At 32.7% G+C, this 72,089-nt stretch overlaps 2 protein-coding genes across 4 annotated transcripts; one reads left to right on the plus strand and one right to left on the minus strand.

The window, feature by feature from the left end:
- The first annotated feature begins 407 nt into the window (after positions 1–407).
- On the plus strand, positions 408–28,416 carry LOC137820570 (DNAJ heat shock N-terminal domain-containing protein). 3 transcript variants are annotated; one of them, XR_016515481.1, is made up of 20 exons: positions 408–811; positions 887–956; positions 1,877–1,919; positions 4,186–4,263; positions 4,397–4,478; positions 4,590–4,672; positions 7,660–7,717; positions 8,206–8,316; positions 10,594–10,651; positions 10,851–10,947; positions 13,743–13,778; positions 15,549–15,685; positions 15,861–15,931; positions 16,025–16,078; positions 20,497–20,639; positions 25,454–25,583; positions 26,743–26,982; positions 27,061–27,120; positions 27,372–27,662; positions 27,748–28,416. XR_016515481.1 is itself a non-coding variant. In XM_068624715.2 (20 exons), exons 1-20 carry the CDS (start codon positions 652–654, stop codon positions 27,874–27,876), a joined length of 2,142 nt encoding a protein of 713 aa, XP_068480816.1. In that variant the 5' UTR covers positions 431–651; the 3' UTR covers positions 27,877–28,416. The 3 variants fall into 3 exon arrangements, 2 of the variants coding, with proteins under 2 accessions (XP_068480816.1, XP_090151211.1); XM_068624715.2 differs by having other exon boundaries at positions 431–811; positions 25,443–25,583; XM_090295085.1 differs by having other exon boundaries at positions 443–811; positions 25,443–25,583; positions 27,736–28,416.
- An 18,362-nt stretch (positions 28,417–46,778) lies between these two features.
- MYB47 (myb domain protein 47) lies at positions 46,779–49,318 on the minus strand. The gene is made up of 3 exons (XM_068626823.1): positions 48,973–49,318; positions 48,381–48,510; positions 46,779–48,030 (listed from the first exon to the last, which is right to left on the minus strand). Exons 1-3 carry the CDS (start codon positions 49,103–49,105, stop codon positions 46,947–46,949), a joined length of 1,347 nt encoding a protein of 448 aa, XP_068482924.1. The 5' UTR covers positions 49,106–49,318; the 3' UTR covers positions 46,779–46,946.
- Positions 49,319–72,089: the final 22,771 nt, after the last annotated feature.

Here is a 72,089-nt window from a genome sequence, read left to right on the forward strand (position 1 = left end):
TATAAATTTATCCACTATTAATAGTAATTAATAATAAGGATTTGATTTTGTATCTTCCTATATTTTTTTTTCAATTTTTATATTTATTAATCAACTTTTTTGTTTTTATTATATAAATAAATTATCTATAAAAATTAAAAGTATTTTTTATCGTATAATTATAATAATAATTTTTAAATAAAAATTAGAATAGATTATCTCTATTGTTTTACATATTTTATTATATATATATATTATTTTTATGGAAATATATAATTCTTTTTATTATATAAATATAATATTAAAAAATTAATAAAAATAATTTTATAATTATTTTTTTGTGTATGGCTTTTTAATAATATATTTAATCAATTTTTTATAATAGTTAATGTTTGGATTATATTTTTAATTTTATTATTGTAAAGTGTAGGGTGGATGTTAGTCTACTCTCACTCTTTCAGAATTTTTCTCTTTAGATTTTGAATGTTTAAACTTTTACAAAACTGAATAGAGAAATAGACCAAAAAGGGAAGGAGAAGACTTCGAGGGGCGCAAAAGTACTACTACTACAACCTCAAACACACTTGGAATCAGAAGAGGCTTGTTAATTTGGTACTACACACTGAAAACTAAGGTACACAGAATTAAGGCACAATCACCGCTACTGAGTCAATGACCATGCCAAGGGTTTCTGCCAATCCTTCTCCCTCGTGCTTAGTCTCTATGGCTTCCACCGTCAGAGCTTACGCGCTCCCTATTATTCTCTTTGCTGGAGCCATGTTCTACCAGCTCTTCATTATCCCCAATGCCTTTCCTCCTTCCCATTACGACGGTAATTCCTTCTTTATCTATCTATTTATTTATTGAGAAGTTGATTTTTTTACTTTTCTTCTTTTGGTTATTGCAGTTCTACAAATTGAGAGCTATAGTTCGATTGACAAAGTGCAGGAGGCTTACGAGAAGCTTGAATCTAAATTGTAATTCATTAATGTCTCTTTAGATTAGTTTATGGAATGGTTTTATTGTATTTTTGCACTTGACAGTGGTACTTGATGCTCTAAATTTTACACAGACCTCTGGTTTTTGTTTTTTGCTAAAGGAATTTCAAGAAACTAAAACAAGAGTGGTTATTTTTTCAATATAAAGTAACCTAAACGCACAATTGAACATTTGTTATGTGCATGGATTGAAGTTGTGTTGTGATTACGGAGTATGTCTTTCCCATTCACAATTTAAAACTCTGATTTACGTGTAAGAACTGTGGATGATGGAAAATGCATAAAGGGGATTCTTATTCACTGCCTGTATGATTTCAAACATTTAGTCTTAAAAAGTGTGCATGGTGCAAGATGAAGGGATTTATTATAGTTAAATGTTTGGTTTCTCTTTGTGCTGTTGGAGGATGAGGAGTAGTGGCAAGGTTAGTACTCGGTGCTCACTCTACTTAGCTTGGGTACTTTAGCTTGGTTATTTTATTTTTTCCATTTTCTATTAAGTTTATTTTTAGTTAGAGCACCTTAGATGGGTGGGATTAGATCTATTTTAAGTATTCAGAATATATATATATATATATATATATATGTATATATATATGTATATATATATATGTATGTATATATATGTATGTATATATATGTAAGTATGTGTGTGTAAGTATGTATGTTTTTTTAAATTGGAGTTTTATACTAAAAAGTTTAATAGCTATAATAGGGTAGTTAAAATTCTTTTACCAAAATTTCAAATAAAGAACAATGATTTTGTTTTCCATGTGGTTTGTTAAATAGGTTTTCTGGTAATAGTTTGTTGAGTGTGCTAAAACTTTTGTGGAGCATTCTGTGTGACATGTTACCTGGCATGCTATTACTAATCTTATGACATTAGTTAAATTGTCTCTCAGGAATTCTGCTGAGGAAGCTTTTGATATTCACAAGTTTTTAAAGGTTAGTTGAGAGGTCATTTATCAGCTATCTTGTCTATCAGTCATATCACTGTATGATGCACAAAATCCTCCTAAGGTGGTAGTGACTTTGGTATTATGGGGTGCTTAACAAGTAATTTGGGAGGTTTTGTTGAGTATTGAGGGCTTGGTTCTCCCTCCTAGCTTTTGAGGGTGGATTCTCCAAGTACTCTGGTACTTATCATATGGCTTTAAACCTTGATATGCTGAGTATCATTGTACTTGGTTTACACTTTGGCCAAACATAGTTTTAACTTTTAAGTTTATTGTGTTAGTTTCATGATTCATTTTGTTTTCTTAGGACTAGTTTGAATGAATCCCATCATCATGGTTTTAAGGCTACAAATATGCTTAATCAGAGATCAACATCTACTGCATTGACATTGGACTACACTTGCCTTTAAATGTTTTTGCAAACACTGTCTTGGAATGATGTGAAGAAAGGAAAACTTTGTTTATATATGGCAGTTTAAAATGTATGGTTGAAGTATGGTCTTTTTATTGAAGTTAGCCTAGTTTGAATTGGTGCGTAGGAAAAACTAGGGCTTTTCAGTAAAATGAAACTATTGTGACTGAATTCTATCTGTATACAAATTGTATTGTCCTTGTTGATATTGGTTTGTGGAGGGAGTTCCTTTGTGGATGGAGTTCCCCTGCAGGCAAATGATACTCAGGCCAATGAAGTGTCGAAGTTTGATATCTTAATTGAACTTTTAGTTCAAGTTTAAACACCATTGAGTTCTTCCCCTTTCATGCAGGTTGAACCGTACCATGCAATGTAACTCCTCTGAATAGATATGCTGAAATCCTGAAACAATTTTCTTTTAAAAAAATGTTGAAATAATATACATATTAAGAAATGGACTTTAAGTGTAATTTAATTTCATAAAACTGGCTTATAAGGTGAGGTTTGCACCCACTTATATACTATGAAATGTCTTAATCTCTAGTCGATGTGAGATCTCCAACACACTTCCATCACGTCGAGGCTACCAACTTGTGCGTGAGAGATAACGACTCTATAATGGATGACATGACAAGCCTAACAAACAATCGGTAGGATAGACACGAAATGACTCCGATACCATATTAAGAAGTGGACTTTAACCCTAACTTAACCTCATAAAACCAGCTTATAAGGTGAGGTTTGTACCCACTTATATACTATGAAATGTCTTAATCTATAGTCGACATGGGATCTCTAACTATACACATAGAATAAAATAACTTTGAATGAAATGGCTCTAGAAAGAAACTCACACTTCATGATACAATTTACAAGGATAAGTTACTGGGTGCTATTTCCATGACCTTGTTTTCTATGAACATTGTTGGAAAGCATTCTTAATCGTAGGGAGCACTAGCCTGCCATAGTCATGGCCTCTTAGGGGCCTGCCTTAATTATGGTCTCAAAGGTTGTGGTTTAGTTCCATATTGACAAGAAATATGATTTATATAGAGCTATAATTAAGGCAACCAATTTTTAAGACAGTATAAGAGCTTCTCTTGGATCTATTATTTGGTCACCTGAATTTGCCAAATTCCAAGCTGGTAGTCTTGAGCATGAGGGGGAGTGTTGCTCCAAATTGTAAAGAAAGCTTGTAAGGAGCAATGGAAAGTAGAGCAAAACTAAGAATTCTGAAAGGTAAATCTGAAAAGTGTCTTGAGAAAATGAAAACTAGATGCTAAATGACTGTACAAACTCCTATATATAATGTACAATACTACTAAAGTCATACAAGGACCATGGAGAAAGCCCAAATAGTTTTGAGTTATTGGTAAGCCCAATATGTAGTGGGTCGAAGGATGATAGGGGAAAGAGGGTTCTAACACTCTTATTGGTAGGCTCCCCACAGTCACAAGGGCTAAGAATATTTGAGTGCTGGTAACAAATGCACTTCAAATAAGTATCTCTGATTAGAATGAACAATGATTTGAGTTAGGTCCTAAGTCCTAATTCAGAGAAAACTAAATTTATTTAATTTGTAATACATGAATTGCATGTGTTTATTTGTGTGCAGTGTAACTATTATGAAATTAATATGCATAAACTGTTTTGGATATTATAACTCACAAACATGTTATAAAGAGGTAGGTTTGCATTCATAAAATGGGCCTGTAGTACTCTTATTTAAAAATTGCTATTTCTTTTTCCTGCCATATGCCTTGGTACTTTAATTTACGACACTAGTATTGTGGATTTACTATGGTTTTGTTTATGTGATTTGCATTGAGACCATTATTTACAGATTCGATATGCTTATGAGTTGCTGACAGATCCTTTATGGAAAAGAGACTATGACACATTTGGTATTGATGAACAACTTGTGAGTACTCCCTTTTTCATCTTTTTAAACTTTTGTCTGTTTGTAATATCTCTCTTGTAAAATTGTTCGTATTATCCCTGAGTACTATCATCTTCAAATGCCTTAATTAAATGATATAATTTTACAATGGTAGCATATTGTTGAGAGTGGTAGCAAGCGTTATGCAGGGAAACATATTTCAGAATTGGACTTCCCTTTACTACAGGCCCGATCTGGTTGGTTAAAACATTCATTACACGTGATAAGAATTTTATTTGAAGTTTTTCTATGGATGTGTGACATGGAAATTCTTTTATTGATGGATGCAAATTTTTTTTAACTCTTAGGATTTGTGGATCACTCTTCTAAAGTCATTACATCCAGTGACTTCCAGTATATATTTCCAGATGTTAAGCCATGGCTAATTCAGGTACATATGCTGATATATTGTAACAAATGTGATCACAGTGTAACTTTCACGCTAAATTATTGTTTTTTTAATTCGTATTTTTATTTTACGTAACTAAATTATCTATACTTTGCCACTATTGATCTCCATAACTATTGAATGAAATTAAAACTATTTTCATTAAAATTATATTTAGTTGAATGCAATCCAATTTCTCAAACTGTATTGACTATTAAATATTGTACTTCTCTTTTTATTTGTCCTGATGCCTTGAATATTGGTTTTTGCACTTGCATCGGAGTATTTCACCAAATGATCCTAAAGTTTAGGATCAAGTCATTTATTCCTATTTACAGTAACCTGTCAAGATAATAAGGAAAGAATAATATCTGATTATAATTATTTGAAAGTGAGTTTAGGCCTAACTTATCTTACAAAACCATGTTTTTAGTAAGAACGATTCATGAGTTAAACAAAAGTAATATAAATCATGTCTCCTTAGAAAGAGTATTCTTTGCAGCCTTGACAGTCATTTTCTCTGTTTCAATCTCAGACACAATGACATCAATTTTAGCTTCAGTGAGTATAGCCACAACCTAGCAAGAACACTGCTTGCATAACACACTAAACAAAAAGTCATGTCTCCTTAAGAGGGGCTTTTCTAGCAGCCCTTGCTGCTTCTTTCTCCACTTCAATCTTAGCTACTATGGCATCAATTTCAGCTTCCTCCAGTTGATGCAGGTCATGCCCTTTCATCATCACAACAACTTCTATGTTCTTCCCTCCACTCTCTACAACTTCAAGCGATGCAGGAATAGCTAATTTCACAATCTCCTTCCCAAAGTTCTATGTGTCTGAGGGGTCTGTTTGGTATAGTGAGGGCGTGCTAGTGTAGGCATCAACCCAAACAATGAGGGTGGAAAGTATAATGAGGAAGCACTAGAGTAGGGATCAAACCCAACAATGAGGGTGGAAAGCCCAAAGGGGTGCACACCAACAATGTAGCAAGTGATTTGTGCAATGGTAATGGGATCGTCGACCTTACAAGTAATGGTAATGAGTGATGTACAAGTAAATACAAATCTTATCTTACAAGACAATTTTATACGGATGAGTTAATCTTAAACCACCTTAACAGAATAATAAACATTCCCTCTCAAGTTGAAATATAAATGTCAAATAGTAGTGAGGATGGTACATATGTTGGCTATTAAAGGATCCTATAAGATTTGGTTTTCCTGTCTCTATGTTTTTCCTTAGAGATTAGAAAAGTAGTCTTGATGATGCCAAGGGGGATCTTCACTTCTCTGTAATGAAGTGACAATTAACATTTATACATTTAGTCATCTTGTGTAAGATATGATTTGGAGTGTTAGATATTATTGATATTGTTAGATATTTCTATTTATGTAATGGGTGTAACCCATATTTTTTGTATGTTTTTCTCTATATAAACATAACCCTATGTGTTCAATATACACAAGGAAATTTATCCTATTTTTTCTTTTCCTTTATTATTAATATGGTATCAGAGCAAACTAAGACAAAAGGGGATGAAGCACGTTGTGAGACACTTCTAGGAAAAGAACTATGAATGTGTTTCCCTAACTGACACGACTCACATTAAACTTGATAAATTAGACAAACTTGGAACAAGATGCTGCATTTTGGCAAGACCAAGATGACCCAACTGAGCATGAATGAGAGATGGAGAATCCATAATCTTACCAACATCTGTAGAAATCTGTAGGTGATAAAGACCATGAGACTCACATTTGGTGCCAATTATCTGTCCCGAACTTAGGTTCTATAAATAAACAGATTTTCTGGTAAAGGAAATAATACAATCAAGGGAACGAGTGAGACAATTAATCGATAATAAGTTAAATGGAGACTCAGGGACATAAAGAACATTATCAATAGATAAAGAGGGAAATAGATTAATAGTACCAACACCATGCGATGAAACCCTAGATCCATTGGCCATGGTAACCGAAGGTAAACAACCCATAGTAGACAGGGAAGAGAAAAAAGATTTATTAACAGTAATGTGATCTGTGGCACCTAAGTCTAAAACACAAGGGCCAAGGGAAGTAGAGTGAGTAAGGGCAACAAGAGATGTCCCTGTGAGTGCAACAAAAGGAGTAGAACTAGAGATCTAACAATCCTCATACCATTTGAGAAATTCATTGAAAATACCATGTTGTCCTGATGTGTCAAATGAAAGAGGACCCACAATAGACGTTTGTGAGGGAGTAGTTTGGACAAGAGGCATAGTGGCAGTGGAAGAAGCCAGAGATGACAAGGGCAGATCCAGTCGCCGACCAATTGGCGACAACGGTGACGACTGCAGCGGCTGGAAAACACCGGTGAACAGTGGGTTCACCAGAAAAAAAATGAACCCTAAACCTATGCTCTAGATACCATATTAATAATATCTAATAATATTTAACAAGGGGGATCTTCATTTCACTATGATGAAGTGACAAAACCTTTATATATTTAGTCATCTTGTGTAAGATATGATTTTGGAGAAAAGCTGATTGAAGCAAGTTCTATGATACCTATCTTTGAAAATTTCAACTACCGAAGCAAATGCTTTTACCACAAGAGTTCACAAGTCATACTAGCCATATGAATTAGGAATGTAGGTGAACTTTCAATATAATGCATTTTATTTTTTGATAATATTGGAACATTATTTTGCCAAAATGAATGTAGCGGTATTTGTGAGACTATAACTATATGTTGGTAAATTATTTGCTTTTAATCATGTTATTTGAGGACTTGGAAAATGAGTCATATTTAATCACATTTTTGTAAATTGGAAAGATATTCACCAGCTTTCTTCACTTTTTAGTAACATGATGTGTTCTTGAAAGATATATTTGATTGATCTTTCCTGTAAAGATTGTATATCACCATTCTTTCCCGCATCCAATAATCTTTATCTATTTGATTCTTTTAAAAAATTAACTTGAATCAGTTGCTGGATGTATTTGTATCAGTTGTTTTCATCAGGGAGCGAAAATTGTGCTCAATTTTCCAAGTCCTGGAATAAAATTGGTATGTTATTTAAACTTGACTCTTGGCATAATTTTTTTTTCTTTATGCATGTGATATATTGCTGTAGAAATGTTATCCTTTTCTACTTAATAGCATTTAATTTTCCTGAGTCAGTCACTTAGTCTTTAGGTTTTGAATGATATTGCTAGAAAAGGGAGAGAAATTTCCTTATCACAGTAAATTTAAGTTATATGAGAAATAAGCAAGCTTGTTTCTTAACAAGGAGAGAAAAATTTGCAGTTTCAGGTGTATCTTTCCCCTTATCTCTGTTTCTGTCTCTTTCTTTTGGAAGTTTCTATCTACAAAATAAAAGTCTGGATGTTAGTCTTTTTGTTTTTTTGGTTGTGTTTCCTTCCATAAACAGTGATATTTTTATGGCACTATTCTTTATATCTTACATGATTTTATCTGTTTGATGTCCAAGCACTTTGTTATTTTAGTCACCAGTTCTAGGACAAGTTTATTCTCATGAATTCCTCTGCTTTTAGCTTCTTTATTGGATGTTGTTGCAAACACTGGTGTGGTGGAACTTGGTGAGAAGGAGCTTGCCATATATCTTGCTGATAAATCATCAACTGGAAAACCATTTTTTAGAAATGGTATGTGCTGAATACAGTCAAATTTTTGTTTCTGCCCTTCTGTTTTTGTAGGATCCCTATAAAAAATGAATGTTCCCATGTTTAAGTAGTTGTTTTGTTTGACCCTTCTGTTACATATTTATAAAACATTCCAATATAAGGAGCATTCTATACAAAACATGCAATTATAATTTGTAAATTCATTGTAAAGGTTGTTCCATTTTATCCAAATCAGACTTGTTGAATGCGTGCTGTTTCTGAGTATTTTCTTTTTTTGTGTGTACTTAATACATACTTGGGTTTGAGACTCGTGAGTATTTTTTTACAACAATCACGTTGCATCTATGCATGGATACCTGTGATAAAACAGATTTATTATTGGTGGTTTCCTTCTATGTTGATTAAATATAAATACAATATGATGATGGCCTTATAGTCAACTTAAAATAATAGTTTAATTTTTAGACAGCAAGCTGTGACTGGCCTAGATTTTTATGTAATGGGAGAAAAACACAATTACGTAATGATATTCCACAAAGTACCACACATTTCTGTATTTTGATGCTCAATCACAGCAAGTTTAAAGAAACTAAGCACACTAAATTCAGTTGTAATAGAGAAGAATTACTAACTCTTCAGAATTACATCTTCAATTCAATGTCAATATAATTTTCTTTCAATATGGTATTAAAGCATTCTGATCCATGGCCTAAAAAAATGTTCCACCAAATTCCCCTCTGCCACTTGCGGTGACTAAGGCAATGTCATTGCAAATTCACACAACTGCAACTAGCAGTGGTTCTGTCATCTCTATTCTGCTGCTAGCTCCAATCACATTTTCTCATAAAACTTCAGAGAATCATGTTGACAAAAATTCCTTGCTATGCACATAGTTTGCATAATTTTGTTGAGACTCCGAAAATTCTTCTTTGTTTTCTTTCTGAACAAGATCGTTATCTTAATCATGTGAATCCAAATTATCTTGTTTGGAAACAACAAGATCAAATGTTTAGTCTGGTTACAATCTTCTCTTTCTAGCCCCATTTATGCTCTCTTTTTTCTCACTCATGAACTGCGACAACATGGTTATAAGAAGAGAACTATTTCAGATATAACATTTTCTCCATCTATAAATGTTGGCGAAACACCTATGCATTCTCAGTTTTCCTTCAATGATAACTTGGTTCGACTTGATAGCCATCTTCCCAACACATTGAGCAAGAGTTTGAAATTTAGCTTCTACACTAAGATGGGATACTCTCTTGTTTTTTGCTTCTCTAGGTCACCTGATTCTCTAAGAAACAACATATAGACTTTCTTTAAGAAACATTCAGTATCTAGAGGTGTATGTCAGTAAAAGAACCTTCATAGTTTGCATTAGTATATATCTTCAGGGCCAAAGTGTCTGCTTTCCTGAAGAGTAGCTCCTTTCCTGATCTTGGCTTCAAATACTAAAGAATTTTGTCAATTGGATCATGCAGAAAGTGACTCCTCACCTCCAAGTTAGACAACACTTGATTCAGAGTCAAAGTGGGTTGTCTTCAACATTTTTTGCCAAAGAATTTGTCTTTCTTCACATTTGGTTAGTTTGATCCCATTTTGTGGTGGTTCGTCATTTGGATCTTTAAAAGCTTTCATACTAGACATTAAATAAAAACACAAAACAAAGAAATAATAAAGATTTAACCTTTGTCACTTTGATTCGTAACAAAGAGAACCTATTTGGTAAAAGAACCAAACAAACCAGATGTACTCAAATCAGTGCCAAATGAGATGTCACTACCCTTTAAGAGGTCTTGATGACCCTGTTTGTGACACCGGCAAGTGGGCTTTTCCAGAAAAAACATGTGGACTGCACGTGTAGATATTGGTGGTGGTGAGTGATGGTGTATGACAACTATACTAACGATGCAACTATCGGCGTTGTGATTGCCAGAGTGGGGTACACCTTTTTGGCCCACCAACAATCTCAATGACAATGACAAAGCGATGGTGGCTTTTGGTAACGTGGTAGTGGAAATAGTGCTCCTAAGACCAGGAGCTCTAATTAGTAATATGATTTTTTTGAGTTGGACATTGCCAATACACCATAAGTCAACATGTATAATATGTCATTTAGTGTTGTTACTAGAGATGCATTATTAGAAAAGGGGTTAAGTTTTTTAAATTGCCATTAATTCTAATGTCTAATGGACTTACAAATGCCTGTTTGTGTCTTCAATGGTAGATGGCTGTTTTAAGTTTTCATGATAAAGATCACAAGTGCCTTGTCTTGACGTATTGAAAACATTTATCCAGGTGTTCCATCTCTTATTGTCATTCCTGCAGGATGTAGATCTCCTAAATGTATGACGAGGTGAGTTTTATTATGAAACTAAGGGTTCACTTGAGATTAGACTATTAGAATTTTGATTTCTTAAACTTTGCTAACCTATGTTAATTCACACTTAAGTTGGATTGGTAGGTCAATACTCATTATTATATCATGTGTCTAGTCTACTTGCATTAGTCATTTCTACTACATGGAATTACTATAAATTGTTTTCTTGTGTCAGGTTTAATGGCGAGCTTAGTGTTGATAAGGTTACAAATTGGTTCGCAACAACTATAGTGGATTTACCTCAAATTAACTACTACTCAAGGGAATCTTTGGTAATTTGTCTAAACTTGTTAAAAATATGATTTGATTATGCTAGAAATATGATTTGATTACATTAAATAGAGATATATGATATGATTTGATAGGAAAATATCTTATCAAATATTTCCCATGGTTAGGTATTGTTTTTTCTTCCTTATTATTATATCTCTTCTTCATTATGAATGAGAGTGCTCATATGTACATATTACACAATTACAAACAATCCTCTTTGTATGGTATCAAATATTTAGGTTTTTTCCCTTCTTTTTTTTCCTTTGCACATTGCTTCAACATTGTCTAGTCCACCGCTACCTTCTTCGGCTTGACCCATCAACGACGTGGCACATGACTAGAACTACCATCCTTGGTGACTAGTTCTATCCTCGAGGTTGTTGCCCCACCACATATTTTGGTGTGTTGCTTTTCTTTTGAAGTGCACCTTCTTTTGGTGACTATTTTTTTGGCTATTTGATTCAACATGGTTTTCCATGATTGTTCGTGGTTGTTTTGATGTGTTTAATGTTCCCTTTATTCTTGTGAAAATCTCACCAGAACAACCAGCTACACCACTTGGGCTGCTGCTATCCATTTGTGGTTACACAAGGTCACTTGACCACAAAAGTCCACCAATCAAGACCATTGGAAGCATATTGATGCGGCTTTGTGCCTTGTTCTCTAGTTTTCCCTTGCTCCCAACCTCTAAGCACAGTTCTAGGTTTTTCATACTTGAGTTGATGTGTGGACAAAGGCCAAGAAACTATATTCTAATGATTTTCATTGATTCTACATTGTCCTCACTAGCCTAATGAACATTAAATTGGAAAACACGGACATACAAACATTCCTCGATAAACTTGATTTCTTCATTGCAAAATGTTCTGTTCTTATGTGCTTGCAATGATGCAGAGACATTTCACAACCAAGGACAGTTCTTCAAGGTTGTTGCTTTTTGTTATACTACCACTCTGCTGTTCCAAATCAGATTTTAATGGGATCCTCTACTCCTACCTACTCTATATTCCAAGAGTAGTTGTTGTGTCTCTTCACTCCACATATGTTTGGATTCTCTTTCACATCTAGAGGGGATTCTTCTGCCCTTGCCTTGTTTCAAAATCATCCCAACATGGAGGATGTGGTGGTTGTGAATGAGATGTGGTCTTCATTACAACTAATTTAAGAATTGGGGACTTATTGAAGCTTAGTGTCAAACCAAAGACAGGGAGCAGTCCCCGTTAGTCAATGTGGCCCAAGTCACCACTCCACCCAAAGGAGCATTCTTTCATACTAGATATTGATCCAATCTAAAATTAATCTTTTCTGAACTCCCCCCAAAACTACAATATAAGACCTATTTATAGGAATTACAACAACCTTTAACAAACTCTCAACTAACCCTTTTCTTTTTCAATAATACACCTAAAAAAGCTTTTCCGCTTATCAACATCTGACATCATTCCTAACATATTTGCTTCCCTGCCATATACTCTTCCTTTCCATTTATTGGAAAAAGATCCCAACTGATCTTGCCATTTGCATTGGCTGATCTAGAAATTTTCTTTAGTGGGTTTGATAAAACGATGTATAATATTTTCAGAAGAGAAAAGCATTACAAGCTTTTACAAAATACACAATGTGATGCAAAAAAGTCCAAAATGTTGTATTTTTTTATTATAATATTAGAAAGGTGAAGTGGTAAAATTAGTACTAATTTATCCTCTTTTTTTTTTTTTTTATCTCATTTACCTTTTTAAATTCATTTAAAAAAATGTCATAGGGGGAATATTTCTTTTTGGGGGAAAATTCAAAGTTATTAAATATATTTATATTAGAAAAATCTTGTGGGGGTAATTAGCCCCATAAATTAACATTCAATCTAGAAAAAAGAGTCTCTTGTTTGGTTTCTCCCTTTGACTCTTTTCATCCACTTTGACAGCCCAAATTCGGGCAAATGTACATCTTTCTTTTCTATTTCGTTTTTCAAAAGCTTCTCTGTAATACGTTCTTCAAAGCTTCTCTTTAATAAGCTTTTTTCCAGCTCAATGAAAACTTCGTGTACATCTTTTAATTTCCTTTTACATTTCTTCATCAACCTTGTAAATAGATATATTGTTGATTTGTTTCCGTGGCTGAACCTAATTGGTTATCTGATGTATGAATCCTATCGAAATATCATAGTATGGCTGAGGCTTTTGTGGGGATATAGTTCTCTGTCTCCCTTAATCCTATAAATAGACATTAAAGTGTTTCTACTTTCATCTGGCCTTTCTTAAACTTCATTACCAAATTATCCAGCATTAAAGAATCACATCTGTCCATGTCATAAAAACTTAGCATTGTTTTATGTTAGAAGTTGACTGCCTAACACAACCTCCATTTTATCTAGGCTCAGGATCTGCTATGTAAATATTTGACACAATACACAGAAAGGGTGGAGTTTATGAAGTAATAACTAATTAACCAAAAACAAAGGGAATAAGTGATAGCCAAATACATGATAATATTCTTTTTAATTTAGTCTTTAGCTTATAGAAATAGTTATATTCTCGATATTGACCAATTCTGTTGTTGTTCTTAGAAAGGGTGTTTTTAACATATTGAATATAATTTTTGTTTGGTATAAGGACAACTGAACAAAGGATTTACAATTCATGGCATATCTAATGAATTTGACAACTAACTTTTATTGGGTTATCTTACTTTCGTTGTTATTGTCCAACTAACTTGATTTTCTTTTGGAATATAAATTATCTATTGAGAGTTTCAATGTTTACTAAGAGTAATTGGAATGCCACTTCCAAAATTTCAGGTGCCAAATTTTCTTGGTAAAACTAGCCATCATAAGGTACAATTACATTGCTCTTCTATTATCTACATATTTTGCTCTCTTATGCTTTTTTTTTTCTATGATTTTCTTAGCACAAATATCATTTATATATTTTCCACCTACTAGTCAACTCCTTTACTTTCATCTTACATTTTTATAGACTAAAGTTTTAATGTTTATCTAAGTAGCTAATTCTTTGAGGAAAATTATATTTTAGGAATCCTTACTGAAAATATTTCCAATTACGGAAGATGAGCAGTTAATAAATTAAAAAAAATTGTTCATTAATTCGAAATATATGCTAAACACTTCATAACACAATTTTCACATTTTTGTGTGGATATTTTGCTGGTGCAACTGATTGAGGTTAATGAGAAGTCAACTTTATTCAATGTAATGCTTACAAATGGCTGTAAATTATCTGTAAACTGCTGCTCAGTTTCCTTGCTTAGTAATTGCAATTTGTACAGTTTTCATTAACTTAAAAATATGGCATGAAAAGTAGTGGTCAGTCAATATTTTTGTTCAGTGGTGTATTATTCTTTTTGAGCATGTCGTTGAAAACACATTAACCACTTTTCTTCTGTATCTTAATTTTTCTGCCCTTATTCTAGCCAATGAACAACAACTACTGTTACACACTATTACATGTTGTCTTGTGGCAGCAATAATGCATTTAATATGTTTAGAAATTGGTCTTCTACCATAATATCCGTAAGCAATAATTTTGTAGTCATGAATTGTGACATTTAGTGTGTGTGCTTGGTTGACCTGAAATTATGCTGGTAGAAAATGGTGGTATGAAAGGTTTGAAATAAATATTACGTATGTTTTTGTTTTGATTAATCTTGGAGAAGATAAATCCTTTTGGTTTCAACTGCCCTGTTTATACTCTTGTTATACAACTTTTTTCCTCCTTTGCAATTAGCTTGTAGATGATCAAAACATAATTTTCCTCCTCTGGGCCAAGTTTCAAGGTTAAGGAAAATTTGAAAGTGAATTCTTATCCACTCCATCGTTCATCCCATTATGAGATACACTTTAAACCTTGATAAGAGCATAAGATATGCAAATACCATTGGGGAGAGAGGGGACAATGTGGAGCTCTGAGGGAAAGGAAGGATCAAGAAAAAGAATGTAAGAAGACATCAAAATAAATGAAATCAGGGGGGGTTGGGGTTTGTCATGCAAAAATTCTTCTAAAAAGAAGATGAATAGCTCATACTTGGGGGAGATTTGCACATTGGGTCCCTTGATCTTCTGGTGACCAAGTTCTACTTCATTCTGTTTTTTCCTGGTGCCCAATGTGGATTTGGGTGCGGGATACAATTTCCTTTCTGAAGTATGAATATTGTTGCAGAATTTGAGTTAAGAGATATACAACACCTCAAGAGGATGGACAATAGTAAAATTGTTTGTTGGTCTTGATGGTATCCCTATGGAAGTTTTGAAATTTGTAGGAGAATAAGGTATCTTTTGACTCACTAAGCATTTAACGAGATCTCGAGATCTAAGAAAATGCTAGGTGAGTGGAGGAGGAATCCTTTAGTTCTTATATATAAGAACAAAGGAGACACTTCAAATTATTTACACTACAAAAGTTCAATCTATTTTGGAGAAATAGTTGTCATCTTTACGAGAGAGACTTGCTAGAAAAAGAACGATTATTTCCTGGAAATAATAAATTCCCTAACACCCACTTAATCTTGTTTACATGCCCTGATTGAGTATATCTATACTTGAATTTATCTGTTCTAAGGTTTACTTTTTGTGGGTCATTGCTTATAGGTAAAAGTCCTCTTTTTCTCAACATTTGGTGAGCGTGCTGCTCCATTTATACGACAAGCAGCTAAAGACTATTGGGCTTTTGCTTCCTTTGCATTCATTCTCTGGCGGGAAGAGGAATCTTCCTATTGGTTGGGAGCGTAAGTTACAATTTTCAGAAAATCTGAATCAGGAAAGCAGTATTCTGCATTACGTTTTCTGTACAGAAGACAATGGTCCTATGAATATTGTTATATTCACCAGCCTATTGGTTCATTGCTTGATCTGGCATTGAAGTGTTGAATTTATTTTGGTTTATCTGTTTTTAAATTTCAGATTTGGAGTGCATTCAGCACCAGCTATTGTATTTCTTAAAGACCCAGGTGTCAAACCTGTGGTTCACCATGGTCTGTTTCATCTTTTGTCATGTTACCTCATTACCATACGAATATACGTTTGCTCTTTCATTGAACTGGCTATCTATGCATTGTGTATTGCAGGTTCTGTCAACAATTCAATTTTTTTGCAGTTGATGGAAAATAATAAACAGCAAGGTAGATGCAAATTCATTGTTCACATTCTCATGTTTGATACCTATAATATTTCCTAATTGAAAAATTATTCACCTATAATTTTTAAAGGTGGGTTGAGAAAATATGGTGGAGTCTTTGCTTATGGGATTAGTGCACTAACTTTAATTGACAGTTGAAAGATGTAATCCTAAAATAGATGGAATTAACTTCTACCTAAATTGGAACAAAGCAAACGTTTTCAGAGAACAAATATGATACTTGACTCCTGTATGACAATACATTCTAAAATGTCCAATATTATGTAGGCAACTAATTTTTGTCCTTAAGACATGTGCCTTTGGGCATTTTCTTGTCAACTTCTTGTGACTAGGAACTACCTAGTGATCAATAGTTTTATCTTCATATAACAAAAAATGCTCCTTGAATTTTTATATAGATTAGTTTATCCTTGTGATGCATGTGTTATTCTATTCCAGGCATTATTATTATTAAGAATAAATAAAGAAAATAGATATAGGATTAATATCCTTGTGTAAAATACACACATAAGATTGTTTATTTATAGATGGAAATAATGACAAAATAACATAAGAGAATAACAAAACCTATGAGCTAAACTCGTTACATTTAACACCCTCCCTGAAGTTGGTGCATACAAATCGTAGGTACCTAGCTTGTTACAAATATAATCAATTCTAGGTACCTGTAGAGATTTAGTGAAAATATCTGCTAATTGATCATTTGAATTAACAAACTTAGTCTTGATGTCTCCATATACAATTTTTTCTCAAATGAAATGACAATCAATCTCAATATGTTTGGTCATTTCATGATAGATGAGATTTGAGCTAATATGAAGATCAACCTGATTATCACGGGGTCATTTGAGTGACCTTTCCAAATTGCAATTCTTTAAGTAACTGTTTAAGCCATAAGCTCACAAGCAGTTGAGACCATAACTCTATATTCTGCCTCAACACTAGATCTTGTCCCAACATTTTGTTTCTTTTTCTTTCAAAAAATCAAATTATCACCCATAGAAACACAATATCCGGAAGTGGATCTTCTATCAAATGGAGATCCTGCCCAATCAATATCTGATTAACATACAACTCTAGTATGATTATTATTACTATAAAGAAAGCCTTTTCCAGGAGAACCTTCCATGTCTTTCAATATAGGAATGACTGAATTCCAATGATCAACCCATGAAGAATTAAGGAATTGACTCACCACACTAACTGCAAATGAAATATCAGGATGAGTAATAGTAAGATAGTTCAATTTTTCAACTAATCTTCTGTACTTCTCAGGATTTGAGAGAGGCTACCCTTGATTAGGTAGGAGTTTGACATTAGGATCTATAGGTGTGTCAACACATTTGAATTCATTAATCCAGTTTCCTCCAAAATATCCAATGCATACTTCCTTCGAGAGATAACAATACTATTGTTGGATTGTGCTACCTCAATCCCCAAGAAATATCTGAGTTTGTCAAGAGCGTGGGTTTGAAAGTGGTGACAAATATGTTGTTTTATTTGAGAGATGCCATGATGATCACTATCTGTAAGAACAATCTCATCAACATATATTACTAGATAGATACATCCATCCTTTTTGTGACGGTAAAAAATTGAATGATCTCCCGTACTATGAGTCATACCAAATTGTTGAACAACACTATTGAACTTTCCAAACTAGGTCCTATGAGATTGCTAGAGGCCATATTGCGAAGATGACATATCAATCCAGAAGACTCCCCTGAGCAACAAAAGTCCATATAAATTTCTTCCTGCAAATCCCTATAAGAAAATCATTTTTAACATCCAAATGATGAAGATGCCATCGTTGAAGAGCTGCTATGATTTAGTAAGCGAACAAAAATCATCTTAGTCACTGGAGAAAATGTATCACCATAGTTTAAACCAAAAATTTGTGTACAACCTTTAACTACAAGATGAACTTTGAGACAATCAATAGTACAATCAAAACCAACTTTTATAGCAAAAACTCACTTGTAACCAATAAGAGATTTCCCAAAAGGTAAAGGAACAAGTTCTAGAGTTCCACTGCTTTGAAGAACACTTATTTCATCAAGCATTGCCTGACAACGACCAGGATGAGTTAAGGCATCGCCTACCAACTTTGGAATTAACACAAAGGAAATAGACGAAAGGCAGGTATGAAAAGGTTGAGATAGTCAATGATAGCTTAAAGCAGTATAATGTGGAGAAGGATTATGGGTAGAACGTATACCTTATTGGAGGGTAATGGGAAGATCAGGTTCAACTATTGGAGCCAGAAGGGGCGCAGGATTTGGCACTGGAAGAGAGTCATCCGGTGGATGATGAGAATCTAACGACAACTACAAACTTGAAGAGATGGTGGAGGAGGGGAATCTTTAGCTATATTAGACATAACAAAAGGACCAAAGACAACTGGAATATGTACTTGATCAGATTAAGACACATATGGAGAAGATGAAGACTTAAAATAGAAAGAAGACTCAATGAAAGTGACATTAGCAGAAATGAAATAGCAGTTAAGAGAGGTTGGGAAACATTTATATCCTTTTTGAGATCTAGTGAACCTTAAAAACACATTTGTAACCTAGCAGATAACTTATCAAGATCAGGACAAAAATTGTGGACAAAGCATGTAAACCCAAAAACTTTAAGTGGTAAGTGATGAAGAGGTTCTTGAGGAAATAAAATAGAATGATGAATTTTATTCTCTAAAACAACATCATCCCAAAAGTGTTGAGGAACATCACCAGGAATTAAAATAGTGTGAGTAGGTTCAACAAGATGTCTATTCTTGTGCTGAACAACCCCATTTTGTGAGGAGTATAAGCACATGAGATTTGATGAAGAATATCATGAGATTTCATAAAAGTGGTAAAAGAATGAGAAAGATACTCACGAGCATTATCTTTGCGTAAGGTTCGAATCGAGATTCCAAATTGATTTTTAATTTCGTTATAAAAATATTGAAATATAGAAAACAATTCAGAACGAGTTTTCATGAACTTTATCAATAGATAAAGAAGGAAGGAGATGAATAGTACCAACACCATGAGATGAGACCCTAGAGCCATTGGTGATGACAACAGATGGTAAATAACTGGAGGTAGACTGAGAGGAGAAAAAATATTTATTACCAGTAATGTGATTAGTGGCACTTGAGTTGAGAACCCAAGGACCACGAAAACTGGAGTGAGTGAGACCAACAAAAGATCCTCATACTATTTAAGAAATTCATTGAAAATAGCAGGCTAGCTTGGGGTATCAGATGAAGTGTCCATAGTAGAAGGTTGTACTGGAGGAATTTGGACAACCGCAATAGATCTAGGAGGACGACCATGTAAGACATAACACCTGTCATTTTTGTGGCCAGGTTTGCCACAATGGTTACACTTGTGCTAGACTTTGCCCGACTTGTAAGGGAGAGTGCGGTCATTATGTTGAGAGACTAAAGCAGAAGAGTCATCAACAAGAAAAGGTATATCAATGGTGTGTTTACTTGGCACACGCAGAAGGGTAGAATAAGTGGAAGTAAAATTGGGTACAACATGGGATCCCAAAATCTGATCACGAACATGAGAATAATCATCATGAAGGCCAAGTAAGGCTAATAACATGAAGAACTTGGACCTTTGCTTTAGTTCTCGAGAAGGAGTGGAGGCAAGAGACAATAACTCATTAAAATCATGAAGAGCATGATGTTTACCCATATATTCTGTCATTGTACCATCGAGACGTTTGGGAGCAACAACGGTTAAGAGATTTTGACACACCATAAAGTCGTTGAGTATCATTGGTGTATAATAATTTCGCCTATGCCCAAACTTATGAACACGTCTCATTAGCACGAAAAAATTGTTTTAAAGATGAGTGAATGATAAATTTAATAACAATGCATAATTGAGCATCAATCAATGTTGTCAAGATCACGAGCTAGATCGACGATCTTATGATCTTATGATCTTTTGAGAAGAAAACATGCTAGATCGTGGGTTGGATCGGAATCTGTCTAAATCGAAGCGATCCAACGATTCATGGTTGGATCAAACAATCTTTAGGCCTCCACGATCCTTGACTCGCCCAAAACAAAATTGAAAACCCAATAAAATCCAGAAACCCTAATTTGAAAACCCAGACACCCTAATTTGAAAACTAAACCTTAAGATCAGAACCTGTGGAGCTCACGCTGTGTTTCACCACTGCGCACGCTGCTTGCACCTAATCTTCTGTAGGAATATAGGATTAATGTCCCTTGTGTATATATACACATAGGGTTCTTTATTTATAGATGAAAATAATAATAATAGAATAACATAATAGAATAGTAGAAACTATGGGTCAAGTCCGTTACATTTAACAATTATTATTAACTTGTTTATATAATGGTAAATTTTTGTTCACCAATTTTGCTTTCAGAGCTTCGACAACTAAGGAGTGTGACATCAATGGAGCTAGGTTGTGATCCCCATGGCTATTCTCGTGCTGGTTATGATACAATGATATGGTATTGTGCTATCGTGGTTGGAAGGCCAAGTTTGGAGCTGAACAAAATGCGTGAAGTATGTTTTCTTAGTCTTGTTTTTGGGCATAATTTGTTTACGTTGAGAATTGTGCTAATTTTAGTTCCTGTTATTAGTAGGATATTAAGTGTACTACTAGAAACTGTTAGAAGATTCTTGAGATCATTACTTTATGATTGGAACTCTATATATAAAGGTTGAGGTAGTGTTTCAAATCATTCAATTGAATAAAAATCTTCTTTCATTTTATTTAGTAGGGGGACTAAGGAATCCTTACTATTTATTTTAACATGGTAACTCCACTAAGCAATGCTGATCTTTTAGACTTGCTTGATGAAGTCGCCTTCATGGTCAGAATATCTCTAGTGGGCTCGATTTATCATACACACATTAGAGGGTACGACTAGACTCAACCATATTGAAGGAGAGGCCATATCGTAGAATAATCCCAATTTCCAGATTTGGGAGAATGATGAATCACGAATTATTACATGGTTATGGGGATCCATGATTACAAAAATTAGCATAAATTATATGTTCTATTTCAGTGCCCATGAAATTTGAAAAGACCGTGCAAATACTTATCCCATGCGACAAGACATCTTTACATGTTACGAGTTATAACACATGTGCCAAGCAGGGCACTCTCTTTATTTCCGAATATTATGGAATGTTGAAGGGTCTATGGATTGAGTTGGACCAATATCAAATGTTGTAGCTTGATAATAATAGAGATGTTGTCACTCTGGATAAGTTCTTTGAGCTTAGATATTTCAGTTCTTATCAGGATTGAATCCTAAATATGACTCTGTTAAGACAAATTCTTGGGAAAGAAATACATCTCTTTCTGAAGTCTTCTATATCGAGGTGAGAAGAGTTGTCGAATGGTCATGATGAATGGGCCCTCCACTGAATGAGTTGCCATGTTTTTTAGAAAGGCTTCCAAATCTGGGACTTCAAATCCTACAAACATTAAACTCAACTCAAAAGGTAAAGAGGATCGTTGGTGCATTGTAAGAAATCTGGCCACACTAAGGAGACTTGCTTCAAGCTACATGGAAAGGAGAAAACTCTCAATTGTCCAAAGGAATTAAAAGGAAAGCCTTCAAGGAAGGCTTATTAGGGTAATTTCAAATTCTAAAGATCTGGGCAAGACTTCTTCATCCTCTTCATTGGAAGAAGGAAAGCGTGCACTACATGCTGAAATTGAACGTCTAAAATCTTTCATGGAGTCTATTAGTAAGCCAACTTTTGGTACTTGCTCTCTAACCATGATTGGTAAGAACTAGAATTCTTCTTTTAATGTTTCTAAAACTTTATGTAAGGATTCTTGGGTTCTAGACTCTGATGTGAGAAACCATATGACTCCTGATTCATCTCTTTTAATATCATATGTTTCCCTTTTTGGTAACCTCATTACCATTGTCAATGGGACTCACATCCCAATGTTTTTTATGTTCCAAAGCTTTCTAATAATTTTGTTCAAAAACTTACTCATGACCTAAACTGTTCTGTAACCTTCTTCCCATTGTGTTTTTCAGCATCTTGCCACGGGAAGGACCATTGAAATTGTTAAGGAACAGAGAGGATTGTATTGCTTTAACAACTTGGAAACTAAGAATAGTATTAGTAGACAAATGACTACCTCTTGTCTCCAGTTTTGCACTGCTTTTGAGTCCTCTCAAATTTAGCTTCTCTACTGTCTTCTAGGATGTCCATCCTTATTTTCCAAAGGATCTGATAAGTTATTTAAATGTGATGTATGTCAACTTTCTAAGCACAATCGTGCCACATATCCTCATAGTAATATCCTTTTGATTTGGTTCATTTTGACGTTTGAGGGCATGCATCAAATTCTAGTATATCTGGTGCTCAATTTTTGTCACTTGTTTTGATGGCAATACCCATATTACATGAATTTTCCTCATGAAAGAAAAATTTGATGTAAACCTTATTGTCGAATTCTTCCATATGATAAGAACACAATTTGGAAAGTTGATTAAACACTTGTGTTTTGCTGATGGGATGGAATACATAGCTCATGACATATCTAAATTCCTTTCCCAAAATGGTTTTCATGAATTCACATGTGTGGATACACACAACAAAATGACATTGTTGAAAGAAAAAATAAGCATATTTTAGATATAAAATGGGTACTTCTTTTCCAAATGTCCTTATCTCTTATTGGGGCGAGGTTGTCCTTATTGTTGTCTGTCTTATTAAGCGATTATCCTATCGTGTTCTAGATGGTCTAAGTCTCATTGAGTCCATGTTTCCTTCTTTCCATCTATTCCTGTTCTCCTTAGTCTTCATAGTCGGTGTTTGAATGTGATGTGTTGTCCATTTTCATAGTTAGTTTTGTGGAAAATTAGATCCCAAAGTTGTTAAATGCATATTCACTGGTTATGCATCTAATAAAAAGGGATATCGTTGTTACTATCCTTCGAATTGAAAGTTCTTTTACCTCCATGGAGGTTACTTTTGATGAAACTAAATCTTTTTACATGCAGTGGGAGCGTTCTTTTGAAGTTGATTCTTTTGAATCTCTTGAGTCATCTTTTCCCCCTTTAATATAGGAACCTTATCATATTGATAGTACTTTTGATACTTCTCCTGATACATCACGTATGGATGTCACTGAAGCTACTCTTAACAAGAGCATCATTGTTCCCACGTCACGAGAAATTAGTCGCCAGAGAGTTTCTACAATACCAGAGGAGACAAAAGCAACCAAACCTGATCCAAGAACAACTCCAATCATATGAGCTAGGGGTAAATGCTTCTTCTAACATCCTTGAATCTTTGGAAAATTCCTTGAATAATAATTGTGAACCTGACCTTGAAGACCTGCTCATTGCCTTGAGAAAAGGAATTAGATCTTGTACTAAGTATCCTATTGCTCATTTTTTGATCACTAAACACATTTCTATGCAGCCTAGAGTTTTCACTCTGCCATTGAAGCAATTAGGGTCCTTACATTAGCTTAAGAAGCATTGAAGGATGAGAATTAGGTTCAAGCCATGAATGAAGAGATGAGTGCCTTAGAAAAGAACCAGACATGAGAAATTGTTGATAGGCCACTGGATAAAATGGCAGTGGGATGCAGATGAGTTTATAATGTAGAGTATAAATCTAATGGCACATTAGATGGTTACAAAGTAAGGTTAGTTGCTAAAAGATATACTCATTTATGATGTTGATTATGAGGAGGCATTTGGTCCCATGGAAAAGATGAATATTGTTAGAATCATTCTCTCATTGGCAACTTATTTTGGTTGGGAATTGCAACAATTTGATGTGAAAAATGCTTTCTTGCATGGACATTTAGAGGAAGAAGTCTACTTAGAAATTCCTTTAGGTTTTAGGTCTAATGAAGAAGGGAACAAAGTATGCAGGTTGAAGAAAGTCTTGTACGAACTCAAGCAGTCACCCCGTGCTTGGTTTGGTAGAACTCAGGTTACGATCTTCAGGAGGTATCGATAGAGTCAAGGTGACCATACTCTGGTCATCAAGCATTTCTCTAAAGGTAAACCTACTCTAGGTCTATGTTGATGATATGATTGATGTAGGAGATGATGAGTATCATAAAAGTATCTTGAAAGAAAATTGCTCAATTTGCAGTGAAGGATCTGGGAAAATCAAAGTACTTCCTTGTGATAGAAGTAGCTTACTTGAAAAAAAGCATCTTCATCTCCCGAAGAAAGTATGTTCTTGATCTTCTCAAAAAAATAGGTAAGATTGATTGCAAGACCATTGAAGTTCATATAGAACAAAGCCATAGATTTGGGGATGATGATTGTGAATAAAGGCCAATATCATGGGAAGCTCATTTACTTAGCTCACACCAAATTTGACACAACCTATGTTGTGCGTGTAGTTAGTCAATTCATGCATGATCTAAGGGAGAGATATTTACAAGTTGTGAATAGAAATCCTTCAATATTTGAAGACAAGTCCAAGAAGGGGATTATTGTTCAAGAGGAATGAAAAATTAAGAATGGAAATGTATATTGATGCAAATTATGTAGGGTCTATCACAGATAGGAAATCCACCTTAGGATATTGCCTGTTCTTGGGTGGAAATTTGGTGACTTGAAGAAGTAAGAAACAAAATGTTGTTGTAAGGTCTAAAGCAAAGGTTGAATTTCGAGCTTTGGCACATCGGGTGTGTGAATTGTTGTGGCTGAAAATTATTCTAAATTATCTTAAAGTGGCATGTGAAGAATCTATGATTCTTTATTGTGTTAATAAGTCAACTATTAACATTACCTACAATCCAGTTCAGCATGATATGACCAAACACATATAGATAGATCAACACTTTATTAAAGAGAATCTGGATAGTGGCCGGATAACTACTTCTTATGTCCCATTTGGGCTTCAGTTAGCAGATCTGTTTACAAAAAGTTTTTCCACTGAAAGATTTCATGATCTCACATACAAGCTGGGAATGATAGATATCCATTCACCAGTTTGAGGAGAGTGTTGTTAGTTAGTAAGATATAAAGTATACAACTAGGAGCTGTTAGAAGATTCTAAGAATATCATTACTTTAGGGTTAGAGTTCTCTATATATAGAGGTTGATGTAATGTTTCAAATAAATCAATTGGATAAAAATATTAATCCTTTCAAGTGTTCCTTATAAAAGTCAAATCACTATTATCATATATATTTGATACTTTGGGTTTTCATTGGTTCCTAGTAAAGTAAACTTGGGGGCTCTAGTCTAGTTTTCAAGATATATGCATAATCTTAAGAAAATGACGTTTTTTTACACTTTTTTGCATTTTTATTTTTTACAGCTTCAAATTTGGCAGATTTGTAATTCAGTTCCATAGACTATGTGCAGGGTCCAAGAAACATTTTTTAAGCACAGCCAAGTGGATGCATCATCTGATAATCAATCCTTAACTCCAGCTGTGGATGCATTTAAAAGAAGGCGGCTGACATTTGCTTGGCTTGATGGTGAAAAGCAAAAGGTAATTGTTTTCTTTCATTTGAATGATTTATATTTTTGCTTGTCATTCTAAATTAATTATTCTTCTTTTTGGTCAGAGTAAATTTCATAATGCTGATGCTTGACATTAGTGATTGAATTAACAAAACGTTTTAGAAAACTCTTTTAATAATGCCAATTTCATTTGACAATGACCGAAGGGCATCAAAGCAAAAATTATTCTAAATTTCTGCCCTGACAGCATCTAATCTGCAAGATGATGGTGTATAATACCTCAATTTGGACTAAACCTGTCCCATGATCTATACTGCTAAGTCATTCGAATGCTTTATTATGTATATCCATCCAGATTTTTAGCACAATATAATGTCCAATTATAAATATTCATCCAGGTGGAACTTATCTTTTTAGTATGATGTACTTGTTTTGTTAAATATAAAATGTATTATTTTTGTGCTATTATATGTGCACAGAGATGGTTTTGTTCACTAGCCTAAAGTCGCTTGGGGTCTTGGTATTGCCCTTTTTACTGGAAATTATGGAAATAGGGGTTTGAAAAGGCATAGGTTCACATGTTCATTGTAGAGGATTTAAAAGGGTTCTTATTACAGTTCTGCCTCACTTGCCTCCCTCTGCTACACATTTGTTTTTGACAGTTAAAGTACGCCCACAATCCAGTGCTATGCCAAGACAAAACATTTGGAACTTGACCTTTTTTTCGTGTTGAGAATAAATTTTGATTATTGTGTACTTATTGTATAACAGATAGAATATCTGATTTATAGGATCAAATATAATCAATTGTATTTATCATTTTCAAACAATATAATAAAGTCACCACCCTTGAGTATATGAGACAGTATTTTCTAAATCTATCCTCTATTCTTCTCTTTCAACATGGTGTGGGCCACATTTTTTTTGTTTTCATAGCTTCATATACAAATATTTGAAATGAGAAACATAATGAAAACGAGATTTTTTTGTCGTTTTAATTGTCTCTAGAAACAGGAAATGAAAGCAAAATCATTTTTCAAACTAAACATGCCCCTAATTCCTATATTCTTCATGTTCAAGTGAGTTATTTCTTTAAATTCTTCTGATGTATTTTGAATGGAAAATACTTTTACATCATCTTTGCTACTATTTCTAACCTGAGCTATTTACCTGAATTGATTCTGTAGGATTACTGCCAATTTTACATTGGTCAAGCGGGTAGCGATCACACATGTGGGCAACGACGGAGTGTGACTGATATTCCTAGGTTATTTGTCATTCGTTACCTGAGGAATGGCAGTGCTGTTGATTTGAGAACAGAACAAAAAACGGACTGGAAATCATCACTGGTCCAAGATCTAATCAGTGATTCTGATCTTGCAGGCCAGTTTGTAGCTGGGTACAAGGGAGAAGATGATGTTTCACAGGTTTGTCTCGCAATAAAAGTTTCACAATGATGTAGATGCACACAGTTCTTTTAAGATATTTTCTATTTTCATTTGCAGATAACCGCTTGGCTTGCAAACATTATTTCTGATGGTGACTCCAGAGAATTACCATTCTTTGTAAGTTTTATTTAACTTTTGAATAGGTTTTGTAGGTAAGCCTTATTGTATGGGGCACATTCAATGTTGAATTAATAACCTTGCCCTCACTCAAGTATTTAATTTCTTTTTACCGGTTCTCTAAATGTTACACTCATTTATGTGATCATAATTTCACAATTGCCCACATTAACATTTTAAAATGTGAGGTAGTTGTTGATGGGATTAATTGTGTAGTTTACTGATTAAGAAAATACCATTCCTCCTTGCAGACTTTACGAACTCCTAAGCTTGTCCCAGATGACACAGAACCTATTTGGTCCATAACAGCACAAAATATTCCTCTGAAAAATCTGAAACAGAGTATTCTTGGTAGTCTTAGCGGACTCTCTATATACCGTGAGGATCCTAGAGTTGGTCCGTTTTTGCTTCTGGGTGCATTAATTTCTTTGGGTACTATCTGGCTGCGTAGGAGCCAACAACAAGTTCAGCCATCTGAACAAAATCAACCTAATTCCAATCAGCCATCTGAATCAAATCAACCAACTCAACCCAGTTCCAAGGTAACTTTTGCCGTAATATGTTATCTTGCATTTTTTCAAACTAGGAGTTACTTGTATATTTTCATTCTGACAGACGTCTTCACAGGATGAAAGAAAACAAATGCCAAGAGACCGGGTCAGAAGTCGGTCAAATAAAAAACCAACCCCTTCTATGACTGATTTTGAACCATCGGATGCTTACCAGGTTCCACTATCAGATTCTGATTCTCAGTAATCTCAGTTTGGTTTCTCCATGAAGGAAAGGAAAATACACACAGTTACATGGTCTGAAGGTGAAATTCTTGAATTGTGTTCTTGGTTTCTCCATGAAGGAAAGGAAAATACACACAGTTACATGGTCTGAAGGTGAAATTCTTGAATTGTGTTCTTGGTTTGGAGCAAGATAATACAGGATTGTCACCATATCTCAAGAAGAAATTAGGAGTCACGTGTTTTGTTTTGGTTAAAACGAAAATTTGACTGTTCTGGTGTATATTTGTTTAATACTTCGATTAGGATATTTATTCACGAAGTGCTTTTACCAAAATTAAGAGCCTTAAATCAAATGACCATAAAATTGCCTGACCTGTGAAGAGTCTGTCATAATTAATTCGTGGAATTTCTAATTAGTGATTCTTACCTGACTAGCTGCATGACACGTGTATTTTGCTACGCTGGGGGTACGGCATCTGCTACTGTCTTTCCTTGTAACAGCAATTTCTTTGGTACAGTCAGCATATTGACTATAATAATTGTTTATAATTTGTTATCTTAAGTTTTAATGTAATAACTGAGTTTTTAAAATATTTAACAGAATTTAGCAAAATGTATGGAAATTGAGTTTTAGATGAAAAGAAAAGTATAAATTTTCATTTTTAGTAAATAATTTCCAATTTTATATTTTTTAAATAAAGAAAAAAAATTACTAGTCGTAATTTAATATTTTTATAGGTTGATTTTGAATACGTTGAATTATAAATTGTTTTGATATTATAAAAATAACTCAAATAGGTGTTATGCATTAGATTAGGCGTTTTGCCTTGATGGTATGAGTTTTGATATGTTAATGTGATTTATTTATGAATATTTATAACTTTTGAAAATATTTTTAAAAAATTAATCAATAACCATTTAAGCAACTCATGAACATTTAATAGATTGTTTTGATTAATTCAGTTAAGAAAATATTTTGCTATGTAAATAATTGATTATCATAATTAAATAATAGATAATTTTTAGACTATAATTAATTATTTAAATATTTTTCATTTTTTTATTCAGATACGTAATGATTACATAAAATAATTGATTAAATTATTAATCTTATTATTGATTATTATAAATAATAATTTAGTAACTATTTTCTTAAAATAACATATATATATATATATATAAAGATTTTTTCTCAATAGAAGAGAAGAGAATACACATTATGCATTTTATTATACATTTTATGGAGAATGGAGAAGGCCTCGAAAGTTTTTCAGCTTGGTCAAACAAGTTAGAGATCTTGGATCAATTTGCATCAACAAGTTGATTAAAAGTTTTTCTCTTTTCACCTGTTTAAAATATTAATCATATTCAGCTGATATATTTCTAACTTGTCTCATCATCAATGTTTGGTGTGTTGGTCTAGTAGATTTCTATACTTGGCAGGTTTTATGGATAGGTTTTTAAGAAAAATCACATTTTGGATGTATTACAGTCTTTGTGGTAGACTGTAGCTAAATTGAATTTTCAAGAATGGTGAAACAATCATCACATGTTGATTGGATTGAACTTGAGGTGGATTCAACGAGAATCAAACAAGTCTAAAAGCTTGGATTCACTGAAAAGGATTTCTATGTGGTAAAATAGACACTAAAGTATTTTGCAAGAATTATTATGATGATTTTGTGAAAACAGAAAAAAAAAACACAACAGAATGTTAAATTGTGTTTTTTAAAATTTTTACACAGTTTTTTATTTTGCAAATATTGTTTGATAGGAATATTCATACAATAATATATATATATATATATATATATATATAATTAGTTGATAGTAATTTCGTCCTGTCAAGTGTTATAGATACAACTTTATTATTTGACTAATTTACTTGTTTAGATGATTTTAGTTATGGGTGTTTGCTCAACAACTCTCCTCCTTTGTTAGCGTAGATAAAAATCAAATACAATATAGAAAGATGGAGAAAGAGATAAAATGCATTTAGTATTTTTATACTAGTTTGTCTAACTAACTCAATGATGCTCTTTGAGCATGGCTAAGATGTAGAATGGTGATCAACTTATCACTAGATTTTGCTTACTAGAGAGGTTGATTGTTTGTTGACGTATGTGATACTTGTACACTTCTAGTTGGCTAATAGGAACACAAACATTGTTCTTCTATGAAGTTTTTGATAGGTACAAAAAGTTGAGCAGTGTTTCAATGCTATACAACAGGGTCTCTCAATTTTAAAGACTCTTAAAAAAATGACCATTGTGAATTTTTTTTTTCTGATGACTTCGATTTTTTTTTTGTGTGTACTTCTTTTGTATGATGAGCTTACTTGAATGGAATGCATTAAGTGCACTTCTTGTAACATTAAATGCTTTCTTCCTCCTTTATGTATTCTTTCTAATGGCTGCATGAGGTTATCTTTTCTTGGAAAGTGTGCCTTGGCTTGATTTTGCCTACTTTGTGCATAGTTGTACAAGACAAATAACCATTCTAGAGTTGTCAATGTTTATTGCCAAGGAATTGTAGAGAAAAGGCAACTTTAGCTCAAACTCTGAGAAATATTTTGATTTTGACTTTAGCATACACTTTCAATGGATCTATTTGCAAATGGATATTCTCTTTCTTTGTGCTAATTTTTTTACCATATTTGTTCATAGTCAGGCGTAAAAGAAACAAGATTGCAAAGTGTTGTATTCTTTATCAAATGAAATACTTATGTCTTACATGATCTATTGTTTACACAAAGCTATCATCTTATAGACAAAATATGATCATATTTTATACTTAGCTATTTTTAGCACTTAATAAAAATGGTGTTAGACTTTTGCCTTAACAATCTACCTCTTTTTAATGGTGCTTAAAACATTCAAGTTAAAAATGATATTTTCAAAAACATGTTCAACAAATCAAGTTTTCGAAAATATTTTTCATTCTTAAACTCGGACATACAAAATATATAATAGTGTGCGTTTGATGGGGTGTCAAATTTTGAATCTAGATTGAATTCTCATTAGTAAGACTATATCAATACGATATAATCTTTAGTCAATTGGCTACATATATTCAATACAGATGATAGAAAAAATAGTTTTTAAACAAAAAGGAATCATTAGACTTTATAGTTCAACTTATTACAATATTAAAGCAAAACAACATGAAGAAAAATAAACTCTTATCTCCTTCTTTAGCTTGCTCCTTGATCTTTTTCTCCTCACTCTCCCATGCTTTTGATAGTCTCACTCTTTGAAGCTCCCTTTGAACTTACATTTCCCTTGCTTGTGCCTTTTCTTAAAGTTCTCATTATATTCACCCCCTTTTAAGTACCATCAACAAAGGGATGGACCAGTCACTAATCAACTTATTCTATCTCTTCATCATTTGAAGATAACACTTGTGGATTGATTGAAGTTGTTTATGTGATAGGATTTGGTCCCACACCAAGCATAAAGGCGACCATAACTTTCCACTTGGTAGCTTCACGAAGGGCTTAGTCATGAGCCAGTAATGCTTGCTCTTGCATGACATTGATTGTGTCCAAAATAACTTTGTGGTGCATGTCTTCACTTATATGAGTTAAGGATTTTTATGTTGACTCAGGATAAAAGATGAATGAGCAAGTCGAAAAAACCACCATGAACGCTCATTCAAATGGAGAGGCATAATAATACAGTCTTTGTGATCAACATACTTGAGCTTGTGATGAGAGAATGACATTCACAAAGGGTACTTCTAATAGGGCATGGGGGTGTGCTTGAGGTTTCTGTTCAGGATATATTCTAGAGGTGTGTTCAGAAAAAACATAATATCATTACATTAGTCTAAGATCACAAGAAAATCAATTATCTAGTTCTTTCTCTAGCATGATCTACATTTCCTACCTTGTTCGGTTTATAAGAGGATCTCTTTCCAAATGACGAGGAATGGCTTCATCTTGAAAAGCTTTTATATATATATATATATTGAAAGGCATGCAAGTTTAGGGCATATCAAGCTTGGGATAGATCCTTGTCTTTTCAGTGATGGTTGAATGCACAAACCTAAATTAAAAATCAGTGTGAGATGCACGTAGTTAATGTGATTTCATAACATTGATGTGTCTATGCTTTTCTTCCATCATCAACTAAAGCATCATCCAAAGGTCAAATAGATCCACATGATCCTTCCATTCATCGAAGTCTTTGTGTGAAAATAGAAAAAAACGTAAGAATGGAAGGTTGAATTTTGTTTTAAAAAACTTTTGTGTATTTTTAACTATATCATTTGATTGTGAGTATTCAAATGATACTTTTATATGTTAAGTAATCAATTAATGTTGATGTAATATATAAAAAAAGATATTAAATCTTAATTAATTTAGTAACAAAATGTTTTAGGTATATGTAAAATTATGATCTCTCCTTCTATGTTAGTAAAAATAACAATGGCATGAAAAGTAAAGAGATAAAGAAAGAGAGAATACACACTATAATTTTTTATACTAGTTCATCTAACCACGCAGACTACGTCTAGTCATTAATCAATTGATTGGGTTCCACTAAGCAAATTATTGTTACGAAGTGAGTATTTTTTTTTGGCCTTGTAGCCACTCTGGTTTTAACTGAGTATTCTTTGAACTCGTAGTCACTTCTTACTGGCCACTACGTATTTTTTTAGCAATAACCACTCCTCACTAATACTTGAGTATTCTTTGATAAACAGTCACTCTTAACTAAGATGAAGAAGAAGTTGATGAACCATAAGTCATGTTAGGTTTTCAAAATAAAACTAAGTTCCCCCTGGTGTGGTATAAGGTCAACATAGGTCGAATCCAAAGACAACATTGTTGAAGATGGATGAAGCTCATCTCTACCTAGTCTCAATGTGTTGGATGTAGATGTTAGCTAAGTTGCTTTGTAGGTTGCTATATGTCCTAGATGATCTCATTCTTTAGGGTTGTGTGTATTCAAGGTTGCCTTTTGCTGCATGACCCATCCTAGATGCCAAATCAAGGTAGTAAGATCAAGCTCATGATATGGTTAAACGGTTTTGGATAAGCTTTTTAAAGTTTTCTTAAATGGTTTGATTCAGTACAAAAATAAATCTGTTTTAGTGAGAAAAATCGGTTTATTTCTTCTCTGTTAAAGGCTTTTCAAAATTCTGTTAGGGCACCAAAGGTACAGCTCAGTCTGTTACTTCAGTTAAGCTGACCTGGCAACTTTATTATCTTTTAACCTGTTGTTTTTCAGAATCAATCTGTTGTTTTGCTAACTGCTCTGTAATTGTTTTTTAAAAGTGGTTAGAAATTGTTCTCTATAAAATAAAATGCCCTTCTCACGTAAAGGGATGCTGAACTATCACAGTTTTAACAGAGATACAACATTCTGTGTGTGAGAAAGTGAATTGAAAAAGTTTTGCAAAGGTTTTTCAAAAGTGAAATACATTTGAGCTTGTTCTTGAATAACCTTGTGCTGGATGAAGGTGCTGGTACTGTCTTGGAGCAAATAGAACAACTGGTTTATGTTCTTGCAACATTGTTTCAGGTGTAATCTTTTCCTTATTCATTCTTGTATTGGTTTTGAGCGTTAGTCACTCTAGATAGGGTTTCTTGGAGTGCAAGGTATGCTGGAATAGTGTTTTTCAGCCTTGATAGTTGAGGTTCTTGAAGGGTTCAAGAACTGTTGTGTGTTTGTAATTGATTGTATCAGTTTTTAGTGGATTACACCTTGGAGTGAGGTGAACTGGACGTAGCTCTTGATGAGTGAACCAGTATAAAAATTCTTGTGTGGTTCTTCTCTCATCCCTACACTTAATTCTGTAATTTCACATAATCTGTCAAGAAAGGAATCTGTTATATTGAAACTAAATCTGTTAATTCTGGACCTGGTTAGATCTGTTGTTCTAACTTGTTAATCAATCCTTCAATCATAAATCAAGCTGCTGTGTGAATCTGTAATAAGATAAGAAGGGTAAATTGGTTCCTTTAACTAAACTGTGACATTTGGTTCATTACTCTAGATGGCTTATGTTAAGTAAAAATTGATTAATTTTGTACCTTAAACTGCAACTTTATAAACAGTGAAGGTTAATCAATTTGGTTCTGGTATTGCTGCTGGTTGATCTAAACTGTGCTGATCTTGTTTTAATTGTGCCAGATTCATCTGTAAAAACAATTTGTTCCTTTTAATATCAATCTGTTCTTTTCACCTCTGTTACATAGTAAATTAGATTGTTTACGAAAATTTGATAAGCTCAATTCACCCCTCCCCTCTTGATCTTAGACACTGCTTAACTCTAACAATTGGTATCAAGAGCTAGGGCTTGTATTTTGCTCAAGTGTATGCATGATGTCTGAGTTTAAAATGCCTTTTGTTGAAGGTGCGTCTATTAATAGACCTCCTATCTTTGGTGGTGTTAACTATGCTTTCTGGAAAATTAGGATGAAAATCTTTATGGAGTCTATTGACATGGGGATATGGGATGCAGTGGTCAGTGGACCTTTTATACCTATGCAGGTTGTCAAAGATGAAACAATAAAAAAGCCTTGGTCTGAATGGAGTGAAACCGAGAAGAAGAAGGCCAAATATGAGTCCTTAGCCAAGAATATCATCACCTCTGCACTGAATATGGATGAGTTCTTTAGAGTCTCTCAATGTAACTCAGCTAAGAAGATGTGGGAGGTACTAGAGGTAACTAATGAAGGGACTGATGATGTGAAACGGGCAAGGAAGCACTCACTAATTTAATAGTACGAACTGTTCAGAATGCAATCAGAAGAAAGTATTGTAGATGTGCAGAAACGATTTACACATATTGTAAATCACCTCACTGGCCTTGGTAAAGTCTTTGACAAGGAAGAGCTCAACATAAAGGTGCTAAAATGCCTTGATAGGAGCTGGCAGCCTAAGGTAACAACAATCTCAAAATCCAGAGATTTATCCAAGATGTCCACTGCTGCACTTTTTGGAAAGCTGATAGAGCATGAAATAGAGCTGAAAAGATTGAAAGAACAAGAAACTGTGGAGAAGAAAGCCAAAGGAATTGCCCTGAAAACTACCATGGAACATGATACAAGTGAGGAAGAAGTTGATCCTGAACATGATGAGACTTTGAGTCTGCTCACCAGAAAATTCAGTAGGTTTCTTAGAAAGAAAAACCGTGACAGAACTCAACAAAGAAAGAGGTACTCTAAACCCAATGATTCGAATTCTTCCAATTACACTTGTTTTGGATGTGGTAATTCAGGTCATATAAAGGTTGATTGTCCAAACAATCAAAACAAGGAAAAATCAACAAGCAAGAAGAGTGAAAGAAGCAAAGGCAAAAGAGCATACATCTCATGGGAAGAAAATGATGTATCCTCATCTAGTAATTCCTCAACCGAAAGTGAGGAAGCAAATCTGTGCTTTATGGTGAATGAGGAAGAATATAACTCTGATTCAGTAAGTAACTTTTATACTGATTATGAAAAATATGATCAGCTGTTAATTGCATTTAAGGAAACACATGATGAAGCAAACAGATTAGCTGTAATTTGTAACAAATTGAATAGAGTAAATAGGGTACTTGAACCTAAGGTCAAAGCTCTTGAAGAAGAGCTGCACAAATCTAAAACTGAATTGGTCCGCCTTGAATTAACTTGTTTGCATGCATCAATAAAAACCTGTGATAATTGTAAGAAGTTGGAAAAACAGGTTGAATATTTGTTAAAAACACTTTCAAATTTCACCAAAGGAAGAGAAAATCTTGAAACTTTATTAGGTTCACAGAATGTTGTTTTCAATAAAAATGGTCTAGGATATAATTCTGAAATGAAAAGCAATGTGAAAAGGCTGTCTAGTTTTTTTGTTCCTTCCAAAACAGGTTTTTCTTCTTTTAGTTGTTCAAAAGCAATGCATACTGCAACATGTTTTTACTGTATGAAGTCTGGTCATATATCTAGAACATGTAAAGCTAGAAGGTACCTTGTTCCTAAAGGATTGGCCAAATGGCTTCCTAAGGAAAGGTATTAATCATGCTAGACCCTAGACTAAAAGGGGTACCATATATGCTAAATCTGTTTTGTTGCAGAAAAACAGCAGGAAAAATCAGTGGTACCTGGACAGTGGCTGCTCAAAGCACATGACTGGTGATGTGACTCAGTTCATAAATCTAAAACTCAAAGCTGAAGGACATGTCACATATGGGGACAACAATAGAGGAAAAATTCTTGGAAGAGGAGATGTGGGTACTAAAGACTCAACCACTATTGAGAATGTACTGTACGTTGAAGGCTAAAACATAGTCTTCTAAGCATTAGCCAGCTGTGTGACAAGGGATACAAGGTCAATTTCGAAGCCAACACTTGTACAATTTCAAATGAAATTTCTGGTAAGGTGTTGTTCACTGGAAAAAGGGTAAACAACATCTATCTCTTAGATATTATAAAGAGTTGTTCTGAAAATGAGTGTTTGTTATCTAAAAGTGATGAGTCATGGTTGTGGCATAGGAGGCTAGCTCATATTCACACAAATCACTTGAATAAGCTAAAGTCTAAGGAACTAGTTTCTGGTTTACCAAACATAAAATTTTAGAATAATAAATTGTGTGATGCTTGTGTAAAGGGAAAACATATAAGAACTTCATTTAAATCTAAAGATGTGGTTTCTACAAATAAAGCCTTGGATGTTTTACATATGGACTTGTTTGGACCATCTAGGACTGCTAGCTTAGCTGGAAATTACTATGCCTTGGTGATTGTTGATGACTTTTCAAGATATACATGGACTTTGTTTCTTGCTTCTAAAAATGATGCATATAAAGCCTTTAAGAAACTTGCTAAGGTTATGCACAATGAAAATGAAAATAGGATAAAACAGATTCGTAGTGATCATGGGGGAGAATTTCAAAATGCAAAATTTGATAGATATTGTGAAAAACATGGGATCACACATAATTATTCTGCTCCAAGGACACCCCAACAAAATGGTGTAGTTGAAAGGAAGAATAGGTCACTAGAGGAGTTAGCTAGGACCATGTTAAATGAATCTGATTTACCTAAATATTTTTGGGCAGATGCAGTATACACTGCTTCTTATGTGCTTAACAGAACATTGATTAGACCAATTCTTAAGAAAACTCCCTATGAATTGTATAAAGGAAGGAAGCCTAGCATTAGTCATCTTAGGGTCTTTGGCTGCAAATGTTTTGTTCTAAATAATGGTAAAGACAATCTGGGGAAATTTGATCCTAAATCAGATGAGGGAATACATATTGGATATGCTATAAATGGTCATGCTTATAGAGTGTATAACAAAAGATTGGTTGCAGTAGAAGAATCTATACATGTTGTATTTGATGAAACAGATTTTTCTGTACCCAAATCTGTTCTGGATGAACCTGGTATGGATGATTTAAGAACCATTTTGCAAAAGAATCAATCTAGTGAGCTTGATGCAGCTAATCAAAATTCTGTCAAAGAATCTACTATGAATGCAAAATTGCCTAAGGAATGGAAGACACCCAGGGATCTTACACTAGACAATGTAATTGGTAAAATTGAGAGGAGTCTCAACAAGGAATTCACTTAATAATTTCTGCAGAACAGTGGCCTTTGTTTCACAGATTGAGCCTAAAAACCTGGAAGAAGCACTGCAAGACAGCAATTGGATAACAGCAATGCAGGAAGAACTGAACCAGTTTGAATACAATGAAGTGTGATCTTTGGTTCCAAGAAGGCATGAGATGAATATCATAGGAACCAAGTGGGTGTACAGGAACAATATGGATGAATATGGGGCTATCACTAGAAATAAAGTAAGGCTGGTTGCTAAAGGTTATAACCAAGAAGAAGGAATTGATTTTGGTGACACCTATGCACCAGTAGCACGTCTTGAAGCTGTCAGGTTACTCCTAGCATTTTCCAGCATACAAGGGTTCAAGCTATTTCAAATGGATGTCAAGAGTGCATTCTTAAATGGTTACATTAATGAAGAGGTGTTTGTATCTCAGCCTCCAGGGTTCGAAGATCATAAAAATCCAGAGCATGTGTACATGCTTAAGAAGGCATTATATGGATTGAAGCAGGCACCTAGGCAATGGTATGAGAGGCTAAGTGAATTTCTGCTCTCTCAAGGATATAACCGTGGCAATTCTGATAAAACTCTATTCATAAAGAAGAAAAGAGAAGACATTATACTTGTGCAAGTCTATGTGGATGATATTATCTTTGGATCCACAAATGAAGAGATGTGTGAAGACTTTGTGAAAACAATGAAGAGTGAGTTTGAGATGTCAATGTTAGGAGAAATGAATTTCTTCCTTGGACTGCAAGTGAAACAACTCAAGGATGGAATTTTCATAAGCCAAGAAAAATATTGCAAGGAGCTGCTTAAGAGGTTTGATATGGATCAATGCAAAGCAATCAACACTCCTATTTCAACAAGCTGCCAGCTAGATCAAGATTCTGCAGGAAAATCAGTGGATCAATCTAAGTACAGGGGTTTAATTGGTTCCTTATTATACTTAACTGCTAGCAGGCCTAACATTATGTTTGCTGTGTGCTTATGTGCTAGATATCAATCTGATCCAAAGGAATCACACTACAATGCAGCAAAGAGAATTCTGAAATACTTACAAGGATCTAAGAATGTTGGGTTATGGTATCCTAACAATGTATCTTTAAATTTAACTGGTTTTTCAGACTCTGACTTTGCAGGTTGCAAGGTTGATAGGAAAAGCACAAGTGGGACTTGTCACATGCTTGGATCAAGTCTAATCTCTTGGCATTGCAAGAAACAGGCTTGTGTTGCTCTCTCTACAGCAGAGGCAGAATACATAGCTGCTGGAAGTTGTTGTGCTCAAACCTTATGGCTAAGGCAGCAACTAAGTAATTTTGGAATTTTATTAAACAAGATACCTATAAATTGTGATAATACTAGTGCTATAAATCTGTCTAAGAATCTTGTCATGCACTCAAGGACTAAACATATTGAAATTAGACATCACTTTCTAAGAGAACATATAGCTAATGGAACGTGTGATATAAAATTCATTGGCATTGAATTTCAATTAGCTGATCTATTCACTAAACCTCTTGCTAAAGATAAGTTTTATTTTCTTCTAAATGAATTGGGTATCATTAGCTTAAATTGTCCTCTGCAGTGAAAATTTCAATCTGTTACTTTATATTTTAACATGTTTCGTTCTCTGTTTCAGAATTACTGCTGTGACTAGGAAAGAGAAAGATTTGATTTTTTTTTTCTCTCTCTCTCTCTCTCTCTCTCTTTATCTTTGACTGCTTTTACGGTTATTAACCAGCAGGTCTATGCCAATTAGTGTGTGGGTATCCTAACTTATTGGATATTGTGTAGGTGCAACAGATTTGATTTGCCAAAATCTGGTTCCAATATATTCTTACGTAAATCAACACCTGAACCTGCTGCACCACAAGAATAAAATCTGAAGCATATCTGTTAGATTTGATTTTTTTTCAAAACCCATAATTCTTGAAATCTGATCAAATTGTTTTTCTTTAAAATTTGTGATTTTCAAAATCTGATTTAAAGACTCTATATAAACCGGGCACTAATCAATTTTTTTCTCACACCTTCTCATCTATGCTATAAGCTGTCCAGGTTCAAATCTGATTCTTTACTTTTTTCGTTTTTGTTATTATTGATAATATGACCTGCAAACTTATTTTGTTTCTAGCTGGAATTGTCTATTGGTGAATAGGTGCAGGCAACAACAGACTAAGCAATGGCATCCTCCTCACGCAAAAAGAAGAAATCCAAAGAACAATCTAACAGCAGCCAAGGCATTATGGAAAAATGGTTTGTTGGAGATTCTGAAGCCATGACTAAGTTCATCCATGAGACAAGCAGAAAGCAAGTAAATGTGCCCAAGGTGCTGGAATTTTCTTGGTTGAGGGAAGAAAATCTGATTGAAGAAAAAACTCTGCTCAAGCATCAAAAGCTGAAAAACTTCTTAGAAATGACTGGAAATGTCTACCCAGACTTGGTGAAAGTATTCTATAGTAATCTGGTTCAAGATGGCAAAAATCTGGTCTCCCGTGTGAAAGGTGTGAAGCTGAAAATTACAAGGGAAATATGAAACAATGTGGGAGGAATCAAGTATTCAGGAATGAAGGTTATCAAAGGAAATACTGTTGGAATTCAAGGGTTTAGCAAAATGCAGTTTTATAGGAGCTGTGTTAGGAATCCTGCTGAACCAGAAGCTAGATTTCATGCTGGAAATCTGACATTAATTCCAAGACTCCTTGCCTACATAATTGCTTGGCAGCTTACTCCAAGAGGAAGTAATCATGCTACTCTCCATGAAGAGGATTTGATTCTGCTGTACTGCATAATGAATCAACTCAAGGTAAATTGGGTGAGTACAATGGTAGAGCATATGCTCAAATCTACAAGGCTTCCAGATTATCGTTTTCCATATGCTATTTTTGTGTCAAAGCTAATTGATTATTTTGAAGTTGACACTACAAATGAGAGAAATGACACCATTAAGGCAGCAAGTGAAATAGACAACTCCACTCTCTTGAAGATGACAGTTGGGTATTTAGAAGGAATGCTGCAAACAGAGCTGAGAATGAAGCAGCTGATCCAGCAAATGAAGAAGAAGAAAATGCTAATGGGGTGCAGCACATGGATGAATCACCAGTGCACTCTTCTGGAAATGAGGATGTTGCTGCTACAAGCCAAAATGCACTGGTTGCATATGAGGAACCTGTGTATAGAGGTGAACCTCTTTCCATGTTCGAAAGACAAGTACTAAGCAGGCTGGACACACTCACATATGACCAAAAGGCACATTATGAAATGGCTCACGCCAGGTTTCAACACTTGGATGACCAAATTGAAGGAGTTCAAGTGCAGCTAGCTGAGCTTTACTACAACAACAAGTGATCCTATTTCTTAGTCTTTATCTTTTATATCTTGTTGAACAATTTGGGTTTAGTTGGTTTGTTTTTATTCTGCACTGGTTTTAGTTGGTCTTATTTTGGGTTGTAATAGAACTCTATAATGGTTGTTTGTTTGAACTGTTATGAATGTCTATGGTATGTCTTTATCCCATGCCTTATTCTGTTTGATGAATCCAAAGGGGGAGAAGAACAGAGAAACAGCTCACAAAGGTTGATGTTCTGGTTTAAGCTGTAGGGAGGTATCACAAAACTCACACACTGCTATTTTCTGGTTTTATTTCTAAACGTTGTTGTGCAGGTTTTGGCAGTTAGTACAGTGCAGGTTTTGATCATCAAAATATGCAAAGCAAAGGGGTTTTTGTCTCCATCAAACAGAGGGAGATTGTTGAAGATGGATGAAGCTCATCTCTACCTAGTCTTAGTGTGTTTGATGTAGATGTTAACTAGGTTGCTTTGTAGGTTGCTATATGTCCTAGATGATCTCATTCTTTAGGGTTGTGTGTATTCAAGGTTGTCTTTTGCTGCATGACCCATCCTAGATGCCAAATCAAGGTAGTAAGATCAAGCTCATGATATGGTTAAACGGTTTTGGAAAAGCTTTTTAAAGTTTTCTTAAATGGTTTGATTCAGTACAAAAATAAATCTGTTTTATTGAGAAGCAATCGGTTTATTTCTTCTCTGTTAAAGGCTTTTCGAAATTCTGTTAGGGCACCAAAGGTACAGCTCAGTCTGTTATTTCAGTTAAGCTGAGCTGACAACTTTATCATCTTTTAACCTGTTTTTTTCAGAATCAATCTGTTGTTTTGCTAACTGCTCTGTAATTGTTTTTTAAAAGTGGTTAGAAACTGTTCTCTATAAAATAAAATGCCCTTCTCACGTAAAGGGATGCTGAACTATCACAGTTTTAACAGAGATACAACATTCTGTGTGTGAGAAAGTGAATTGAAAAGGTTTTGCAAAGGTTTTTCAAAAGTGAAATACATGTGAGCTTGTTCTTGAAGAACCTTGTGCTGGATGAAGGTACTGGTACTGTCTTGGAGCAAATAGAACAACTGGTTTATGTTCTTGCAACATTGTTTCAGGTGTAATCTTTTCCTTATTCATTCTTGTATTGGTTTTGAGCGTTAGTCACTCTAGATAGGGTTTCTTGGAGTGCAAGGTATGTTGGAATAGTGTTTTTCAGCCTTGATAGTTGAGGTTCTTGAAGGGTTCAAGAACTGCTGTGTGTTTGTAATTGATTGTATCAGTTTTTAGTGGATTACACCTTGGAGTGAGTTGAACTGGACGTAGCTCTTGATGAGTGAACCAGTATAAAAATTCTTGTGTGGTTCTTCTCTCATCCCTGCACTTAATTCTGTAATTTCACATAATCTGTCAAGAAAGGAATCTGTTATATTGAAACTAAATCTGTTAATTTTGGACCTGGTTAGATCTGTTGTTCTAACTTGTTAATCAATCCTTCAATCATAAATCAAGCTGTGTGTGAATCTGTAATAAGATAAGAAGGGTAAATTGGTTCCTTTAACTAAACTGTGACATTTGGTTCATTACTCTAGATGGCTTATGTTAAGTAAAAATTGATTAATTCTGTACCTTAAACTGCAACTTTATAAACAGTGAAGGTTAATCAATTTGGTTCTGGTATTGCTACTGGTTGATCTAAACTGTGCTGATCTTGTTTTAATTGTGCCAGATTCATCTGTAAAAACAATTTGTTCCTTTTAATATCAATTTGTTCTTTTCACCTCTGTTACATAGTAAATTACATTGTTTGCGAAAATTTGATAAGCTCAATTCACCCCTCCCCTCTTGATCTTAGACACTGCTTAACTCTAACAAACATGTCATGTGTTGAAGTCATTGTATGTAATCTTTCTTTTACAAATTAACAAAGGGGAAATTGAAATTAAAATCAAAGAAACAATATAAAAAATTAAATGGTTATCTTCAACCCCTCTATTCAATCTTCTGCAAGTTCTCTCAATTTTTGGGTCCAAACAATATAATGAGTTTGGTTTGTTTCTAGTCATACACCTCTTTTAGACTATCTAATAATTTTAAACATAACATAGACTAAACAAAACGAACATCCAATATAATTTATGGTGAATACAAGAAAATAAGAAAGATTATCACATAATAAATTTTGTTGGCATGTTCTTCCTCAGCAATGATTCCAATTTGATTTCAAAATAAAACTAAATTTCTCCTAATGTTATATACGTTCGACCTAGGTCGAATCCAAGGACAACATGTCATGCATGCAATTTATTGTATGTAATCTTTCTTTTACAAATTAACAGGGGGAAATTGGAATCAAAACGAAAATGTAAAACAAACTGAAAAGTAAAGCAAAGTGAGACCATGTATAGACGATTATCTAGTAACACTTAGAAATGTAAAAACATATATGCAGACAAAAAAATAATAAATACATGAAAGTAAAATGTAATGTAAACTAAAAGCAAAAGAAAAGAAATAGAAACAATGAATTGCAGCTGTTAAACCGTCTAGTCCACAATTGCTTGCTAGAATGTCTTATAGTTGTTTTACAGAAAATAAAATGATTTATGCAAAAAAAATTCTTATTGTTAAACCATCTAATAAGAAATCACTTACTAAACCATCCAATGATTATATGAAGAGATAAAGAGAAAGAAAAAAAAATGAAAGTATCAAAAGTAAATTGAGAAATAAATTAATATAATTGTTATAAACGAAAATAATAGAAAAATCTAACTACTAAATTGGAAAAAGTAGAAAACTAAATTTTTAATTTCGATGGAAATAAGAGGCACAATGTTCATCAATGTAAGACAAGACAGTAAAACTAAACTGAAATTGAAAAAACAATATCATGAAATTGAATTGGAAAATATGAAAGAACAAAGAAGGAAAACTATAGAAATAAGAAGTAGAGAAGAACTAAAGTTGCAATTGTAAAATCACATTCATGAACCATGTTCAATATTTCTTCATTCTTGAATGCAAGGATTTTAATCGAACTCTTTGTATATAAGAAGTGCAGACCAATCAATTTACACAATCAAAACAAAATAGTAGAAGGTATCAAGAATAAAATTTTATTGCAAATGGTAATTTCAATCATTCTTCAACTACAACATTAGAATGGGTAGAAGAGGAAGAGGTGGACTTTAAGCCTAAGTCAACCCCATAAAACGGTTCAATAACTCGAAATGACTCTGATATCATATTAAGAAGTGAACTTTAAGCCTAACTCAACCCCATAAAACTGGCTTATGAGGTGAAATTTACATCCACTTATATACAATTAAATGTCTTCGTCTCTAGTCGATGTGGAATCTCCAACACTCAGACAAACATGAACTACTTATTCTTTTTAGAGCCTTGGTAATGTTGGAGATCCCACATCGACTAGAGATTAGATCCTTTCATTGTATATAAGTGGGTGCAAACCTCAACCCTATGAGCCGGTTTTATGGGGTTGAGTTAGGCTTAAAGTCCACTCTTTCGTAATATGGTATCAGAGCCATTTTCGAGCTTATCCTAGCGAGTGTTTCTGTTGGGCCTATCGTGCCACCCGCTATCGGGCCGCTATCGGACCACCCATAATATATAGTCCCACGCACGAGTTGGCAGTCTCGGCGTGAGGGGGGTGTGTTGGAGATCCCACATCGACTAGAGATTAGAGCCTTTCATTGTATATAAGTGGGTGCAAACCTCAACCTTATGAGCCGGTTTTATGGGGTTGAGTTAGGCTTAAAGTCCACTTCGTAATATGGTATCAGAGCCATTTCGAGCCACGAGTTGGTAGTCTCGGCGTGAGGGGGGTGTGTTGAAGATCCCACATCGACTAGAGATTAGAGCCTTTCATTGTATATAGGTGGATGCAAACCTCAACCCTATGAGCCGGTTTTATGGGGTTGAGTTAGGCTTAAAATTCACTCTTTCGTAATAGGTAATTCTCCCTTTCTTCTTCTTTTTAGGTCCTCTTAACCACTCTTCTTTCTCTTTACATTTCCATTTTCAAGCAGCATCAATGAAAGGGTGAATAATAAACAATATTATGGATGAAGATCTCACGATAATTTATTATTGTACACAACTCATTGTGCTTGAATAATATAATCAAAACATATATGGGAGTTATAAAACTTGACATAATAATATAATCAAAACATATATGGAAGTTATAAAACGTGACATAGTAATACTTGAATAATACATTCTCTAATATACTTTAATTCATTAACACGTGAACAAACTTATAGATTAACAATAACTTGATATTATTTATTATTTGTATAAACCATCTATGTTTAACACACTTGTGTTGTTTCCAAATCCAAGAGTAGTGGTTTAAAAACACTTTTAAGTTATAGTAGTTGTTAATGAAACTTAATAGTTTAGTCTAGAATCTTGTGTTGAGACAAACCATTATAAATTTTTTGTGCTCCTTCTTTTCTCCTTTTATCATCTTTTAATTATTTCATATAATCTTAGGTTTGAGTTTTCTATTGTGAAAACAAATTTTAAGATGACATTATTTATTGTTTTTTCATGTTCTGAACACAAATTAAACTCAAAGTTTAACTCTCATCTTATTCAAAACTAAATTTCCCTCTTGCCAAAAATATAAAATCCTTAAAAATACATGTAAATTAATCCTGACCTGACTAATGACATAGTGACACGTGTCAACGATATAATATATGAAAATTCACTTCTTCAAATTTGTGATTAAAATATTGTTAGTATCTAAAATTTGGATCAAATTTTATTTTAGTAAACCCCTAATTCAGAACTATTTTTTAGTTCCTCAATATAAAATTGATATTTTAAATACCTTAAATTGAAAAATAATTTTTTTAGTATTCTAAATTTAAAATATCTTTTAATCCTCAAATTTAAAAGTTGTTTTTAAGTTTTTTAATTTGAAAGTAATTCATTTTGATTTTCAAAGTTGATGTTGGCTGAAAATTTATTGACGTATTTAACATGTACTTAATTTGAGAACAACCATTTAATAGTCATTGAAATATTTCTTATTTCTTTCTTTGTAATTCAGCCCATTTACTTGTACTACTACTGTGGCATAGATGATTGCTACTGCAATTGTAATGATACTGTCCTTTCCTACTTTTCTTGTTTTTTTTCTCATATTGTTATGAATAAAGTTTTGATTTGAAACTTTTATTTTGAGGTTAAATTACAGTGGTCGTGACTAGGATATTTAAATGCAATATTTCCTTTTGTTTCACTAAATTTTCTAGTTTTAAATCATGAAAAAATTTATCTTAAAATATTATTTGATAATTTAAATATGTGATGATTAAAATTTTCATAAATCTCGTATCTAATTTTTTTAAAACATATTGTTACTCACTTGAACAAATTGACGTAGAGTCAATTATAGTTTTAATTTTTCATCTGATTAGTTTGAAGAAGACAAATGAAAGATATTAGCTTCACATTATTTTTTTAATCAGGAAGCTTAATTCACTTTCCCAAATTCAGGGACTAAAAAGTCCAATTTTAAATTTGAGAAATGTAATTAGCAACGTGGAATCAATTGTCAACACAAATAATATCTCTGAAATTAAATTTTTTAAAAACAATTTAAAAAAAAATCCAAAAATTAGAAACCAATTTATTACACCCGTTTATGTCCAACCAAAGAAGATGAGATAATAAATGACCCATACTATTATATTATTTCTTATATTTATATTATTATTATTTCCTATTTTTCTGCGGGGTTGTTATTTAATAAGTGGTGCCCCGTTATTATTTACGGTGCACCAAACCTGCCATATTTGGAGAGGTACATTGTCACTTTATTTACCGATGTGGGTCCTGATTACCCTCACCTTAATTATATCTTTATACCTTACCATTTTTTAACCTTTTTTTTATCACGTGTTTTATAGTATATCTGTTTATAGTATAGTATTCATACTACTATACTATATACAAATGTTTGAGATACCACTTTGTAAACTGTTTTTTTTTCTCCTTTATTTGATATAGAAAAATTGAGAAAGGAAGAAAAGAATTTGTTATTACAAAATAGACAGGGATGATACAGAGAGATGCCTTTGATAAAAAGCTATGCAGAAGAATCTCCATACATCATCGACACATTATTTCTTTCTGTCCCCTTTCTAGATTAGCATTTGGGTGTTAAGTAAGTTTTTCTTTTATTACAAATACTGAATGTACTTGCTTATTTCATCATCACACGTTCCAAGATCAGCATTCTCAAACAGGAAGCACGATGTTGAACTAGAAGACTCACCCAAGTTGAGTTCAGACACACTGCAGTCACCACCACCACTTGGAGCACAATATCTGAAGGACACATAGTTAGATGAAACGCATTGCCAATTATCTTCATTATTGTCTGAAAAGCATGAGGGTGTGGCCACTTGATCGAATATCAGTGAAGGACTAGAAGGGGACCCTGCCATTTTTGTTATGTGTGGTGCTTCCTGAAAAGCGCTTAGAGCATTCAAACAATCTCCAATTTCATCACTGCTAATAAAGCTACCATCGCTACCAGTCTCACCTTTTTCACTACTTTCCAACAATTTTGAAAACACAGCTTTTGCAGATTCAAGGCCATGAACTTTATGAGGGAGTGAAGTAGCCATCTTCACTCCCTCATCACTGCTAATAAAGCTATCTCCAATTTCATCACTGCTAATAAAGCTACCATCACTACCAGTCTCACCTTTTTCACTACTTTCCAACAATTTTGAAAAAACAGCTTTTGCAGATTCAAGGCCATGAACTTTATGAGGGAGTGAAGTAGCCATCTTGTTCAGTAACTGAGCAGAAGTTACTGAATGATTTGATGAGGCCATATTAGACACAAGGGGGTCTCTGTTATTCTCCGGTTCTATTCCAGTTCCAGTTTTAACCACACTATTACTGTTGCTGTTCCCAGCAGCAACAGGTTTATATGATTTAATTGCTTCTAGGTACCCAGATGCAAGAATTTTACTAGCAACTTTGTTGAGAAGCTGAGTTGAAGACATTGACTTTGGTAAGCTTGAGTGATTAGATTGGTGTGTAGTGGCATTTGGTCCATGGCAAACAGTTTCTTTTGATGGAACCATGCACAACTCACTGGATTTTGATTCTGTGGAACTTGCAGTGCTAATTGGTTTTGAACTCGATGGATCCACATCATTCTTTTCGTAGTGCCTTTTCAGATATGAGTTCCAATAGTTCTTGATTTCGTTATCAGTTCGCATTGGTAAATGCTTTGCTATACTTGACCACCTAATAAGTTAATTTATAAATTACAATTCAGTTATATATAAACTAGTAGGTAAAATTCTCAGTTTCATTAAAAATGGTTTCTAACTTATAATTTTTCCAAAAAATTCACCTTGTTTTCTTTATATCTACTTATGGAAACATTTACTGTATCTAAACTACACTAGTACCTTAATTAACATGCATAGCTATACATTATAGAATTATCAATGGGAAAACCAACATATGATTGATAGAAAAAGAAAAACTTTCCTAATTCATATGCAAAACTAAATTAAATGAAAAAATTGTGCAGCATGGTACCTAACCACAAACATTCATAACTATTAGCAGCTAGATCTTTCAAGTTTCACCTGTTGCCAAGAACAGCCTGAAGTTTTATAATTTTCTGCTCTTCTTCTGGGCTCAATTTTCCTCTCTTAATGTCTGGTCTGAGGTAGTTAAACCATCTCAGCCTGCAACTCTTTCCACATCTTTGAAGACCTGTAGTACACCCACATGAAGTACTCAAAAAAGTTGCCCCCACTTTATTTGGTAATAGCAAAAATGTCATTGCCTAACTAAGCACTAGCTAATGTAGCCATGATCTTCAAGGTCAAAACTACTGAACCATGCTAGCCAAACTAATTCTAAACAACTCTATCCCTAACCTGTTCCAACCAACTTGGAAGATGAATTATAACTTCAACTCAATCTCACAAAATAAATTGAAATGGGAGATTATGAACTCACTTACAAACCATATTTAATCAAATATATCATTGATGTTAGATTTCCAACAAATCAGAGGTGATGTTCCATGATGTAAGTTATTTACCCAAATACAAGTCTAAATCAACAACAATAATGCAACAATAGCCATGTACGATTGATGAAGTTAGAGTAATCATGTAGTAGTTAAATCTGAAGCACACAAGAGTAAGATGGTTTAATTGAAAAACTGACCAGCTTTCTGAGGCAAGGTACGCCAGCTTCCAGTGCCATGATTCTGAATGTAAGCAATGAGTTTCTGATCTTCTTGAGCTGTCCATGCACCTTTTCTGAGTTCCTCGTGACTGCAGCAAGGAGTTCTTCCCATATGAGGATTGGGAAAAGAAGGGTGAAAAAGTGTAGAGTAGGTGTGTGTCTGAGTGAGAAAGAGGTATGACTATGTTGTGTGTGTATGTTTGTGAGATGGAAAAATTAAAGTGTGGCTGTAGCTGCTGCATGTGTTAAATTTAAGGGTGAGTAGTACGACCACTTTGAACATTGAAAGCATGTGGGGACAAAACATGGCTGGACTTATGGAGATACTATTATTGAGAAGATGACAATATTATAATAGATGGTCCTCAGACTTCACCCACGCCAACCTCGCGCTGCATGGTTTACACCATTTAGTCCCTCACAAATTTAGAACATAAACATAACCATAACTTTAAATGTTTGTTTTCACTGTTTCTCACACAATTATGCACACATCCATTCTAAATGCCTAGGGACCAGGGTAGTTGTACACAATAAATTGTCAAATGTGCCAGAGCTGTTTGACTATGACATTTTTAAAACATCCCATCTTTCTTTCCATACTCTTTTCCTTTCTATTTTTTAACCTTTACTAATTCTTTCTCATACATAAACACACTACCATAATTCAACTCCCAAATCTTAGATGAGACTAATTGAGATCAAATGTACAAACATATTCAATTTTGGTACACACTAGGCTGTATTCTTAAACATGAAGAATTTAGGAAGGTTATTTTCCTTTATTTTTTACCAAAATGGTATAAGTTTAGGTGAGTTTTATTGAAATGGATAAAATTTTAAGAGATTACAAGAAGAGGTTTTCCACAATTTAAGTTTTTTTATTTTATTTTATAAAATCAACATTACAAGAGGTTTAGTATGATAAGTTTTTTTTTTTTATCAAATCGGTCTCACAAACACAATTTTTAGTACAATGGTTTTTTCTAAATCGTGATTCGAGACACTATTTTTATATTTTTTTTATTGTGCATCCAAACATGTTTTGATTTTTTTTATTTTTTTTAAATTTTCATTGTTTTTTTTTTATTTTTTATAGATATTTTTTTAAATTGTGCATGTTTTCTAAGTTTTATATGTAAAATTTTGCATACAATAGTTTTTTAAAAATATTTTGGCTTTTTATTTATTTAAAAATGTAATTTTTTTTTGAGAAATTAAATATTAACATATATGGCTTTTAGTTTTCAATTAATATTTATAGTTTCAAAAAATGACTTTATTGATTTTTTTTTAATTTTAAGTTCATGTTAATTCAGTGTAATTTAGAGAATAAAAAATAATCAATTATGAAGAAAAAGAAATTTAATAAAATGGAAATTAATTTTGATCAATAATACTTAAGTAAAGGTAAATAAATATTTATTTGTGAGAATTAATTCTACTTACTCTTGTAGCTTGTCTTTTTTATCTTTATTGTTGTTACTAAAAGTAGTGCACAAGTTTGTAATTAAACATTTTTAATATCTTCATATTCATTTTCGTCATTTTCAATTCCATGATCAGACTTATGTGAAAGCATAGTAGGTTTATAAAAATTTATGGATGAAGTTATACGTTGATGGTGATTCCTTGTAGAAGTCGCAAATATATTATTTGATGTGATAGAAAAAAGATTTGGTTGAGAAGAAAAAATATTATGTGTATGAAACGTGTTGGTATGAAGATTATGTAGACATGTTATGATGAGGATCCACATATCTGAATGTTTTGTTGAAAACTAGATTGACCAACATATTGTTATGGAGGCTGGGGAAATGTAATGATTGTGATTGTTGTGTCTCTTGTAGTATGTCATGTTCTTGATAAAGGAAATGTTAATCGTCAAAATGTCGCATAACTAAATTAGCTTAATAGAACTCTACTAAATTAGCTTGATGAAACTCTCGCTTCATTTTTTGCATTAAATAGTCCACAAAAACTAAAAAAATTGTAGTTAGCGTAAGAAAGAACTTTTGTTGGTAATAAATGTAGTTATGAAATGATTGAAAACCTCTTTTAGTTATGAGTGGTTAAGTGTGTTACATAATAAATAAATTAGGTGTTCTTGTTTTTTTTTGCATCGGATGAGACCACCTAAGATAAATAATTAGTGAAGATGCACAAAATTTTAAAATATGTAAGTTGTACTTGAAACATAAATGTGATTATATTAAAAATAACCTTTTGAGTAGTGGAAAACTGAGGCTTGTAACGATGACTTCAATTGTTAATGGCTTGATGGTTGGAGAAATGCATTTGATGTGATTTCAAATCCATTGTTGCAAAAGTAACATGCGACCTCGTATGTTTTCCTAATTAAAATCAACTTTGTGATCTAAAGTCCACTCAAAGACATGTCAATATAGTTGAGTTACAACTATAATTTGATCCATCTTTAAGAACTAACAGTAATAAAAGATACACCAAATAATATTACTACAAAAAATATTTGACATAAAAAACAATATATGCTTGTATATATTAAGTTATAACAATGTTTGATTGCTTCACTAAGAAGTTTCAAAAATATTTATTTACATGTTTAACCTGTTTATTAAATTTTATTTAAAATATTATTTTTTATTTATTTTTATTTTTCAAATTACATTTAACTATTTTTAATTAAGAGATTACAATGTCAAAAATATATTAATATATAAATATTATTGTAAAATTAAAAACTATACATGTTATTTTTTAATTAAATAAAAAACCAAAAATATTATAAAAAAACAGACAAAAACTATTTATTTAAAAATTTGAATATAAAACTTAGAGGACGTGGTCAGGTAACCGATTTTTAAAAAAATACATGTAAAAAGATAAATGTGACTTAAAAAAATAAAAATGAAAACGTGCCTGGGATGCACATTTTTACAAAAATCCATTGTACTAAAATAGTGTTTTTATAAGGTTAATTTCATAAATAAATAAAAACTTACTACACTAAAATCATATTTGTAACACTGATTTTCATTAAAAAAAATACTTTTAACGTATGGAAAAAATATACACAGTTAAACTCGTGCTTAAAAGAAGAAAAAGAAACTGGCGCTTTAAATCTTATATTTTTTTCACTTCAATTATGCTTCTAAACACGAATACCATTTTCACAATTTTAAAAGTTTTGTCCATTTCTATTAAACTCACTTAAAAAGGTACTCGTGAGTTACATTTTTTAAAATCCAATCTAATTCGGTCTGGATATAAAATTTATATCAATTTTAACTAAATCAAATTTATTTGGATTTTTTAAATATATTTAAAATAGATTAAATTTAAAATAAACTCATTTTGTTAATTAAATTAAACTCATTTTTGATATGGATCATAGTTGACTCATATCGATATGGGTCTGGACCCACTCGGTTTGACATGGATTTAAACTCACACGACTCAACATGGTCTTGGGTTGACTAAGCTCAATACGAGATTAAGCCGACTGACTTGGACCCAAATCGACTCAACTAGACATAGGCCTAGGTCGATTTGGCTTGACATGAGCTTGATGTCGACTCAACCTGGTACCAAGCTGACTAAGCTCGACCTGGGCTCAGACCGACTCGACTCAACATGGGCCTGGGGCGACTCGACATCAGTTTTGGCTGACTCAACATGGGCTTTGCTAGACTAAGCTCGACATGGGTATGGGCCCACTCTACTCAACATGGGTAAAGCCCACTCGGCTCAAGTGCAAACCGATTCGACCTGGACTCGGACCGACTCAACTCGACCTGGGTCTAGGTCGACTTGGCATACATGGGCCTGGACCGACTTGGCTAGACTTGGGCCCGGGCTAACTTGGCTCGACATGCCCGATGCCGACTCGATTTGGGCTAGAGGCGAGTTAACTTAACATGATCTCGGGGCGAATCTGCTTGACATGGGCTTGGTCGACTTGACTCTACTTGGGCTCAGATCAACTTGGCTTGAAATGGGTCCGGTGCCGAATCGACTTGGGCTCGGACCGACTCGGCTCTACATGGGCTTGGGCCAACTCGACTCAATATGGGCCCGAGCCAAGTCGGCTCTATATTGGCTCGAGCGACTTGGCTCAATGGGCCCGGACAACTCGGCTTTACATGGACCAGGGTCAACTCAACTCGACCTAGTTCCGGGCCGCCTTAAATCGATATGGGCCTCAACCGGCTGTGCTCGACATGGCCTGGGTCAATTGGACTCGACATGCATTTAGACTGACTTGGCCCAGGCCCACTCGGGTCGAATTAGGCTCGGGCTGACTTGGTTTGACTGGTACTAGGCTGACTCGACTCGACCTAAACCTGGCCGACTCGGCTCGATCTTGGTTTGGGGCGACTCAGATTAAGGCTCGAGCCGACTCGGCTTAATCGAGGCTCAGGCTATTTGAGCTCGACTTGCGATCAGACCGACTCAGCTCAACATGGACCCTTAGCTCGACTTGAGCTCGATCCGGACCTGGATCAACTCAACTTGACCTGAGCCCGGGTCGAATCAATTGGACCTTGACTCAGGGTAACTTAACTCAACCTGAACCTAGATTGACTCGACTCATCCATAATCTGAATCAACTTAAAATCCATCACAAAATTCATTTTGAATAATCCAAAAATGTATCAAATATATATTTGATCTATATCCAATTAAATAAATTAAATTTAAAATTAAAAAACATGAATTTAAGATAATTCAATTTAAATAGATTAAAAATAATATAAATTTAGATAATTATAGTTGAATTTCACAATTTTAATTTTTTTTCACACTTACCTAAAGTCATGTCCTCTCGTAAAAAAAAACAGAGTATTTTCTACTCCCTTCGTTGTTCAATCTTTGGAGTTTAGGTAATTACACAATGTTTAAAAAATATTTGATATATCTGATTTAAAACACTCTCATCATTTAATATCTACAATATTCTACAAAAAAACAATTACTGCAAAAAATACAAAAAAAGTAGTACTAAGAGTTTAAGATAATGGAGAGATTAAAGCAAAATTAAAAATTAAAAAGAAAATACGATCAAAGGCTACCTTGTAAGTGTATTAATGGTTTCTTGCACCAATTATTTATCGAAGGCAGAAGAAATATATATATATATATATATATATATATATATATATATATATATATCAATATTAACATTACTGTTATCAATCAATAATAGTATGTAGTGCAGCCTGGTGGAGTGTCAGTACAGCCTTTCTTAAATACGCAACAAATACCGGACATATACGATAATTAGGTGTGTGCGTAAGTGTAGATAAGGTATTTATTGAGTTTTGTTACAACTTTTGTACACATTAAATATTATTGTTTTAATTAGGTTAACGCTTCACAACTTAAATAATTCTCACAATAATACAACATTTTAGTATTATGTAATATTGTATATTAAAAATTAATTTTAAATTTAATTTAATTTTATAAAATTAATTTATAATAAAATGTTTTTATGTTTAATCAAGATTTTCAATACACATTTTTTATGTCAAAATATTTCAATTCATGAAATTATATATTTATAAATAATTTAAATAATTCGATAGTAGTTAAATAATAAATAATTTGATAAATTTAATAAATTTATAATAAAATAAGATTTTAAATAATTCTAATAATACCAAGCAAAGGTATCTATTAGTTGGAGCACAGTCTTCCCAAATCATGCATGCTTTAAGATATAAAAATGCATGTGGTAGCATGGAGTATTATAAAATGGATTTTTAAAGTGAAATTAGAAATAATAATGTTAAAACGAGCACCAAACATGTAATAAACAATTAATAATTCCAAATCCTTGTATAGTTTAATTAATCATATCTTTTACTTTCTTATGTGATAAGTGTTGAATATACCTTTTATATTTTAATATGTCAAATATATTGTCTTTGTAAATAGTAATTAAGATTTGAAAGAAATTTTGTGAAAAAAAATTAAAATTTAAACTTAACTCAATTTTATAAAATAAAATTTATATTAAATTATATAATATGATATCCTTTCTAATCTCAACAGTAGAATTAAATAAAATTGATAGTTAGTAGATGAAAAAACCAGTATTTCTTCACAAACATTATGATGTACTACATAAATGCATGCATTGCCATATAAGAGTATATAAAGGAGACACGAACCATTAATTGTATAAAACTATAGAGTTTTGAAGTGAGATCCGTCAATAAAGGAAGATAAGATCCGCAACTAAGAGTGCATGTGTAACAATTTTGTTATCATTTATTTAACTTAATTGCTACATTGAATACACCTGCAGAATGTGCATGAGACAAAGCTATTTGCACACAAGCCGAGATATATAATATTAAAAATGAATGTAATCTTAATAAATGTGAACATTTGACCATGTTTCAGAGGTAAGAAATCGCGCATCGGTAAGCTAATTAAAACAATAATCTTTTGAGCTAAACAAATTATGACAACAAAGCAATTCGTACTCAATTTCATACACATCTCTCCTAATTAATAAGCATGATGGCATAAAGAATCATGATTCAATAATTCACTCTCAAGTTCTATGCATACTTCTTTTCTAGATTTCACATTTCAAATCTCCTTTAATATAAAAAAGTATATCTTATCAGACTATTTCATAATGGTTATTCAATATTTAATGTATATTTTTTTTATTAATTAGATGTAATTTCATGTTATATTTATTAAAATAAATAAATTTTCAAAAAAATATTAAAATAAATAAATCGTATCAAAGTGACAATTTCAATTGAAATCATATCATTAATCTAAATACATTATAGTCATATTATTTTAACACAATTTTTTTATCATATTAATACAAATTATTTATTTTTATAATTTTTTAAAATTTTATTTATTTTAATATAAATTAGTAATTTAATTAATAATTTAAAATATGTTAAATATTAATTTAAAAATTATTTTATAAACTTTTATTGATAATAAAATTTTAAATATCATAATTTTTAGTTTATAAAATATTATCTAACTTATTTAATATATAATGATTAATTATTTTCTATTTTTAAATTAATTAATATTTAATAAAAAAAATTAGTAAAAATGATGTCACTGCACATTTTTTTTATCTCAGATAATAATTAAAATGTATGTGGTCTGAAATTAAATAATTGTAGTCTTAGCTTTAAGGCAATGGTATGGCAACAATTTTTCAGAGTATGCAACTTGGTGAAAGGCAACACTCATTCTACTAACACCACAATTTTATTTTTTTCAAAACTATTGCGGACAAAGTTTAGATAACAATTTTATTAATAATTTTAAACAATACATTTTACTCGTTAATTTAGTTTAGGCAACTGTTTTTAATTATTATTTTTAAGTTTTAGACATATTTAATTGTTGTCATTACATATAGACAATTTCACAATACTTTTACGAATGTGACTATTGAAGTTTCATCTTAGACAACACTTTAATACCCACAATTTCTTTCTGCACTGTATCATCATCCAATTCTGGTTTATGTCTACAAAATACTTTCTCACAAAGTTACGCCCCTTTATGAAAGAAAAAGGGCATTGAAACAGAACTTCAACATGAAAATCTTTGACTAAATGGTAGGCCAAAATAAATACAAATGTTCAATCAGAACTTTTATCAAACATATTATGAGCATAACTTGACTCGCAAATGTGTAGGAGATTAAACAACTTTTGAAATAGGGATGTTGCAAGGACTTTCCATTTACCACTTGAATAAACTTATCAGCAATCATAAACGTTGATCTTAAATTTGTAACAGTTTAAGTTACTCTTATAACATACCAATATCATGAAATCAATTCCAATAAATCGGCCAGGTAAAAGAATTGCTCAAGGATGATATATTTTTCTAAACACTCAAGTCTCAGAGTTAGAGAACCTTGACAGGTGCTTCTTATATTTAAAAAACAAAGAAAAAAAGAAGAAAAGCTTCTACGTATGAAGATAAAAATGTCACCCCGAAAGAGGTTAATTGGAATGTCAATATAACCATGAGAGAAAAACTTATAAGAAGAAATAAAGTGATAGGATCTTAGACAAACTTGAGGTGTTTGATAATTTATACACCGATGAAGGGAGTATGCTTCAAAAATAGTTTACCACTTAGAACATGTTTAGATAAATTTCTTGGTAAACACTTTCAGAGAAGAAAAAATAAATGAAATAAGTATCTTTATAAGACAAAATTAGTTTATGCATAAGTAAGGAAAAAAACTTAAAAGAGAAATTTTACGAAAACTTTTACAAATTAATTTATAGTTTATACAAAAGTTAATTTAAATTTGGTTCTTACTGTTCTATATTATAAGCTTTTATGAAGAAATTCATCCAAACAAATCCTAGCCTTAGTAAGAGAGATACTTACTAAACATTTATAAAATCCAAACCCATTAAACATACATAAAATCCAAAAGGGTAAAATTCTCACAGATGTTAGGAGCATATTTGTGGATAACATGTTCTTTTATACTTTAACTAAAATCATATAATTATTGTTACATGTGTCCATTATGTGAAAAACAAAAAAAAAAAAAAAACAAGAATAGAGGGTTAAATTATGAATTAATTAATTTTATTTTTTTTACAAATGTAGTGCAATTGATGGTACTAAGACTACGATTTAGTTTGTGAAATAATTAGACTAGTGGTTCATCTTATGTATCATGTCACACAACTAGTAAATTTCACTAAATTATTTGTTTGTGATTTATCTCATTGATTCTAACTAATGATCATATTGTAATTCTTGCGTCTCATAGATCACAACTAATGCAAGTTTGACCTAAGTTGATTTATTAAAAGGAGAGACTTAAAAATGTATATTTCCATAAATATTTTCAATACATTCCGTCTCATGAAATACAAAAGGTGTATCCTCAACATCTCATAACGATATGGTCAAATAGACATATGAGACACAAATATTGCAACTCAACCGAATCATTTGATTAACATATTTACTTGTATACTTTAATGAGTGATCATATCATAGTTCTTGCATTTGACCAACCAAATTCAAATTAAATACTTGGTTTTAAGAATACTTTGATAAAACATTTTTAATATGTATTCTCACACTAACTCTCATTCTTGGATTAGTACAGACAATGATAACATGCAGTGTAAAGGGGATAAGGAAGAGGAAACACATATACAACAATTTATACTAGTTCGTATGTAGCACAAACTACATCTAGTTTTTGGCCAACAAGCCAAGTTCAATTAGGCAGACTACTGTTGTGAAGTAAACTTTAATAATCTTTGGGCATCTAATAACTCCTAACTACTCCCTTAAGTATTCTTGACATAAGCCAGACCTGATTTAATTGAGTATTCTTTAAGCTCATAGGCACTCCTGGCTAACCCCTTGAGTATTATTTTCTTAAGTCATTATTGGCTAACATTGAGTATTCTTTGAGCCCATAGTCATTTCTAGCTAACCCTTTGAGTATTCTTTCTTCGAGCCACTTTTGGCTCAATGAGTATTCTTGACTCTAGCCACTCTTGACTTAATAAGTATTCTTGACTCTAGCCACTCCTGAATTAATGAGTATTCTTGACTCCAACTACTCCTATAACTTAATGAGTATTCTTGACTTCAGGAACTCCTAACTTAATGAGTATTCTTGACTCCAACTACTTCTAGCTTAATGAGTATTCTTGAATCTGGCCATTCTTGACTCCAACAACTCATGGCTTAACCGAATATTATTTTTCCTTTAGCCACTGCTGGATAACATGTAACGATTGAATGCTTGGATGATTGTCTAATCATCTTATCTCACTACTGAAGACTGGATGTGTCTCACAAACGAATACACAATTTAGGTTTTTTTTCATGAAGTTCTTTTGTATCCTAATATTGTAGCCGTGTTCCAACTTTAAGCTTGAGGATCCTTCTATGAAGCTGTGAGGTTTGCTTTGTCATTTGATCAACATTTTGGTATGGTGCAACTTTGCTCCTTGGCTTAGAAGAGTGCTCTTAGTTTGAGAAGAGTTTTAACATGACATCTCCTCTCTCTTATCTCCCTAGGTAGCATAACTTTTTGCACAACTTCATGATTAATATGCATATCCTTTGGGGTAAATAGTTAGGTTACAATTGAAAAACTTTTTGTGTGATGAGACCATGAATAACATAGCACCATCAGAGCCAACCCAACCTTCTAAGAGGATGACTAGGAGCATGAAACAAGACTCAAGGCTAGGTCATGCACCTCAAACAATCAGTGACTCGGGACCTACTATCCCTCAGAGGATTAGTAGAAGCATAGCAGAAGATACGACCTAAGCACCAAATGTTTTCTCTTCTCTATATTTCTTTAGATTAGCATTTGAATGTAATAACTTGGGATTTCTTCTGGTCTGAATAGGAGACGAAACCCTAGCTTCTAGAAACCCTAGGTATATGGTGCACTCCATGTCACACTTTCGACATATAAGCACATGTTTAAATGTGCAAAGTGTGACCGACCTATATCCTTGATTAATGACATGAAATTAGGGAGTTAACCACACTTACTTTGAATTTGAATATCTTCCCCTTTCTCTAATTACATGAAACCTAGACCAGTAAATAGGTGGTCACCCGTATTGTATTATGGACATTATTTTTTAGTAAAGAAACTGAATTTCTAAATTTCTATGGGTCTTATCTTAAGCAGATACTTCAAGTGACGACTCCTTCCTTCACTTATCTTGGAATTCTTTGTTAGAATAGGTGGTTTGAAACAAGATGGGTGATTTTTTTTCAAATGATTTTCACAAATACTAGAGTTAGGTTGAAAATTTAATAAAATCAACTAACTAATATTTTTGTTCCATTGATTATAAAAAGCACAACAAGCATATATTAAAAAATGAAACTAGTTGTCACGAGAATTCAACCAATTGATTTAAACACATAACATTGTAAATCAATTTATAAAACAAATATCATAGTGAAAGAGAGAAACATTGGACATGATATTTATACTGATTCGCTCTTAACCAAGAGCTACATTTAGTCCTCATCAAACCACTGAGAATTCACTAAAACAAACACACAAGGTTTACAAAAAATAGCCAAAAGTGTTAATCTTGAACCCTATAAGAACACACAACACTCTTAACCACACACATAATTCAGAAATCCTATATGAATCTCCTTACAAACAATACAATGAAAAAAATAAGATTTGAATTCACCCGAATTTATTACAAATGAAGCACAACAAAAATGTAAACCCAGAAACCTTCTTCAGAGAACAAGAATGATCCAAGATGCAAACTCAATCTCCAAGAATGATTTTAAAACAATTTGTTTTTCTCTCTATGAAAAAGTATTGTTTGAAATTATAAGAAATCATCCTTATATAAGGTAATAAAGATTGTTAAAAAAGTTTGATCATTTATTGAAAAAAGTTGTATCAATTAAAAACAGTTTAGTTAACATAACACAATCTTGTTAAAAACGTTTAATTGATTTATGAAAACAACCAATTTCTTTAATAGAAGAAATCACTAGATTTTGAACCGATTCTTTTATCGAAATAACTGGTTGATTTCACTTAACATAAAAGAAAAAATAAGAAACAAATTACTTATTATAAAGCAATGTGTTTAAAATACTTACTATAATCAATAGACTTGAATAGAAGTAATTTCAACTGATTAATATATGAATCAACTAATTTAAATAAACACAGATTTGGAAAACAAAACATTTCAAGGAGATTATTGTTTAAGTAACTTGGATAATTATGTAATGTAAAGTTACATAACAAAATTTACCTAACAAAACAAACACAACAACAAGTCTTCAAGACAGATTTGGAACCATCAAAGTTTCTTGGTCAACAATCTCCCCATATTTGATGAAGACAAATCCCTAGTGTTGTGTTGTAGATTTTGACATAAGAAGATCCTGCAAAAACATAAGGAAAGACCAAACAATCCAGAATATACAAGTACTGCAGGATAACCATAATTTCTACAATCTGTAAATCATAAAAAGATTAAAAAATTATGCAGAAATAAAATAGTAAAATATTACAACAACATCAAATATTCTCCCCTTTTTTTCTTCAACAATAGACAATGTTAAAAGAAGACAGAGAGAATATCAAAGAAAATTTCAAGATAGATTCCAATAATCAAGAATTCCCAATTCATTTCTTAATAAATTATATCAATCTCTAGAAAGAGGTTTGGTAAAAATATCAGCGAATATTTTTTCAGTTTCAACAAACTTAATTTTATAGTTACCATTCAGAACATGATCACGAATGAAATGATGTCTGGTCTCAATGTGCTTTATTTTGGAATGTTGAATTTGATTCTTTGTGAGATTGACGACACTGGTATAATCACACAACAAGGGCAATTTGCTTAGTTTTAAACCATAATCTTCAAGTTGTTGCTTGAGCCACAAGATCTGTGCACAACAGCTTCCAACAAAATATACTCTTCCTTTGTAGTTGAAGGAGCCACACAAGTCTGTTTCTTGTGATAAGAATGGAACCAAGTAGGTGACATGTACCACTTGTACTTTTCCAGTCTAACTTACACCCTGTAAAATCTGAATCAGAGTATCCAATAAGAGTTACAAGAGAGTTAGAAAGATACCATACACCAACACATTTTTTTCCTTTGAGATATTTAAAGATTTTTTTAGCAACAGTGAATAAGATTCCTTATGATTTGACTGGAATCTTGCACGTAGACATACAACACACATGATGTATGGTCTGCTTGCAATGAGGTAGAGAAGTCTAAACTTGGTTTGATTTACAGATTTTCCAGCCAAATCAACATCCATGTAACAACTTGTTGACATAGGTGTTGCAACTTGTTTGCATTTTTCCATTTCAAACTTCTTCAAAATGTCCTTGTAGTATTTGTTTTGACTCAAAAAGATGTCATTCTTCATTTGTTTGACCTGCAGTCTAAGGAAGTATGAGAATTCTCCCATCATGGACATCTCAAATCCCCCTGCATAACTGATACAAATTCGTCACAAAGGTTATCATTAGTGGCTCCAAAGATTATGTCATCAACATAAACTTGAACTAATATAATATCAGATATAAACATTTTAATGAAAAAAGTTTTATCAATTTATCCTCTCTTATATTCATGAGATAAGAGAAAATTGTTAGGTCTCTCATACCACACCCGAGAAGCTTGCTTCAGTCCATACAAAGCCTTTATAAGTTTGAAGACATGATCAGGATGCTTGTGATCTTCAAAGTTAGGAGGTTAAGATACAAAGACTTCTTCATTGATAAAACCATTTAGGAAAGTACTTTTAACATCCATCTTAAAAAGTTTAAAGCCACTCATCTAAGCAAAAGCAAACAACAATCTTACAACTTCTAATCTTGCTACAAGGACAAATGTTTCATCATAATCAATACCTTATTTTTTATTATAGCCTTTTGCATCAAGCCTAACTTTATTTCTAGTAATTATATCAAATTCATCAAGTTTCTTTACAAAAACCCATTTAGTTCCAATAATGTTTATATCATTAAGTTTAGGCACAAGAATACAAACATCATTTCTAACAATATATTTAATTTATCATGCATTAATTGTTACCCAATTTTCATCATTTAAAAATTTAATTATAGATTTTGGTTCACTTTGTGACACAAATGCCATATGTTCACAAAGATTATTTAGAGAATGGCGAGTAAATAATCCCTTATCTATTTGACCAATTATGTTGTCCAGTGATAGATTCCTTGGAGTTCTCCATTCCTTTGGTAAGTCACCTTGTCCTGTGATTTCAGCTTGTTGAATTGCAGAATCATTTGTTGATTTTCTGAGTAGATGTTTAATTTCTAAAATCCAACATCCTGATCATCTTCTTTTGTGACCATTCTTGAAGAATCTTGCTTCACATGATTAGTCTCATTAAATACAATATGTATAGATTCGTCAACAATCATTAATCTCTTATTATACACCCTATATGCATGACTATTTAGAGAATAACCAAGAAAGAACCATCATCTGCTTTAGCATCAAATTTGCCAAGGTTTTTCTTTCCACTATTCAAAATAAAATACTTGCAACCAAAACTTGAGTGATTGATGTTGGGTTTTCTGCAATTGTGGTTCTTGCAAGCTCTTCAAGAGACCTAATTTTCCTTTCAACAACCCCATTTTGTTGGGGAGTTCTAGGAGTAGAAAAATTGTGATGAATACCCTGTTTTTCACAAAAAGAATTTAATTTTTTATTTTGAAATTCCCCCACCATGATCACTTTGAATGGAACAAATATTGTTGCAATTTTTTGTTTGTAAAAGCTTGGCAAGCTAATTAAAAGCAGAATTGGTATCACTCTTGGATTCAAGAAATAGGGTCCATGTGAATCTAGAGAAATCATCTACAATGATAAGTGCATAATAAGTTCCACTAAGGCTCATAGTTCTTGAAGGACCAAATAAATCCATGTGAAGCAACTCAAGAAGTCTTGATATTGAAACATCCTTTTTCAGTTTGATAGAATTTTTAACTTGTTTTTTACATGCTTCACAATATGATCCTTTCCAAACTTGATTCTTAGTAGACCATTAACATGGTTTTATGAAATCAATTTGTTCAAATGATGTGAATATGAGTAATTATTTTATGCCATAACTAAGATTCCTCATTTTTTTTTGTTAAAAGACAATCAATTTTAGATGCAGAATTTGATGTATCAAGTAAATAGATATTGTTAAACCTTTTACCAACCAACTTAACAACCCATGAGTTAGGCATCCATATCACACAAAAAATTTATTTAAATGTCACTTGGTAGCCTTTGTTACATAGTTGACTTATGCTTAGAAGATTGTGTTTCAACCTTCTACATAAAGAACTTCTTTTACAAGGAATGTATCCAGATCACCTATTGTGCCTAGCCATGGATCCTCCCTCGATTATTGTCACCATATGTAACAAAACCTTCATGTTTGATGTCTTAGAAAATTTGGATTTAGGTACCTTGATGTGTTAGAAAACAACATAAAAAAGTATACAAAAATTTAAAATAGAAAAAAAATGAAAAATCAAATACAAAAGTCAAATGAACTTCATATAACACATTGAATGTGCGCTTAGCACGGTGAACTAACTTGAAAAATTGCCAGAATTATTAAAATTAAATGTTGTACTGTTTTAATGAAATTCCAGTGCCATTGTTCAGTTAATTAATCATATTTTAAGTGATACAAATTTCACAAGCCGACATCAATTACATCTTATATGATAATTTGCATTCTATTCTTTAGTAATTTTTGGTTTTGGTAATCTACTATAGTTGCAATCTTAGGTTCAATCTTTGTGTGTCAACCTTTATTTTAGTACCTTAATTCCAGTTTTTTCATTTTATTCTTACTCACTTGGTGTTTGTCTATATCAATCCCATTTTAAGTAGTCCAATTTCAAATTAAACTTTTGTTGTCTTTTTAATCTTGTTTGGCCTCTAATTGGAGTGTAGGAAAATCATTGGTGTATAGAGCTATGTTTAGGTGAAAAATGTTGAACCAAGTGGTGTTCAATGTTTTGAAGAATCCAAATCCTTTGAAGGATGATGAAGCCTCTGTTTTGCTTGATGCTGTTGTGCTGGTTTTAGCCTTGTTCTGGGGTAGTTCAATGTTGTAATCAACACTTAGATTAAATCTCAAAGCAATTAACATCTCATTTTTTAACAAAGCAAAATGTTTTACAAACTAAGTTGAAACAACCGATTGTTTTGTCGAAACAACCGATTGTTTACACTTAGGTGTTTTGAGAAAGTTTGAAAACTGTTTTTGAATGGTGTATTTTGTTAAGTAATAAAACAACCGATTGATTCGAGGAAACAATCGATTGTTTGTTTTAAAACCATAACAGAAAAATTGTTTTCTTAGACTGAGCTTTAAATGCTTTAACTGAATACGCTCCAGTCATTAAATGCTTTGACCAATCTATTTTAAATGCAATTAAGAGTTTGTTAAGATTTGATAACAAACTATATTCTTAGATATATTATGAAAAACAGTTTTTGATATATTAAGAATCTTGAAACAAAGTTTTCATCTAAGAGTTTTTCAAAGTATTCTGAGATTGCTAAAGAGTTGAGAGATTGATCAAGGTGCTGAATAGGGATTCTACTTGTATTGATTTCAGATTTCCATCTGTAACAAGTGTAATCTTTTGTAAACTGCTGAACAATTCGTTTGTGTGTGTTGCTGAGATTGGTTGTGTGTTCTTGAGGTGTTCAAGATCAGCAATCTTAGTGTTGACCAAGGACAGTGTGTTTCTTGAGGTGTTCAAGGTCATTCTCTTGGTTGTGGTGTAAGTGATCAAGTGGTGATTGCTTAGTGGATATCCTCAGGGTTTCTGAGAAGACTGGACGTAGCTCTTGTTTGGAGTGAACCAGTATAAACAACTGTGTACAATTTCTCTATCCCTATCTCTTTAATTCAGTTTGATATTTTGGAACTGGTATAAACAACCGATTGTCTCGTTAAAACAACCGATTGTTTTTCCAGCTTTGTGCTTTTGCTGTTTGTTTTGGAAAAACTGAATTCTCAATCAAGGTTCTTCTGAAGTATTTTCATTATAAGCTTAAAAGTTTTCAAAAATCCTTCTTAAACAATTCACCCCCCTCTCGTTTAAGGCCATATATTCTAACAAAAAATAGTCACTAAAGAAGGTAGAGCAGCTGAACATTTTCAGTTGAATACCCTAAGGAGAGCAAGGAAAAGGAGAGGCATCAAAATTTACCAAAAACAAACACTTGGAATTTATATTTTTTAGAAGAAAAGTTGTATAGAAAATTTTGTCCTATTTGATTGTATTGCTTTGAGTTGTAATTGTTTTTAAACTTTCAATTAGTGGATTGATCTTTACATTTTAGTTTGGTGAGTGTGTCTTCAAGGTGCAAGGTGCTAAGAAGCCTCACCTAGGAAACGTCTAGTTTAAAAGCTTTCTTGTCTTAGAAGTTTATTTGTTTTATTGCTTTATATTTCTTGTTTTGCTCATGTTTTCATCTTGTTGTGTTTCTAAGAATTTACTTAAAGAGAAGTTTGTGAAGTGTGTTGGGATAGTAATTGGCTAGAAAAGACTTGGTATTTAAGCGATCCTAGTGTCCACCTCCCTTTCCTGGATGGCTCAAGATCTCCAATCACTCCAACTAAGACAATTACAACATGAGAGTCAAATAATTGAAGAAAAGAAATAAATAAATTCTCATCTTGCAATTATTGGGGAGGAGTTGAGAATGATTAAAGAAAAAAGATGACCATATTGTAAAATTAAAAAGAATCATCCATCTAATTATAGGTCTAGTGATTCTTATTTTGAGGAAATAAATCTTAGAATTAATTACTATTACCAACCTATACCTAGGAGAACTAGAAAAGAAAGCCCTAAAACAGAAACCAGAGTTGACTTACCTTACTTTTATGGAAAGGAAAATGTTGAAGTCTACTTAGATTAGGAAATGAAAGTATAACAACTTTTTTGCTTGCCACCATGTTAGTGAGGGAAGGAAAATACCCCTGGCAACTTTAAGCTTTCAAGCAAATGCAAGTATTGGTAGACGACCCTAGAACCAAAGACGTCTCCACAAGGAACCTCCCATTACTTATTGGAATGACCGTAGGGGAGACTTGAAACGACGTCATATTCCTTCCTACTACAATAGGGAGTTGATGGACAAACTCCAAAAGATTCCAACAAAAGAATATGAGTGTAGAGGAGTATAGGCAGAAAATGGAGCTATACATGATAAAAGCATCCATCAGGGAGGAAGAAACCACAACAATCTCTAGGTTTTTAAGTGGTCTCAGTCTTGAGATAAGAAATAAAGTAGAACTTTGGCTTACAGGGATCTTAATGACTTGGTCCAACTTTGTATAAAAGTTGAACAACAAAATTTGAGAAAAGAATCAAGTCGAAGAGAAAGTTCTTACTCTAGATCTTATCCCAAGAAGCAGTATAAAAAATAGTATAAAAGGGAGGAGAGTACCCTAAAGAAAAACCTAAACTAGAAATTCCCAAAAGCCTAAATAGAGGAAAAGATGTGCAAACCCCACAAACATGCACTAGAGAGATTCAATGTTTCAAATGCCTTGGTAGAGGTCATGTAGCATCTCAATATCCCAATAGAAGAACCATGATCTTAAGGGGCAAAGATGAATATAGTAGCGAAGAAGAGGAAGCTAACGATGGTGTTATCTCTAATAAGAAAAGAGTGAGGGTTTATATCCATGTGGGGGTGAATTATTGATGATTAAGAGAACCCTCAACAATCAACCTATTATGAAACATAAGTCACAAAGAGAGAACATCTTTCATACAAGATGCCAAGTTTTAGAATCTAATATTTCTCCATTTGAAGTTGCATATGGTTTTAATCTTCCTACTTCTTTAGATTTGTTACCTTTACCTAATCCACATGAATTTGTGCATAAAGAAGGAGTGACAAAAGTTGAATTTGTAAAAAAATTACATAAGAGGATTAGAAATCAAATATAGAAACAAACTGAGAAATACATTAGGCATAAAAATAAGGGGAAAAGAGAGATAGTTTTTAATGAGGAAGATTGGGTTTGGCTTCACCTTGGAAAATATATAGATTCCCGATTCAGAGGAAGTCTAAGATTAGTCTCCGAAGAGATGGTCATTTTCAAGTCCTCAAGAGAATTAATAATAATGCATATCATTTGGATGTGCCTGAATGTGGAGTACATGTTACTTTTAATGTTATAGATCTAACACCTTTTGCAGGTAACACAAATGATGAGGCAAAAACTTTTGATTTAAGGACAACCTAGAGTAGGATTTAAATTTCTTGCTTAAAAGTATAATAGAATTTTGGCTTGTATTTTGACCTCAAGTATATTAGGGTTAGGTTTAGGTTTCTAAAGGTTTAGGTTTCTAAAACCTAACTAAGGTTTAATTGGGCTTAATTATGACCCATAGTAAACCCTAGACTGGTCACATGAGACCTTACACACCTAGGTTAATCACATTGCCTTCACACTTGCCATGTGACTTGGTTTAGACGCCTAATTCAAATTTAAATCTCCCACAATTTATTTTGTAATTTGGTCGGACCCTATACTTATAAATAGGGATGCTTGGCTCTTGAAAATGCAAATAAAAATATATAGAGTTCATCAACTCTACCATGGGTTCATCATTGACATCACCAAATAATCCCTTAGACCTTTCTTGAATTTCATTCAATAAGGTACAAAGAAATATGAAGGTGTTGTATGCCATTGCCTTCTAAGTGCATAATGATTAACTTCACCTTAAGCTCGTTTGGCGTATTGTCAATGAAAAAATAAATTTCACAATTGATAAATCTACTAGTTAGCATTTTCCCCGTCGAATCTTAGAAGATCTATGCATGCCAATCGTGTGCACAAGCATAAGAAGACCCTGATCGAGGTCCACTCGACAATATGTTGTTTGATAAGTTGTGGGTACCATCTCCTCGTGACTAAGTAATTAATTCTTGCATTGTGTATTTTATAGAAAGAGTCAATGTTTGTTGTAGGGAAGTTGGAAGTTTCGTAAATCAGTTATTCATCTTTTTGAGAGATTCGCTCTTCCATATTCTTAATGGCTTGAGCAGAGTGTGTTGAATTTTTCATTGAATCCACTGAAAAGGTCCAATTTGATATATTAATAAGAAAGAGTGTCTATTGTGAAAAAGAAGAATGACAACAAGAACAAACATCTAATATGAATTTCTTATCAGTATAATGATGATCATTTAATCGAGAGTAATCATTTGGTGATCACCAAAAAAGTCTAAGGTCTCTAGTTAGAGATTTTAAAAAATACATAAAAAAGGAAAAGAAAACCCTAAATAGAAGACAACCATATAAAATAACACAAGAAAAAAAAGAAAAAAATGGAATATATATTTTCTTCCCTTATTACATGTGTTTATTTATTTATATAGTGTTTTATTCCAACATAACCGCAAATCAAATCCCACAAGATTGGAATATAAGAATATTCAATTCAAAAAATAGCCAGAAATAGTGCATCTTGTTGTGCAAGTGAGTGTCATGACCCTATTAAACAGGTATCAACATTAAGTGTATGACCCTACAAAACGAAGCAGGCTGGTCCCGTTGACTCACGTAAAGACAGAACCTGAAATTTCAACAATGTCACCACTGCTGTACTGTGACGTGGCAGAGGAAAATAAAAGGGGTTTGTGTCTGTAGAGGGACGCAATATTTCAATAAATGCAATCGAGATGACGTGGAAAGAGAGAGGCTTAGGTTTATGTTGATCAATATTTAGATCAAAAACGAAAACTACTAAACACCTTTTTTTCTAATTTCACCTATAAATTTTTGAAATAAGTACTGTGTAAAATATTTACACAAATAATATATATATTATTTTAAACATTTAAAATTCTATTTTTGAGAAATGAAATTTTAAATGTGATTGACTAAAATTCAGAACTCAATTTTTTGGAATCTGAATTTTACACTGAGTTTTATTTTTTTATTTTTTATTTATTTAAAAATAAAGGAATGGATTTTGTAAATTTTATTTTTTAAAATATAATTGGTTTGAAAAGTAATTTATTTAGAAACATAATTATATAAAATATAATAATTTAGAAAAGTAATTATTTGAAGAAATAATTGTTTTAAAATATATATATTAATTATTAACAACTTATAAAAATATATAACTTAGAAAAATTTGTTGGCAAAAAGAGAAAAAAAGAATTGTAAAAAAAATAATGAGAAGCGACTTATATAATTTAAATTATTAATTTGTGAATAATAAGTATAATAATTAAAATATTGATAAATTAAATAAAAAATTCTTTAATTGGTTTAGTAAATTTTCTTTAACACAAGATTTATTTGATACGTTTGTACTAAAGTATATTAATATATTTATGTAATAATATTTAAAAAATAAATCAAAATAAATTTACTAAAAATAATATTTGAATATTTAGTTAAGAGTAATTAAAATTTTATTTAATATTAAAAAATAAATATACCAAATTAATTAACATGAATATAATTAAAACGAAACAAATAAATATTTAAATTTTTTTAATAAAATCCATGTAAGGTCGTATAAAAAATACGAGATTAGACCAAACTTGTGTGAAAACAAAAAATAAAGAAACTAGTAAATAAGCAACTACATTGGAAGTTTAAACTATAAAAATAAAAAATAAAAAAAGACAAGAAGGAAAACAAATGAACTTTCTCTAATTTCTCTAATGTGTAGTTCCCAAAAGGTAACAAACAGAAATGATAGAATCCCAAAAAGATAATCAGATGGACCATCGTTTACATTCAGTAGCAATGATAAAACTCTATGATATTGTTGCACCTTATTACCACTACTTTTTCTTGGGTTGATCTATTTTGGAGGTCATCTTATTGACTTTCACTTCAGTTTTAAGAGGACATCTCGAACTCTTGAAGGTTTGAACTAATTCATCATCTTCACTTAATGGTTCTTTCTTTTCCATTTTTTCAGCCCAAAACTTAGAGATCAAATTAACTTCTTCTAAGAAAATATCAGTCCAGATAGATTCATATGTATCTGCTGGAAAGATGGCCAAACATGACTTTTGAGCCTCTTGTTTATAACCTGAAAGTTATTCAAAACAATTTTGTAAGATTAAATCTTAATAAACATATTTAGAAGTAAACCATTTGGCAACAACTAATTTAGGACTTGTTGTATTAGTTGCATATTTGAGATGATAGAATCCTTTTAAAAGACCGCATTTTCAAGAGGCAAATGAGTTATTTTTTTTTAGCAAATTATCCAATTCATGGATATCTTCCAAAGAGGAAACATAAGCAAAAATACCATCATGAGATCCTAAACTAACTCTTATATCTTCAGTCGATTTCTTAAACTTTTGACCAACAAGTGTTCCACTCTCCACCTGGCCAACACCAACTTCAACAAGGGTTTCTAGATCAACAGTAGCTCCTTCAACTTTCACCACCCCTACATTATGAACGGGTACGTCATACATATGTACCTCTATTGCAAAATTTTGTTTCTCTATGACACCAACCACTTTCTTGTGAGGGGCATCATTAGTCTTTGGTCTAGATAGTCATATATTTATATTGCAAAATAGAAGATTTGGACAAAATAGAATACAATTTGACTATGTTATTGAGGTTAGATGTCATTTGTATTTAGAAATATCATGCCCTATCATTTGCATGAAGAGCAAAATGGAGACAACTTCTCAAATTCAATATTTTTAAATTTCCACCAAAATTTGATTAGACAAATCAGATAACATATCAATATCAGTCAACACTCTAGCAAAAAAACCTTTAGATTTATTCATGGTGCAGTTTTCAAAGCTATTTAGAAAATTGCTTTTGGTTGTCAATATTTCATAGGAAGATCGTGGATCCTAACTCAACATTGAGTTTTTGTGAGATTCATGGAAGATGACACAAAGTCCTTAGTCAAAGCAAAGACTCTCAAGATACCCATATAGGGATTCCAAGGTCCCACTGTTAGGACTCTTCTCATGTCTTCAAGGGAAGAAAAAACAAATTCATAAAAAAATTTCCCCAAAGAAAAAACTTTCCAAGATCCCAAAGATTACTAGGAAAGGTCCATCTTTTTGCATACATCCATATAAGTAAAAGGTTTGTCACCTTTTTCATGAAGGTGATTTTTTTAATCTTCAAGACATACAAGATACACATCTTCATCAGTTCGAAAAGATATTAAATCTCACTTGATGTAAGGAGAGGGCAGTTGTTAAAAAGGAATATCACATGCATTATTCAAAGCTTGTGCAAAAATATATTTTTTTTTATGCTTGAGTCAGATAAGATAACTTGACTTGTGAAGAACAACATTGATCCTTGACACCCCCAAAAAATATGAAAACCGGAAGAATTCATCATCAGCATCTCACAACACTAGGAAGAAAAACAATTTTAACCGCTTAGAAGAGGAGTACTACCATAGAAGAATAAAAGCATAACCACTAGCCATTGAATATCCACAAAATCATAATCATTGTATCTTTTCAGTTTTAACTACACTACAAATAATCATTTAG

The sequence above is a fragment of the Phaseolus vulgaris genome, chromosome 9 (genome assembly GCF_051622355.1).
Source record: "Phaseolus vulgaris cultivar YP4 chromosome 9, ASM5162235v1, whole genome shotgun sequence".
In the NCBI taxonomy this organism is placed as follows: domain Eukaryota; kingdom Viridiplantae; phylum Streptophyta; class Magnoliopsida; order Fabales; family Fabaceae; genus Phaseolus; species Phaseolus vulgaris.

Excerpts from the sequence above, each read along its gene's own strand:
- MYB47 (XM_068626823.1), bottom strand. The coding sequence starts at position 49,105 with ATGGGAAGAACTCCTTGCTGCAGTCACGAGGAACTCAGAAAAGGTGCA. Across the intron at positions 48,511-48,972 it reads TACCTTGCCTCAGAAAGCTG|GTCTTCAAAGATGTGGAAAG; the intron begins GTCAGTTTTTCA and ends GGTGTACTACAG. Across the intron at positions 48,031-48,380 it reads CAGGCTGTTCTTGGCAACAG|GTGGTCAAGTATAGCAAAGC; the intron begins GTGAAACTTGAA and ends TTAACTTATTAG.
- LOC137820570 (XM_090295085.1), top strand. The coding sequence starts at position 652 with ATGACCATGCCAAGGGTTTCTGCCAATCCTTCTCCCTCGTGCTTAGTC. Across the intron at positions 957-1,876 it reads GAGAAGCTTGAATCTAAATT|GAATTCTGCTGAGGAAGCTT; the intron begins GTAATTCATTAA and ends ATTGTCTCTCAG. Across the intron at positions 16,079-20,496 it reads GGAAAATAATAAACAGCAAG|AGCTTCGACAACTAAGGAGT; the intron begins GTAGATGCAAAT and ends TTTTGCTTTCAG.